Source organism: Neomonachus schauinslandi, chromosome 9 (genome assembly GCF_002201575.2).
Source record: "Neomonachus schauinslandi chromosome 9, ASM220157v2, whole genome shotgun sequence".
Classification (NCBI taxonomy): domain Eukaryota; kingdom Metazoa; phylum Chordata; class Mammalia; order Carnivora; family Phocidae; genus Neomonachus; species Neomonachus schauinslandi.
This window is the reverse complement of record NC_058411.1, coordinates 43,892,034-43,964,122: the sequence shown is the minus strand read 5'-3', so window position 1 is coordinate 43,964,122 and position 72,089 is coordinate 43,892,034. Positions and strand designations below refer to the sequence as shown.

General features: G+C 39.5%; 2 protein-coding genes across 3 annotated transcripts; one reads left to right on the top strand and one right to left on the bottom strand.

Moving 5' to 3' along the window:
* Window positions 1–12,011: 12,011 nt before the first annotated feature.
* GMFB (glia maturation factor beta) lies at window positions 12,012–25,234 on the bottom strand. 2 transcript variants are annotated; one of them, XM_044917807.1, is made up of 7 exons: window positions 25,131–25,234; window positions 21,576–21,672; window positions 19,914–19,963; window positions 19,239–19,288; window positions 18,654–18,739; window positions 17,375–17,448; window positions 12,012–15,713 (listed from the first exon to the last, which is right to left on the bottom strand). In XM_044917807.1, the coding sequence occupies exons 1-7, from the start codon at window positions 25,131–25,133 to the stop codon at window positions 15,642–15,644; spliced, it is 432 nt and encodes a 143-aa protein (XP_044773742.1). In that variant the 5' UTR covers window positions 25,134–25,234; the 3' UTR covers window positions 12,012–15,641. The 2 variants fall into 2 exon arrangements, with proteins under 2 accessions (XP_044773742.1, XP_021557011.2); XM_021701336.2 differs by having other exon boundaries at window positions 18,654–18,736.
* An 11,005-nt stretch (window positions 25,235–36,239) lies between these two features.
* Window positions 36,240–64,416, top strand: CGRRF1 (cell growth regulator with ring finger domain 1). Its single transcript, XM_021701473.1, has 6 exons — window positions 36,240–36,375; window positions 49,093–49,232; window positions 55,956–56,133; window positions 56,291–56,438; window positions 62,537–62,644; window positions 63,061–64,416. The coding sequence occupies exons 1-6, from the start codon at window positions 36,272–36,274 to the stop codon at window positions 63,379–63,381; spliced, it is 999 nt and encodes a 332-aa protein (XP_021557148.1). The 5' UTR covers window positions 36,240–36,271; the 3' UTR covers window positions 63,382–64,416.
* Window positions 64,417–72,089: the final 7,673 nt, after the last annotated feature.

Genomic DNA, 72,089 nt, shown 5'->3' with positions numbered 1-72,089 from the left:
CTCACTATACACAGTTCTAACACATCGGGTTACAGCTGCATGCTGTAGAGGGCATTGGACTGTCCAGTAGGATGTGGCTTCTCCGTATCGGGTGGCTGTGTCATCCACCTTGCCCTTTGCCCTGGAAATACCTGTTACAGAACCATTTACAAGAAGAATCAATGTACAGAAACGACTCACTCGACAATTTCATGTGTGCAAAATATGTCTTTATTGTTATTGTTCTTATGTGTCTTTTTTTTTTCCATAAAATCACATAAAGGTAAAATTTAAAGATGGTGAAAAACACAGATTTTAAGAGTATGAGGACTTCGATACACGCGTAAGTCCATGTAATAACCACCCCCATGCAAGACAGAGAACATTGCCACCACCCCACGTAATTCCCTCATGACCCACCGCCATAGGCAACAACCCGTTCTGCTTTCCAGTACCATAGATTAGTTTCACCTGTTCTTGAGTTTCACTAAATAGAAGCATATGCATTCTTTGTGTTTGCTTGTTTGGTTCAGCATGTTTTGGCGCTTTTCTCTTTGAGATTCTTCCACATTGCTGCATGCATCAATAATTCATTCATTTTTAAAAACAACTTTATTAAAGTATGATTTACAAAAAATAAAATGTACTCATTTTAAGTGCACTATGATCTTAGACAAAATTATACACTCAGGTAACCACCCGTAATCAGTGTGTTCAACATTTACAGTACCCCCCAAAAGTTCCACTGTCCCCCTTCCTAATCCCCAGCCCAAAGCCATCACTGAGTCTGTCATTACAGATTAAATGTGTCTTTTCCAGAGTACCATAGCATTGAAATCATACAGTATGCATTCTCATATCTGGATTCTTTCAGCATGTCTCTGAGATTTGCCCGTGTTGTTGTTGTTGTATTAGAAGTTAACTCCTTTTTATTGCTCTGTAACATTCCATCACATGAATATATCATAATCTGTGTTTCATCCTCCTATTGATGGACATCTAGGTTATTTCCAGTTTGGGGTTATTATGGATAAATCTGCTGCATACATTCTTGTACAAGGCTTGTTTGTGAACACATATTTTCATTTCTTTTAGTAAATATTTAGGAGTGAAATTGCTGGGTCATAGAGAAGGTGCTATGTTCTTTTGTTCTTGTTGTTCTTTATTTATTTATTTTTTAAAGATGTTATTTATTTGAGAGAGAGAGCACAAGCAGTGGGGTGGGGGGGGAGAAGGAGAAGCAGACTCCCCCGCTGAATAGGGAGCCTGCTTCGGGGCTCAATCCCAGGACTCCAGGATCATGACCTGAGCCGAAGGCAGATGCTTAACTGACTGAGCCACCCAGCCGCCCCCTTTACTGTTTTTAAGTCACTTAATTCTGACTCTAATTCCCCTTCCACTGAATTCGTGAAGGATTATGTATCAGGTATTATCCAGTGTCACCCTAGAGTTCTGGAATTGTATGTCCTCACGGCAGCAGAACGGACAGCTCTTAGAAGTGTTGCCAAGGCTAGAAGCTCTGGTCCCTCCAGGCACCCTGGGGTCATCCTCTCTACCATGTCACCACCTCCCCAGGGCCCACAGAGCAGGGCACAGGGGGCCACTGCCTGCAAGACCCAGAGACCTCTGATCCCTTTCCAATTTGGGAGACTAAGCACTAACTCTTCTTTTTCTCCCCAACCCCACAGCCCTCACTCACCACCCTCCCTCTCTGGGACACCCAGCAGAGTCTCTTCAGTGCAGTTAGGACTTACACAAAAGGCAAGGAGAACTGTTGACCTCAAATGGTTTCTTCTCCCTGTCCTGCCAGCAAAAATCCTCAAGCAAGGAAGCCTAAAGGGCCTCGCCACTTTCACGGTGTGGAGCAAGAAGGGAATACAAAAGAAAAACACCAACAATTATTTCAAGACATTATTTAGCCACCTTTTAAGCACCAGCGTGGGTGTTTAACCTTCTCTTTGAGAGCTTTGCACGTTGGATTACCTGAAGTTGTAATCTGAACGTCCTCTGTACTTCATTCTCTCTATGGAACATACTCTTCTCAAATTTCCTTTATTGGAGATTCTGCCCATTTGATCCGTGAGTGGGTTATTCAGGCTCACTGGGGTGACAAGAAACAGAGCTGTGCTCAAGTTGCATGGGTTTATGGAAGTTTGTCGTCAGAACAGACTGGAAAGGAGAGGAGCTAGCTACGGAGGAGACAGCCCCCAGGGCAACGCTGTAGCTCAGCAGGACAACATCCTCAAGCAGACCCCACAGATTCTTTGTCTCTGAACAGGAGATACATACAGACCCTCGGCAACAGTGGGCAAGGCCTCAAGTGGGGAGCCACTAAAGAGAAAGCAGTAAGCAGAACCCAGGAGTACGTGGAATCTCAGAGTGAGGCAAAACCATAAATAACACAAGTTAGGAGTAGATCAAAACCGTGCCTAAGCAAAAGTCAAGTAACCGCTCCCCCCGCCCCCACCACAGGCACTGCTTCTTTTCCTAAACAAGAATGGGAAAGTATTCAAACTGCAGTATCAACAGTCCAAATGGGCACTGCTTGCTTGCTACTGCATCTACTCTTCATGTCTTCCTAAGCCACCTCATTAATCCTCTGTAATATAATACAGAACCTGACACTGGGAGTCTAGCATGCCACGGCTCAGAAAACATGAAAAAAAGAGCCAACTTTTGCAGACATTACATAGCAAATCCTCATGTTATGGAGGTGCTATTCAGCAAGCACCGCGCACCAGTCTCAAGGCTTCTTCTACGTGTGGGAATTAGGCCAGGTAATGAGTGTGCGGGTATGTTTTTTTCATTTGTTAATCTTTGAATTTTATACTCTTTTGTGGTTAATCTTAAAATTGTACACTTTAAAAACCTTTACACATTTTTGTATTAGAAACATTTTATAATTTTTTGAAGTAAAAAGTTCCTAATTTTTAAAGAACCTATTTCCCTCCAGTTCTTTTGGATGCACTCCATTTCTCTTTCTCAGAGAGGGCCGCAGCCTAGTAGAACAGTCATGAGGTTCCACCTCTCACCTCCAACATTACATGGATTCTCACCTTCGGAAGCTGGGCTACATCGTAGCCGGGCCAGGCCTGAGGCAGGTACAGCGTCCTGGCCTGTTGGCCCCGTGCGGGCAGGGTTGCAGGAAGCTGACGGGGACGGTGCAGGACGCTGGGGTAGCCACGAGCTACTATAGCCCCCAGGCCCTCAGGGAGGTTAAGGGAACTGAATCTGAATTGATAATGTGAGAGTGCTTATGAGGCAGGAGGGGCTAACATGGGTCATGGGTAAAGGAAACTCACATTGGTTTTGAGCAAGTCAAAGCAGTGGAATTGAGATGACATTAGCAGAGTACATGGCCAGGTGGTTCAACCACAGGAGCAGTGGAATGAGGCAGGGAGGTGCTTTATTACCCTTGGTGTGGAGGATCAACAAACTTCTGCATCTGAGATGAAAACCAGAAAATTCAGTCTGTGTAGCTGAAGCAAGGTGCTTCTAGTTCCCAGGCCATATTCCAAGTTCAGTGAGGCTCAGCTGTTCGGCCTTCCCTGGGCCAGGTTCTTCATTATCCTGAGTACTCTCATCATCTATCATCTCTATCACGAGCCAATCCCACGACTAGAGACGGATTAAAATGAATCCACAGAAATTTCAACAAGAAATGTGTGCTACCAATATGGAAAAAATTGAACCACCTCACTGAGAAATATAGGAGATGTAACTAAAAGATTTTCCTTGATAGAAGTTTAAAAAATGTCATTTTCCCCCAAATTAATTTATATTAGCATGATTGTAATCAACATCCCAATGAGATTTGGAACTAAATTATTTTAAAGTTCACCTTAAACAATAAATACATGAAAATGCCAAGTAAATATGTGAAAATAAAGAACAATGAAAAAAAATTAGCCTTATTGAGATTTGAAAACATCTTATAAACCTGCAATAATTCTAAATATGATTGAGGCACAAAAATCAACAAGCATTAACAATGTAGTAGAACAATTATTTCAGAAAAAGACCACATTCTATATAAGAATTGAACACTTTCTAAAGGAAACATCCCAAATTATTGGGAAAAAATATTTTAGATATGTTAAAAGCTTTGTTGAAGTATGTTTAATAATTTAAATTCTCTCTTTATATTATATAATTAGGTCAATCCAAGGTTAACCATAAAATGATAAAAGAACACATAGGGTTGTCAAATCTCTGGGCATGGGTGTCTTTTTTTTTTTTTTTAAGATTTTATTTATTTATTTGACAGAGAGAGAGAGAGAGAGCGAGAGAGGGAACACAAGCAGGGGGAGTGGGAGAAGGAGAAGCAGGCTTCCCGCGGAGCAGGGTGCCGGATGCGGGGCTAGATCCCAGGACCCCGAGATCATGACCTGAGCCGAAGGCAGACGTTTAATGACTGAGCCACCCAGGCGCCCCCGTGGGTGTCTTTTTAAATGAAACTTTTAAAACTAAAAAGCAGTGAGTTACATCACACACACACACACACAAAACCCCACCCAATCAACGATTCAACATTACAAATAAATAAATACAAATTTTAAGACAATAAATAAATGAGGAAACAAATATTCTCAGCAAAAAAAAAAGACAAAGGATTAATAAGTATATTGAAAACTCACTAAAATCAATTCCAAAAAACCAGCTGATAAATGGACAAAAGATAGGATCACAAAATATACAGTTGTATGTGATTAACAAAATATATGAGAAAGGGGGCGCCTGGGTGGCTCAGTCGTTAAGCGTCTGCTTTCAGGTCATGATCCCAGGGTCCTGGGATAGAGCCCCGCGTCGGGCTCCCTGCTCGGCAGGGAGCCTGCTTCTCCCTCTCCCACTCCCCCTGCTTGTGTTCCCTCTCTCGCTGTGACTCTCTCTGTCAAATAAATAAATAAAATCTTTAAAAATAAAAAAAATAATAAAAAATAAAAAATATATGAGAAAATATTCAGGTCTCTCTAGTAATCAAGGAAAAGCAAATTTAAAAATAAAGATAACCACTTTTAAATCAAACTAGGCAGTATTTTAAATAAATAAAAGTATTCATTGTTGGCATGGTTCCCTTGTCCGTACCTGCTGGCAGTCCAGTTCAGTATAATAACCCTCTTAAAAATAATCCAAAGCATGGAAAAATTCTTTTGCACAAAAATATCTTTAGCAGTAATTTTGGAAACAACCAAAATACCCAACAACAAGAGAATTATTGAGTAAACCATGATATAAGCACTCAGAAAAATATTATGAAGCTACATTTATGAATAGTTTTTTTTAAATAAAGAATGTACATATTATGTTACTCATGAAATTGGATACATACCATATACAATTGTCTTCTATATGTGGAAATAGATTGAAATGAAACTAATATATATTAAAATGTTTTTTCCCATTTTATTGACATATTATTGATATACAACATGTAAGATTAAGGTGTACAACACGATGATTTGATACACAAATATAGAGTTGACCCTTGAACAACATGGAGGTTAGACCCCCTGCACAGTAGAAAAATCCACGAATAACTTCTGGCCCCCCCCAAAAAACTTAAATAATAGCCTACTGTTAACCAGAAGTCTTACCAGTAACATAAACAGTTAATTAACATATATGATATGTATGTATCATATACCATATTCTTACAATAAACTAGATAAAAAGAAAATATTAAGAAAATCATAAGGAAGAGAAAATACATTTATAGTACTATACTGTATCAAAAAAAATCCACGTATAAATGGACCCACACATTTCATACCTATGTTGTTGGGTCAGCTGTAGCACTTTTCTTTTTTAAACCATGCACAGTTGTCTCACTTTTTAAAATTTCTATTATTTTTTAATATTTTTTAAAAATTTTTTTGAGAGAGAGAGTGGGGGAGGGGCAGCAGAAGAGGGAGAAAGAGAATCTCAAGCAGGCTCCACTCCCAGGGCAAAGCCCTCTGCAGGGCTTGATCTCACAACCCTGAGATCATGACCTGAGCCAAAATCAAGAGTCCGAGGCTTAACCACTTGAGCCACCCAGCCGCCCCTGTAGTTTCTTTTTAAATGTATTCAGAAAATATTTATTTGTAGAAATGCTGTTAGCTGCCTATTCCCAGATAAAAGTCCTTTGTTGAGATCTAAAGTGTTTATAAAATATTTTGTAGACTATGAAGAAATTTTGTCTTCCTCGCTTTACTGTTCAATCTTACTAGTAAAACTTGTATGGCTTTTAGGGGCACCTGTGTGGCTCAACAGTTAAGCATCTGCCTTCGGCTCAGGTCATGATCCCAGGGTCCTGGGATCGAGCCCGCATCGGGCTCCCTGCTCAGCCAGGAGCCTGCTTCTCCCTCTCCCTCTGCCCTTCTGCCCCCTGCTTATGCTTGCTCTCTCTCAAATAAATAAATAAAATCTTCTAAAAAAACCTTGTATGGCTTTTAAATATGTAACTGAAATTTTAAAATCACCAAGTGGGGTGGAAGAGAAAGTTGAGGTAACTCTCCCAGAAAAAGAACAAAAAAAAAAAAAAAAAGAGAGATGAACAATAGAAAAGATAAGAAAATTAGAGAATCAGAGCAAGTAGTCCACCATCCAAATCAGTAAGAGTTCTAGAAAGAGAGAGGAAAAATATGAAGGTTACCAAATAATAGGAAAACATTTTTCCTTGAACTGAAAAATATGAATTTCCAGATTCAAATAGTCCATCAAATATCTAGCACAATGAATGAAACCAGATCCACACCAAATCACATCACAGAGACATTTCACAATATCAAAAATAAGGAGAAGATCCCAAAGGAAAAACTTAAGACAAAATTGCAGTCAGACTAGCATCAGACCTCTTAACAGCATACTGCAGGTAGAAGATGGAGGAGCAATGCCCTTAAAATTCTGTTGGAAAATCATTTCCATCCTAGAATTTAAACCCAGGAAAGAGATGGAACTCTAAATTAAGATAATTTGAGCCCTTTGATAAAGGGCTATTATTACAGGCTAGGAAGAGATACCTCCGTCCTCAAAGCTCTGCTGTTTCCATCACTAAGCCTAAGGAAGGAGGGGAGGTGGGGGTTACCAGGATTCAGAAAGACTGTCTCGAGTAGATGAATGACTTTCTTTTTATCTTAAAGATTTTATTTATTTATTTGAGAGAGAGAGAGAAACAGCATGAGAGGGGAGAGGGTCAGAGGGAGAAGCAGGCTCCCCGATGAGCCGGGAGCCCGATGCGGGGCTCAATCCCAGGACTCCGGGATCATGACCCAAGCCGAAGGCAGTTGCTTAACCAACTAAGCCACCCAGATGCCCCATGGAGTGGATGAATGACTTTCAATGGAGGGCCATAACCTGCCGAGACCCTAAAGGACTGATTGAGGGAATAAGTACCTGTCTTCCCTCTCCATCCTCCCCAGAGATTGGCTGATCTCAAGCAGAAACCAGAAGGCAAGGGAGCCAGTTGATGTCGTTCCTCAAGCTCAGCCTCCTGGGGGGCAGAGCCAGGGTGGAGAAGGGTGGAGAGTGATTCTGGAGAGGCAAACAGAAAACATCCAGTACAGCCGCCAAACCACTGATCAATTGTGAGGATGGAGCAAAAATATTTTCAGAAATAAGAAAGCTCTCCTCCCGTGTACCATGGGCTTCAGCAAAATGGGTTAACAAAATAGGGAATACATGGGATCCAACCAAGGGGCTCCAACTAAGAAGCAAGCGAGGAAAGCTTCTGGATGACACACTCATGACTATAGAGCATCCAGTACAGATTTTAGAGGGAGGACGGAAGGTGGGGAAGGAGGTCTCCAAGAAGGGGGAAAAAAAAAAGAAAACCTTATAGATTTTCTTTTTTACTTTCACTGGGAATTATTATTTAACTGCAAATTACTTAAATATATGTAATTTCAACTCTCCTTTCTTATTTGAAATCTTTTGGAACGGGCAGATTTTCTTATTTGTTGAAGCATTTGGAAGAATTGCTAGGCATTTAAGCAATCCATTGAAGGTATTTAGGGAAAAAATAATAACTACATTGAAAACTAAGAAAATGGGGACAAAAGATCATTATTAATTCAAGTAAAACAAAAGTTATAGAAAGGGTAATCATGAAGAAACCCTACAAAGCAGAAGATGACTTCTAGGGAAAAATCAGCATTTGAAGGCTTGCCCTACTCTGGGAACTCATGGCCAGTCAGTGTTCAATAGAGAAGCAATGACATCCAAAAGCACAGCAACCTACTTACCAGCAAGGTGTGCACGCACAAAAAAGGAAATCGATCCAGCAGCTTAGAGTCCTAAGCTAATGTCTTTTCTGTCTCTGCCCTCCCACCCCCAACACCAGGCGGGGAAGCACCAGTTGCAAGAAAGCAGAACTTGAGGACAAATGCTCCCTCGTGCTCCTCCCAGAACCATAAGTGTAGGGTGTGCTGAAGGAGAGAAGAGGTCTGAATCAAATACAAGACTGAATTTTTAAAATGAACAGAACTGGGCGCCTGAGTGGCTCAGTCGTTAAGCGTCTGCCTTCGGCTCAGGTCATGATCCCAGAGTCCTGTGACCGAGCCCCGCATCGGGCTCCCTGCCCTGCGGGAAGCCTGCTTCTCCCTCTCCCATTCCCCCTGCTTGTGTTCCCTCTCTCGCTGTGTCTCTCTCTCTGTCAAATAAATAAATAAAATCTTTTTAAAAAATAATAAAAAAAAATAAAATGAACAGAACTGAATCTTAGTGACGGAAAAAGGCACTTGTAACACCTAAGCGACTGAACTCTAATGGAGATAGATCACCAAGCAAGCCTTTTAGCCAGAGGAAAAAAAGAGGTTTGATGGGGAACAGAGGTAGCAAGTTTTGAAAAACAACCCCAAAATTGTTTTTACATGATTACTTTTGAGAGTCCTTCAGACCAGTTACATAAATTAGAAAACTATCAGATGGTGGTCAGTCCTAGGCAGAGAATTGGAACAGATGGGTTATGATGGTGAAGGTGCCACTACCCTTAGGATGAATGATCAGGGAAAACCTCTGTGAGTGGCAACATTTAAGCTCAGTTCAGAATAAAGGAGACAGCCAAACGACTATTGGGAGGTGGGTATGGAAAAGGGAGAGTGGGCAATCTTCCCAGGAAGAAGCTACAGCTAGTGAGAACGTTCGAGCTTGGCGTGTTTAAAGAACAAAAATAAGCCCAGCATGGCTCAGGTGTAGTGCGCTAGGAGAATGGGCCAAAATGGGGTCAGAGAAGTATGCAGGGGCTAGATCTGAGACCTGCCCCTGATGGCAGAGGAAGCAAACTGTACCCTCCCTGATGGCAGCAAGGCAAAGATGCATGCTTCCTGGGGGCCAATATGAACCCTGAGGAAGCGAGCCGAACGGGGGACACAGCTCAAGATGCGATCTGCAGAAGCGAGGTGCCAGGGACAGAGCTCACTACCAGAAGCCAAGAGCTGGGAGGGGCATTTGTAAAGCCACTAGCCACAGAAGACATGACCCATGTCAAGGGACTTCCAGCCAAAATCCCCAGTGGAAATTGGCAAGGAACTCACAGAAGCATACCATGAGGAAAAAGAATTGATACTTGACATTAGCCACAGCCCAGAGGGCACCCACTCCAGATTACATTTGTACCAGGTTAATGAGTCATTGCCCTCCTCCACCAATCCCAGAGGGCCTAGAGACAACTAGTGAATGGGGGAGCAAGGCAGGAGGGCGATAATGAGGGACAGACTACACCCCATCCCCACCCCCATGGTGGGTTCCCAGCCTGATGTGGATTTGATGTAAGTGGAGTGGGAGGAAAGAGAGAGATGAGGGAGGGAGCCTTAAAGGAAGTAAGATATTGAAGTTTTGACATTCGACTAGGTTGGAATTTTTATTACCTGAAAGAATGAGTGTAATTCTATCATTCTTTAGGGTGCCTAAAAAAGCTATGGGGCCGGAGATTCCTCCAGAGACAGGGAAACAGATAACCAAAAATGTCACGATGGATTTCTTGGGGAATAGACATTTTCTTCCTTTTGCTTGTCTGTATTTTCTGATTTTTCTCTAATGATATTGGTTTAATAGAAGTGTTGTGGGTTTTTTCCTAAATTAGTAACTATATTTAGTTCAACAATCGACTTCATGGTAGAAATGGCTTTTGAGGTAATTATCGAAGATTGTTGATTTTGACAGGCCACAGCAGCCTGGGGAGGTGTTTCTGTTGGTAGGGATGAGGCCCAGAGCATGCTTGCATGAAAGAAGGGTGTTCAGTTAGGCTGGGGTGTAAATGTAGGAATGTAGGGGATGGTGGCAGGTGAAACCAGAGGTCCTACTAGAACTAGCTTCTCTGGCATGCAAGTAAAACAGACATGTCCACATTAACTTAATTTCTGGTAAGGGTAGCCATGAGAGGAACCCAGAAAGAGCGAAGCAACCCACCAGGCCTCAGAAAAAGGGAACTCTGAGGAGTGGCCCTGGGTCAGAGGAGGCCCTAGGAACCTAAAAGGCGGGAGTGTGGCTCCTCAGCGTGCTTCAGCCACTCTGCAAGCCTGCTTCCTTCTACGCGGCCCCAGCCGACATTGTCTCTCCCTCTTCTCCATCTAATGGCATTCTTCCAAGCTCAGTTGCCACTTCAAGAGAACGGGCTCCTCTTTCCAACGTCAGGAATTGAATTGTAAAGTACCTCTTGGTACCTGGCACCGGGAGAGATGGGCTCAGCTCATTGTTTGGTACCAGTCAGGCAAACGTCTTAGAGGCGAGGCTCTTGAGTTCAACCACGGGGTGCTGGAAGTGAGAGGTCCTGTGTGTATTGAGGCTGGGGAGAGGCTGACAGGCAAGTACATCCATGTGGGACAAATCATGGCTATCGAAAGGGCTTCGGCAAGGAGCAGTGCCTGGGGCATTTCTATCTAATGAAGGGCTGCAGCCCATTTGGGCTTGGCTGTCCACCACAGGTGAGCAGTGGGCCAAAATGTTGAGGGCCTTACATTCTAGGAAGAGAATCTGTGTTTAATCCTGTAGGTGGTAGTGAAAAGGAGCGTCACGCTCACGCACGCTCTCACACACACGTACACACATTTTCTCTGGGGACTACAGCATGGCTTTTGGATGCAACCTCGGCATTCTGCTTTTTCTTTCCTGTAATTGGGGAAGGGGGATACCTCAGCAGGGTGCTTTCCAGTTACCTGGGGACAGATCTCAGGTAAAGAACAAGAGCCAGTGTGATGCTCAGCAGTAAGATCTTTAATCTACTTGGGTCTCCAACATAGCCAAAAATATTACTGTAAAGGATCCAATATCCACTCAGGGTGTGCCCTCATACAAATGAGAGTGGGCCCACCCTGGGACATTAAGTGGTTAGAAATGCTTTTTGCTGCTGGAAAGTAAAAGGACACCCCCCCACCCCAAATAAAAATGAAGGTGAAAAAATTTAGGAGCTGGCTGTTTCGAATACGTAAATGGACAAATTTGAGAAATAAGACATGTTTCCAAGCTCTGGCCAATTCTCCTTGTGAGATTCTTGAAGACAGGAAGACAATAAACTACTCCTTTCACAAACCATGAACAAATCGTGACTTCTATCACCTATTCAATCACAAGAAGTGTACGTTAGACTCTAAAAATTAGGTAAGTAGTGGTGATTTGTATTCATTCGATATGAAACACAAACCATTCAGAATAGTCTAAAACAAAGGCAAGATGGATCTTCAGTGGATGTTTAAAAGTGACATACTATATTCAATAAAAGATCCTTCAATTTGATTTCTTGGGAAGTACACAGCCCCTTTAACTTACGGTTTTCCCTTTAAGAGCAAGGGTTCATCATTTGAGATAATGCCCTCTGCCACTACAAACAAATCATTCTAGCCTCAGAACAAGTTTGAGAAATGTTTATAATCTTGTTACATTCTCCCTCACCCAATCCTATCTTTGCCAAGTGGTTCCTGTTTATTTTGCCTCTCAGTTCTTCCAGAGAAAGTAAACTGCTGAATCACTGTGGCTCATGCAAAGGCCACAATTGAGCCAGGCAGGTGAGAGTAACTCCAAAAGGGAGAGGAGGTGAGAAAAAAATGAGAAGCGAGAAGTCCTTTCATGTTAACATTTTATTTAAACCAGTACAAGCACCATGCTTAACAGAAGACTGTCCAAAATAAACATGCAATATGAACTAGCAGAGACTGAAATCACAGCTTAAGAAGTTGTGCAGTTGTTGAGTTTGTTAAATGATGACAGGGAACTGTTAAAATTCACAAGACTAAACCATTAATGTTTCAAGCCTCCTGAATGAGATTATATTGGACCATCTAGATCAGTGGGAACTGCCCTGGCAAGTTAGTGATCTCAAACAATATTCAAGTAATATATGTGTATGAACTATATTCCAAAAAGCAAGAAAACACAGTTTCTATCACAACCCTAACAGTTGTCTGAATATTACAGGAACATGGTCACTGATTTGAAATGTCAAATGGCATAACAAGAAACAAATTTCGCAAGAATATTCAACTTGGGGCCATTGGTGTTAAGTGGCCTAAGAAGATTTACATTCTTCCAGAAATACAAAATAAGATTTGTCCAGAAATGTTTGAGACACTTCTTCACATAAGTTGTAAAGGCTCAAATTCTACAGATTCCAGTATTATCAGTCTATTGAACAAATAGGGAAAGCAACCGTACTAAGAATATTTGAATTGATAGAATACAAGTTACTCTCTACTTCCACCAAATATCAGCATTTAAACTCTTATGAAAATATCTATCCATCACTAGTCCACGTTATGGATTAATGACATTGCTCAGGTTTTAAAGCAGTCCAAACATTTTTTTAAGTATACCTTCCTAACTACCTATATAGGTGCGGAATAAAGACAGCCAAATTTAATTTGGCAATAAATTCCTCTAACTGGAAATTTTTAGTTAAAGTGTCAGACCAGGATACAGTTTATGGCTACATTTGACTCCTGAAAATAGGAGATAAAAGGGGAGAGAAAAGTGCAGACAGACATTTTGCTACCAAGGTTATTTAGTAACGGTAATAAAAAATTTTGCAACACCCTCTTAAACAAGAGTATGTTTAACTGCACTAGGTATTTGGTAAACTTTTTAGAAATAGACAATTTGAACACTTATTTTAGAAGTCAATTAAACAAAAACGGTCTAACAACCCTTCTCCTAACATGATTGCTTCAATACCAGAACAAAGCAAGACTATTCAAAACTCTGACATTTTGGAATTTCAGCATAGTAACCTGAGAACAGTTTTTCTTCATATGTCATTTATGTTGCCACAAAAACTGTACTAAAAACATGCTAGGATTACTAGTTGGCTCTATTGTGACAACATTAGATGCTATGCAGAACTCATGCAAGGCCAACAATTTCAAAACTAATGCTGACTTAGAAGACCATGAAGGGGGTTCCCAGGAAAAAAGCTGATGCCAAAAGGGAGAGATTAAGATATGAACGGGAATGGCTGCACCAGAAAGCTATGGAATGTATAAACTGGAATTATCCAATCTGGAGTTACTATTTGAGAGAAGGCAGAAAAAGAGAGCAAACTGAACATATCTTGAAAAGAGCAATGCAAAATTTGATTACATGGAAGGGAAATTTATATAAAAGTCTGAGAACACTCTAGAGCATAGGATTTGTAAGTCTCCCTATAGGACAGAGGGAGTCAAAACATGTTCTACTGATTCCCCAATCATAATCTATTGTCTTGCAAAATACATGTTATTGATAAGGAGTCAAATAAGCATGATTTATCACAGCTCTTTGTCCCTGTTAAGAGAACAGGGGAACTAAGTTCTGTTTATGGAAGTCAGTATCATCTGACAATATGGAGGACTTTCAAATTTAAAAACAAAACAAAACAACTAAAACATGCAAGACAAAATAAGGAACCTCATTAAAAAACATATTCTTGCAGCACTAGTTTCTCTTATTGCTGCAAACATGGTGAAATGAAATCTGATTTCCTTCATTTAAAAACATTAAAAACACTCTCCATTCACTTGGGTTATATCTGCATTTCCACAGAATTATAAGCATTATTCTCCAATATCAAAATAGCTGTTTAAAGAATTTGTAAACTTCCTGGGTTTGAAGTTCTCTCTCTCTCTGGAAATTGGAATAAAGAGTCCTTCCCATTCATTAACCAAAACAAATGTCCACTCTAGCACTTCCTCATCTCCAACTAACTTCCTATTGCTTCCTCTTTTTTAGATTAGTGAAGCCAAACAGTGTTGGCCACAGAAGACTCAATATTGTGAAAATTCCAACTATCTTTACCTCTTTATTAGTGTTGGCACAGAAACCTCAAAAAAAATGCAAAGAATATATAAATGAAAAATACGTCAACATAAAATAATGCCTTTCTAGTTTTGAAATGACTAAGATATTCTTAATATAAGAATTCACTCACCAAATTTGGTTAGTCTTTACAGTCTCAAGACCTTTTGTCAAATTAATGTGAAACAGTCACTTATATGTTGTTCTTAAAGTACACTATATATTAGAATCCTTGCTTTCTGCCAAGGATGCCAACAAGATGGATGTCCAGTTGGGAATATCTTCTGACGTTTAGGATATAAGATGCAATTTCTATTACTGTGTTAATGTTATTAACTCTGGCCAAGGTTTTAAGATAAGTAATTTTTCTTATGGCACAAAGGTAATCATAAATACACCCCAAATTATAACTCTCAACTGCCATATATTCACCAATACAAGTAGATAGTTGGAATTTTTAAAAATATGAAGTTGATTTTATTACAAATTTCAGATATACACATTAGAAAATAGTTTTACTTGGACCCTTTACAAAAGTATTAATTTCACCAAATCTGGAATACTGGCAGTGTAAAAGTCTTAAACTAACTTTAAAGCTAACAAATCAAAGGCACAGTATTAACACATTTAAAATAACTTGTGTTCACAGGACAACATTAAGAGGTGTTATTATTAATAAAGTGTTATTAACCTAGATCCAAAACTATCTAGCTATGACACAACCAGGAATGAAGCCCTTGATTAGTTCCAACCTATCAATTTCCAAGACTAAGATGCTATTTCCTGTAAGAAGAAAACGTAACAGTCATAACTACTATAAAATCTAATTCCCAGACTGTAAGAATGAATGACTGATGAACAAAGTTTCTGGACTTGATTAAAAAGATACAGGAAACCAAAGAAGGTATGGAATTGATGACAAGTGTACTTGTAATGCAGCTTTACACTACAGTAAATTATTTTTCATGGCTCTAAATTGGGTCATTCAAGTCTTTTACCCCAAATAAATTTTAAAGATTTGACAAGTGATAATATGCTATTTTCATATATAAACTGCTAATATCCAGTATTTGTCAAAAGGAGGCAACTGTTGTCTATCACAATCTAATACCCACTTTCCAATGGTGTCTGTAAATAGTAACAAATTCTGAACCGTATGTTATAGAAATTAGTCACAAGAGTGCAAAAAGTCCCTGGAGAGAAGTAGTCCACCTAACAATTACAAATATAAGGAAACACTTTACAAAGTTTCATTACTATGAAGATGATTTCCCCTTTGTTCAAACTTTGAACAAATGAAGAATATTTCTTTACTGCAGGAAACAAACTGTAAGTAACAGTGCATTTTTAGGCATAAGTATTTATGTCTGGTTCCAGTATGGTCAGGTTAATACATAAAAACTTCAGAAACACAGAAGTTCACATTAGTGGAAAAATCCAAGTTTCTCACGTAACCATTCTTCAGTTAGGTCTTCGGTATTTCTTATTTCAAATACCTTTAGAAAAAAACGTTAGGTCATACTTTGACACTCTCAAAAAAAAAAAAAAAAAATCAAACACATTGTATATGTGAGTATTACAAACCAAGTTCTCCCTCCTTTCATTCATGTTGGTCATAACTTATCTTTGTAAATTAGATATACCTTTACTTTTTTTAAGTGCTAACTAAGTACTGAGTTACCAAAGTTTAGCAATCAAGATGGCATAAAACCAAAACTCTCTTAAAAGCTACGAATATTCTAAAAGAATCTACAAATCTACGAATCAAATCTATGAATATTCTAAAAGAACAGTTCTGTACATCTTACCCACTAGAAGAGATACCCCAAGTACACACAACTAAAATCAGTCTAGTTAGTTAGGAAGTGGAAGAACATATGCTGGTCTTCCATAGTTGGAGGAAATACAAGCTGTGGATTGTTTTGAAAAGGATGGACTACAGGTCCTCAGCCACGGATCTCTGCAAGAATCTGTACACACGCAGGCCCAGGAAGTCTTTCTATACAGAAACAACATAATACAGCAGAAAGTATGGGATTGAGGCCAATGTGGGTTTGAATCCTAGCTCTGTCATTTACTACTATGCAACCCTGGGCAAGTCTTTTATCTTCTGAACCTCAGTTCTCCCATCTACAGAATAGGAATATCATCATCAACCTCACAAGGTTGTGATGAGGATTCGATGTGATTATTTGTAACAGTAACTTATAAATTGTAATGCCTTAATTCCAGCACTTGATGGTGGGCTGTGGGATCAGAATGGAAATGAGGCTGTTAACAGAGCTCCCTCCTAATCACCCGACCCCCTTAGAGCAACTCCAGGGTGTTCCTATGGTACAAATGAGAGAAAGTAGCGTCTATAAATTGGTGGTGTCAATGACAATCACATGAGCTAACGGGAAAAGGCAGAGGGCACTTAAAGACATCTCTTGGGCTGCTGGTTAAACACCTAAGGGTAAAACACTGACGCTGTCCTTAAAATAAAACCTGAAAGGAAATGTTATTTAATATTGTTTTAGTGATGTAATATTCTATTTCAAAACCTTAGAAGTATATACTTTTTTCAACTCAAACTAATACGTGAAGTTAAATAAAGTTTGAAAACAAGTACCCATCTTACCGTTAAACTTCAACAATGCCATAAAACAATGGGGGCATGTTAAATCTTAAGGAAAGTGTCTCATATAAACAGAATGGTCTAGCTTAATAAAGCTAAGAAGTATTCTTAACAATTTCAGACTTGGGAACAATATACAGTTAACTGCATAATATGGAATTCCTGCACAGAATCTGGTTCATTTAGCCTATGGTAAAGAGCTCTGAGAAGCTTCAATGCTTACTTTTATCTACTAGAAACTACATTACGGAAGATGAAAAACTCTCAATAGATTGAATGGTGGCAGTGGCTTTTCTAAAGCTGCCTATATTTTAAATGCGATTTCTTCTAATCAACTTATAATTTCCATTCAAAAAACACACTTTGATTAAAGACTTCTATCATTCTATTTCCAAACAGTAAAACTCTCTAAATGTACTGCTCTGTTCTAATTAATTTTCACCTGTGTAAAAAATACTTAACTCTTCAGATTACTTTGCTAATGGTCTAATAGTGAGGGAAAAATATTGTCTCAACAAGCAAGTAAAACACAAATATCACCTTGGTTAGTTCAGCTGTTTGGACTAGCTTATTCTTACTCCCAGCATACATCATCTGTTGTTCAGGCTTACACCCTGGAAAAGAGATCAGTATAGAAATGAGACTTAGATTTTGAAAAAATGATGGGTTTTCATTTTTTACTTCTAAAATGACACATGTAGGATTTTCTTATGCTATCAGGTTTACAGAAAGCTTCAGTCTAACTGTGTAGGTGCACTTCACTGCCTGCACAGAGCCATGGCTAACTGACAAACAAGTCCCGGGGCTTGACAAAAATAAATGTGGCTAGATCCCTGCACATCTTTTAGGACTTTGTAAATACTTAAGAACTTTTCAGCACAATCTTGACATTAAATATCAAGATCGATTTTATGGACGCCTAACATATATAGGTTTGGGGATGGTGATGAATCAGTGTGGGGAGATCTGCCCTGAAAAAAAGTTACAGGCTGCTTACATACTAAGTTAAAAAGGTACTGCAGTTATTTTAAGTGCTAAGTAAATGATACAAATAGTAAAGTTTAGAGAAGAGTTCAGAGTTTACTGTGGGCTTAAATGGTAATGGTACTGGGAGTTCTGGTAATAATGGATATATCTTAAATAACAATAAGCCATTTCAATATCCAATGTAAGCTACTCTGGGACTATTCTTAAGGTTACAGGAATATCATCATTAAGTACTATTTTAAAGATAAACGCAAATATACATCATGATTATACACGAAGTTCATGCACTTATACACGAAACCTAGAAAGAAAATGTATGTTGGTGTTTTAAAATGTCACTACATTTTAAATTCCTTAAAATGTATGTAAGATTTGACCAAACAATTACACTTCTAGAAATTTATCCTAAGAAAACAAGCAAGTTCTAAGAGGGGAGGCTTTATAGCAACTTCTTTCTAGGGATGAATTCGTGTGCACATGCACACATACCTCTATTTAGGTTATTCAACACTTTACATCTTTAAAACAAGCATAAAATTTGTCTCCTATAAAAATGGTTTAGGGCGCCTGGGTGGCTCAGTTGGTTAAGCGACTGCCTTCGGCTCAGGTCATGATCCTGGAGTCCCAGGATCGAGTCCCGCATCGGGCTCCCTGCTCGGCAGGGAGTCTGCTTGTCCCTCTGACCCTCCTCCCTCTCATGCTCTCTGTCTCTCATTCTCTCTCTCTCAAATAAATAAATAAAATCTTTAAAAAAAAAAAAAAAAAAAAAAAAAAAAAAAATGGTTTAATTAGATCAGAACCAAATATGCACTATTTAAAGAAATTCACTCACCAACAGGACTGGAGAAAATAAAGCACAGAGGATATGAAACTCTTCCATCATCATGTTGGTATTTATAACTATATACAATGAAGGTTTTTCTCAAGTTAAAGAAACTAAAGTTACTGTTCTATTTGACACAAGTACTTACCAACAAAGTTCTGAAAGAAAATACACACCTGGGGAGCTAGTGAGTGGTAAATTTCTGTTCTCTCCATTTGAGCCATACCTTTATTATCATTATCTTTCCATAAAAGTATACACGAGCTCCAAAGATAAGGTATAAAAACATATAATCTCTCAAAAATAAATGTATTAAAAGTATGTAGTATGGATTTTTTTTCTCTTTCTAAATTTTTACTGTAAACACATAATAATAAAAGGAGTTTTTCAAAAAGGAAGTAATTCATCCCACTAGTGTGTCAACTTCCCATTTTTCTTAGTCCAATATGTGCATACATATTTTGATTGTGATCATGGTGTAGGAGAAATTTTTGTAAAATACATGGCTTTTAAAAATTGAACAAACCAACTTCATAAATAAAATTCTGACCACAAAAGAAAACAAATCTTTTTAAAGCACTAAGAAAAGGATATCGAGGTTGTCGTTCAGGCAGTTCATCTTTAAGTTCATCCGGTGAAATGCCCTGGAACCATAAAGAGAAACAACTTTTAAGCATTTTCTGACCCATAAATCCTTAAGAGATATACCAAGCACCCATTCTACTAGTAGATATAAATTCATAACCATATACCACAACATAAAATCTTATGTTACTAAATTGCATATAACCTGAGATTACTAAACCCTTAATCCACTGAAATCCATGTGTTAACTAAATAGTCATGCTCATGTTCCAGTTGTCAGGGAATACTGAATAGGATAAAAAGCCACCCCCCCAAAGGAAACATCAATGTCTCACTTAGGGGGAAAAAAGTGAATTTCTTTGCAGTCTAAATTTGTTACTTAATTTGACAAACTAAATCCTTAGGTTATAGCATTTTAGTTTTTAATTACTGGCCAAGCAATTTAGAAGTTATACTGGACATGTAGCCTTAACTTCTACCACTTATTACACTGGATTTCAGTAATGTTTTAAAGAAGGTGATTCAATCGGCAAGACAATGTGCTACATAATAATTAGCACATGCTTTTCATGCATAATGAGCATCTGTTTAGACTCATTTTAAAAGTACATGTAACTAACATAGCATCTGTTAGGCAATAATAATTGCTTAACTATAAAAATGTACTTAGATGATCAAACAAACCTCAAGCTCTTCATCCAGTACCACCAGGCGTTTATCCTTATCAATTTTCACTAAAATAAAAATATAGTATAAGTAAACTGTGATTCCAATGTGACCTTGATTTACCCAACCCACAGAGTTTCAGCCCTTTTTCTGGCATCTAAAATTAAAACATTAAGAAACTCATTTGCAGTTTAGTTACGGTCTATTAGCTAGCTGTGCTTTTCAAGCAGTCAGCCTTTAAAGGCTTTTACCCATAATTCCCATCACCTCATTTGCTTATTTAGAATTTTATGTCAACTCCTTACATTTTCTGTGTGTCTGAAGAATTCTGTAACTCAAATGCAACTTCCTACATAAGGTCTGAAAGGGTGACTGTAAATGAGATTGGTCTATGTAACATGGTTAGAGCTGCAAGAGGAAAAGCAGACCAGGGGTTAAGATAGAACCACCACCAATTCCCAGCTTCTCCAGAGTCAAGATTTCATAATGCAGTAGGATTATTATGAGATAGTGGATTACCAAATAGCAGTGATATCTATACTCAAACATACGTAACATAATCCAAAGCCAAACTGAAATATGTTTAATCTATGCCTTTATTCTTTTCCATTACTCAGGAAAGGTGGCCATTTTTGGTTTTACACTAATTTCATAGTAAATTCTGTAAGATATGGTAAGATCCCAGAGCTTTACCTTTCTCAGCAAAAGGCACGGACATGAACTTTCACTTTTAAGAACTGTATGCCTATGTTGTAGTATTTATTTGTAATAGAACCAAAACTGATTACAAGTTGTAACTATCTCATTAATTCACATCTGCCAGATGCCTCTCTGTTAAGCAGTCTATAGAGATCTACAGTTACCCCCTTGCCCTTCCTTCATCTTTCTAAATCACCACCCACATATTAAATATTACTTAAGAATATAAAAGAAATCTACATAACATCAGATACAGTTCACAGTGGGAGAGGCAATATGCAAATCATTCTTTCTATTGTCAGAAGTCAATGACACTTAAAAGTACTCTCCACGAAACTGGGGTTCTAGTTTTAGAATTGAAATAAGGCCCCAAATCACTGTGAAGACAATGCTGAACACTACCATTTTAGGTGCAGGCAAAAGTTTCTGGCTGAGATTGAATGACCAGGCAATTTTTAGTCTCCTGAGAAGTTAAAGGATGGAGTTGGATGGGTCACTGCAATGACCAGGTAACTAAGAAGATCATCTTCTTCAGAGCTGTAAAGGCAGCTGAGGAGAGAGGTAGGACACTCCACCTCTGTTCTAGGATAACAGCTGTTACTTATTTTTTAAAATGATCTAAAAACAAGGGGGAAGGGGCGCCTGGGTGGCTCAGTCAGTTAAGCGTCTGCCTTCGGCTCAGGTCAGGATCCCAGGGTCCTGGGATGGAGGTGCCCCCACCCCCAGCCTTGCTCAGCGGGGAGCCTGCTTCTCCGTCTCCCTCTGCCTGCCGCTCCCCCCCCGCTTGTGCCCTGGCACATGCTCTCTCTCTCTCTCTGACAAATAAATAAAATCTTTAAAAATAAATAAATAAATAAAAGCAAGGGGAAAGATTAAAACAGAAGGAGGCAAATTATTTCCTAATGGCTCAGTTTATTCAATGTGGCTATAAGATAAAATTCAACGAAGACCATGTAACTGAGGCAATCACGTTTAGCTTACTTATAATGGCAGCATTGTTCGTTTCTTTGCGAAAACGAAACTTTCTCAGCTTTTCCACTAAATCTTCAGCGACATCACAAACCACCAAAGACTCACTCTAGAAAAGAAAAAAATTCATGACTTCAATGCCATGTATGTGTTTAACTTATAAAACTTAACACCTTTAAAAACATACACTGACATCTACAAATGTCACAGTTATGTGAGTTAACATGAAACACATGAATACTTAAAGAGCTTTTAAATCTACCAACCTTTGTATCTACATTAATTGTTCATCTTATATCTAGGCTACACTTTAACTTTCTCTTTGGCTAATAAATGTCTTAAAGAACTAGATACAATAATGTGCAATTTCATCAGAACTGGAGAGGAAGAGAAGAATATAGGAAATTACAGGATCACTGTCTGCTGTTAGGAAGTATAATATTTTTGCACTATGCGGGAAAGTAATCTTTATTATACTTAGAATTAATAAGACCCTGGTTCATTTTTGCATCTCACAACTATGAAAAAATACATATAAAGTATGAAAAATAAACCACAAGAGTAAAGACCAATAACATTTTATATCTTAATAAAATGACTATGGGAATTTAAAAAAAGAAGTTATTAAGAATTATGAAAGCAAGATGCCTGCCTGGCTCAGTCTGTAGAGCATGCAACTCTTGATCTTGGGGTCATGAGTTCAAGCCCCACATTGGGTGTAGAGATTACTTAAAAAAAAAAAAAAAAGAACTACAGAAGCAAAACCAGATGAAACAAATATAAAAACTAAAAGAACCTTTTACAAATTATGAAAAAATGTAAGAGATTCTTCTCCAGAAATGTGGCAAGGAAATGACCAAAGGACTCTTCTCTTAGTAATGCAAATGTATTATTGATTGCAAACACAAGCATGGAAATCTTTTTTTTTTTCTTCCTTTTTTTTAATGTGTAAAACTTCAAACACATACAAAAGGAAAGAATAGTATAGTGAAATCCTATGCACCTATAATTCAGCTTCAAACATTATCAACATACAGCCAATCTTATTGCATCAACACTCTCAATACTGCCCGATGGACTGTCACACAGCAAAGACCTGAAGTCATTTCAACTGTAAATATTTTAGTATGTATCATTAAAATGACAGTATGTGCCATTAAGAATATAAGGACAATAACATTATCTCACCTTAAAAAACTAACAATAATTCCAATCTCAAATAATCAAACAGAATTCAAATTCCCCTCAATGTTTTGTTTTGTTTGTTCCCCCAACAGTTGGTTCGATTGAGTCAGGTACCAAACAAGGTCCACATTCTTTGATCTTTTCATACATAAGATCCCCCCTCCTTCAAGAGAATTAGAACAGTTCTGAGACCAATGCTAAATACACATGTCTCATTATAACCCCAAAAGATTAACGTTTTCAATTTTAAGTTAAAACACAAATTTAATAAAAGCCTGGTTTTTGACCCCATGTTGGGTAAATGAGAGCATAAGTTAAAGCAGGAAATAGCTGTCCATTTTAAATTGTCCTTTAAATTCAGAACACTGGTAATATGTAAGGTATGATATACCATAGGATATGCTATTTACAATTAGAAAGGACATCCCACCAATAAGTATTATCCAATGAATAAGGCTCCTGTAGGAGTCAAGTACATGCGTCCTATTCTCCTTAGAGAAAGAGATGCTAAGTCATATGGAGCTTCCTGAAGGTAGTATTCAATCCTAGTCTGTTTTTTCTATCTTCAAGAAAGAGAGTCAAAAAACTAGAATTTTCATTCTCTCTTCAACCAAAGGTAGAACCCATTAGTGAAACTAATAAATATTTTAGATTCCTCTTTAGGCAAAGACCAATTTATCACAAAAGTCTTATCTTCCAGCTCTGATACTCAGAGCTGCTTGTGCAATCCTGACATTCTAAGGACCAGGAACCAAGTGAAAAACATGCTGTGATTTAATTTATACAGCTCTTTTGGGGGGTATTTTCATCCCCCCAATACCATAATAAGGCCAAAAATTCCTTCCTACAAGAAAAGGGACCCAGGCTCAGTCAATTCTAATTGCTTAATTAGTAGAAGCATTTAGGAATGAGTGTAACACCCTGCAAACAACTCTGTATGGGTAAATATTAACACACAGTAAAGTGGAGTGTTGAACAAGTGTTCACCTATTGGTTTATCCACCTAAGGAACATTTAGTGAGTGTAAGCACTGTGCTAAGTGCTAGGGATACAATCATATAAAATAAATAAATAAATATGGGCCTGCCCTCAGGGAGCTTCTAATATAGTCTACAGGAAACAAACCTACATCAAAAGGATCAGGTAAGAAAACATACTTGTTTGCACCTGTGATAAGAACTAGGCAGTGGGATATATAGGTCTGGACTGGATCTCAGAAGCAAGTGTGATAAAAATTCACAAGTCATCTGCTTACAGGTAGGAGGTAATTGAAGCTATGAGTGTAAGAAAGGATGGAGAAAGAATACAGAATGGAAAACAAAGCATTAGACTGTAGCCTAGAACGCCTACATGTGATATCCAGGTAAGGCAAACAGTCTGCATGAGACACAAATGGACCAAGAGGAAAAGCAGGAGAAAAAACAGAAGCCAAGGGGAAAGCATGCCGGAAGAAAATGCTTCAAAAAAGAGAGAGTGGTCAACTGCCTGGAATGCAGATGAAAAGTCAGGAAAGATGAGAAGCAAAGACAGTCCCTTGGATTTGTTGACCACGACAAGATCTATTCGAGGGAGGTGGGTTGAGAAATGAGTGGGAGATCAGAGATAGGACAGTGGGGGATTGTGTTTTGTTTCTAATTAAAGAAATGAGCATATTTAAACACCCGATATTAAAGATTCAGAAAATTCTTGTTGGGCAATTTATTTAATTCTCCACTTATTTTTGAGCGAGGGGTTCAACCCATTCGAGAACGGAAGCCAAAGCCCCAGAACAAACTAAAGCTTTTGACGGTCACTTTAAGGCTAAGGACCAAAACCTTAGGTCAATTTCCAACTGCCCTAACTGGAAGAAAGCAAGAATACGGAAAAATCCCTAGAGGCAGGCCGGGGAAGGAGACAACAGAAGCTAAGGCGAGGCCATGAGAATGGAATCTGAAATTTCGAGCCCTCCCTGCAAAGGCCGCCAGGGAAGGTGCTCAGCGCCTGTCGGCCCCTCAGGCCTGGCCCGGGTCCTGGCAAAGAAACCGGCGTTTGGGGCAGCCCTTCGCTGGGCCGGACCCCCGGCCCCTCCGACCCTGCAGTTCAGGAGCTGGAAGCCTCCATCCAGAAAGACTGGGGGAGGATGATCCAGCCGCACTGGCCGCACCCCAGTCCCAGGAGCCACTGGGCGGGGTCGACCCCAGGCCCGGCTGGAGGATGCTGCCCTTACGCGGGGTGGCAGCGACGGGAGGCTAAGTCTCTGGCTGTGGGCACGCGCCAGCAGCCGGGGCGGAAGCGGCCGCCGACCCACCTCGGGCGCTGCCCGCCGAACTCGGCTCCGGCAAACGGGAGAGCCCGGCTGGCTGGCCCAGCCCTCCGGCCCCCGCCCTCCCGGCGGCAACTCACCATTTTCCTTCCGGCCGTCAGCGGCTCCTCGCCTTCCCTCCAGGCCCCTTTAAGAATGGCACTGCGGCCGCCTCCCTTCCTGCCCCGGCGCCAGGCAGAGTGGCCCCCGCCCCCCACCCATCAGCGCGGCCGGGGCGGGCCGACACGTGACGGCGGACGGCAGGAGGCGCGGCTCAAAATTAGGCGAAACGCGAGCGCCCGCTTGCTCCTGCTCCTTTTAGGAAAGGAGGTTCTGTCTTTCTGTCTGAGAGTGGGGCCACCCTGCCGAAATGCACTCTTAACATTCAAGCCCGTTCTTGCTCCTTTTTAACTTTACTCACTCTGAGAGCAATTTCATGGTGGCATGATTAAGTCAAGCATTTCAATGGCAAATATGTGCGTTGACCACAGCCTACCTTCCAAATTTAACTCTCCACTTTATTTTTGAGCGTGGAGTTCAACCCATTCGGAAACTGAAACCAAAGCCCCCAGGTCCCTGAAAGGTCCCTCAAACTTAGGCACGCCTGCCTTTCCTCCGACCCTCTCTGACCACCCCCACCCCGGATCCCCACCACTTTCCAGGACTTGATGAATACATTCCTTTTCTCAATGGCGTTCATTTATTGAAGTATGATTGAATGATGATTGCTGTCTATATAGGTGTTATGAACCACTGCCTCATGACACTTAAAGAAGTTTCTGTAGGAGATGCAGACTTACTGGAGCAAGCTAATTTTTGAATGTAGTGAGGAAAGTAGTTTGGAAGAAGTAAAGTTTGAACTCTAGAATTCATACAGTTGCCTTCAATAAAGACACTTCCTGGGGCAGGATATCATGGTGTTCACAGGGCAGTGTTAGCATGGCGCCTGGTCCATAATGGGTGCTCAGTTAATATTTGCTGAGTGAGTGAAAGAACCACAGAAAAAGAAAATTCCAGAACATGCTCCCACTGCCATCCTTCCTCATTAGAATTATTAGAATTTTTAAAGTTTGTATTAATGTTTAAATTTAAAGAATTGTTAGCATGTTAATAAATAACATTAAGTCAGGGTTCAAAATACATAAACTAATTTGATACAATACTTATATTTGCTCATAAATTAGAAAAATAAAAGTATTAGCTATAAGAAATTCCACAGCTCAACTACATTCTCATAGTGATCTGCCCCCATAATACTTTTTATCATGAGAAGGGGACTGGTAAGTTTGACACATAGTACCATGTAACAAATGATGGAAGATAAAGTGATGTTAGTGGTCCATGAGCTTATATGTGACTTTAACATAGGTTCTCCCCCAACCTTCCCCACCCTTTCCCAATCTCCTCTCTCTACATCTATAGGAGGAATTGGAGGAAAAGGTGAAAAATTTAACATTAAGCTACATGATATCACACCTGATAAATAGTAAATCCATTTTCCCCCCCTTTCATTCTGTTTTTTTTAATGTTTCCCAAGTGTTACCGACTATGAAATGGGCTGGTCTTATATTACACCGAAGAGAGGTTGAACTGGGTGTACTGACAAGATAAGAACACTGGTGAAAATGTGATTTATTTTCTTTTATGGGAGGTATAAAATTAATATAGACTATGTACAAAAACTTCGAACTCATTCTATAGAACATGTTTTAACCAGTAAAAATATTACAGCTATTTTAAATAGGGCTTGGAAATGCCATCTGGCTTGGGTTATGTACGAAGGGGGTGCGGGGGGATATGGCACAAAGTTCCAGAATGTTTTCCAAAACTTTTCTGCCTAGCTAACCTATATAAAAAAGTCAAGTACCTATCAATACTAAGCTGTGTTGAAGTCACTGAAATGTGTTCTATCCCCAGGGAAGCATTTGACATGAAAACAAGATCAGGGTCAATGGTAAAGGAGAATTCTAAGTAAAAATTGACGGACGATCAGAACTAGAATAATCTTTTCTGGCCGGAATTTTTTCTAAGTCCTTTTTTCTCTGTAACAGCACACTTGCTAAAGTATATTTGTATTATTTATATATTCCCACCACTTCACTCCATCAATAAATATTTACTGAGGGCCCATTATAGAATAGGCACCAAGCTCCAAAACACTTAAAATCCCTACCATCCTGGAATTAACATTCTAATGGGGAGAAGGAAGTAATAGACAATAAGAATAATAAATAAGTAAACAATTGTTATGTTAGAAGGTGATTAGTGTGGGGGTGGAGGATAGGAAAAGAGATTGGGAGTGCAGGGGATGAGGGATTTGTGATTTTAAATAGGGTAGTAGTCCTAGTCCTCATTAGCAAGGTCATATCTGAACAAAGATTTGAAACTGTGGAGATTAGCCACGTGGATATCTGGAGGAACATTCCACACAGAGGAAACAACACTGCAAAGGCCCAGAGGCAGAAGCATACATGCTATTACAGGGGACAAAAAAGCAATCAAATGACTGGAGTGGATGAGCTGGGATGATTTGTAGATGAAGTCATAGAGGGATTGGAGGGCTGGATCTTACAGCCTTGTAAATGATCATAAGGACTCTGGCTTTTACAGAGTCAAGATATAGTGTTATTGGAGAGATGGAGCAGGGGAATGATGTGGTCTGTCACACATTTTAGCAGAATCATTCTGACTTCAGTGTCCTTTTAAGAAGATCCTTCTGCTATTGTGTCAGACTGTAGGGACAGAGGGACTTCCAGAGCCAGCCAAGATGGAGTAACCAAGCTGCAGTCTCTCTTTCTCACTGATTACAACTAAAAGCTCTGGGCAGAATATAAACACAACTACCTAAGGACTCTAAAGAGTAAATAATAACAAAATAACCAGTGAATTGAAGAAGGAAAGGTTTTTTTTATTATTATTATGTTATGTTAGTCACCATACATTACATCATTAGTTTTTGATGTAGTGTTCCATGATTCATTATTTGCGTATAACACCCAGTGCTCCATGCAGAATGTGCCCTCTTTAATACCCATCACCAGGCTAACCCATCCTCCCACCCCCTCTAGAACCCTCGGTTTGTTTCTCAGAGTCCATCGTCTCTCATGGTTCATCTCCCCCTCTGATCTCCCCCGCTTTATTCTTCCCCTCCTGCTACCTTCTTCTTCTTTTTTTTAACATATAATGTATTATTTGTTTCAGAGGTACAGGTCTGTGATTCATCAGTCTTGCACAATTCATCGCGCTCACCATAGCACATACCCTCCCCAATGTCTATCGTCCAGCTGCCCCATCCCTCCCACCCCCCACCACTCCAGCAACCCTCAGTTTGTTTCCTGAGATTAAGAATCCTCATATCAGTGAGGTCATATGATACATGTCTTTCTCTGATTGACTTATTTTGCTCAGCATAACATTCTCCAGTTCCATCCACATCGTTGCAAATGGCAAGATTTCATTCCTTTTGATGGCTGCATAATATTCCATCGTGTATATATACCACATCTTCTTTATCCATTCATCTGTCGATGGACACCTTGGCTCTTTCCACAGTTTGGCTATTGTGGACATTGCTGCTATAAACATCGGGGTGCACGTACCCCTTTGGATTCCTACATTTGTATATTTGGAGTAAATACCCAGTAGTGCAATTGCTGGGTCGTAGGGTAGCAATATTTTCAACTTTTTGAAGAACCTCCATACTGTTTTCCAGAGTGGCTGCACCAGCTTGCATTCCCACCAACAATGTAGGAGGGTTCCCCTTTCTCCGCCAACATCTGTTGTTTCCTGACTTGTTAATTTTAGCCATTCTGACTGGTGTGAGGTGATATCTCATTGAAGTTTTGATTTGGATTTCCCTGATGCCAAGCGATGTTGAGCACTTTTTTATGTGTCTGTTGGCCATTTGGGTGTCTTTTTCGGAAAAATGTCTGTTCATGTCTTCTGCCCATTTCTTGATTGGATCATTTGTTCCTTGGGTGTTGAGTTTAAGAAGTTCTTTATAGATTTTGGATACTAGCCCTTTATCTGATATGTCATTTGCAAATATCTTCTCCCATTCTGTCGGTTGTCTTTTGGTTTTGTTGACTGTTTCTTTTGCTGTGCAAAAGCTTTTTATCTTGATGAGGTCCCAATAGTTCATTTTTGCCCTTGCTTCCCTTGCCTTTGGCGATGTTTCTAGGAAGAAGTTGCTGCGGCTGAGGTCGAAGAGGTTGCTGCCTGTGTTCTCCTTTAGGATTTTGATGGACTCTTGACTCACATTTGGGTCTTTCAACCATTTTGAGTCTATTTTTGTGTGTGGTATAAGGAAATGGTCCAGTTTCATTCTTCTGCATGTGGCTGTCCAATTTTCCCAACACCATTTGTTGAAGAGACTGTCTTTTTGCATTGGACATTCTTTCCTGCTTTGTCAAAGATTAGTTGACCATAGAGTTGAGGGTCCATTTCTGGGCTCTCTATTCTGTTCCATTGATATATGTGTCTGTTTTTTGTGCCAGTACCATGGAAAAGTTTTGATGGTCTCCTCTTCATCCTGTTTGTGAAGGAGGGATTCCTGCCCTGGGGTTATGGGGATAGCCAAACACATAGCACTCAACACTAGACATATGAGACTGATGGCAGTTTTGTAGTCATATATACTCAGAGTCCAGGGAAGGGGGACACCAAATGCCATGCAGGGTCAGGCAGCTGCCCTTGCGAACACAGTGAACAACTAGAGGCTGTGTGAGGCAGGCTTAAAGAGGGTGTGGTGGCCAGGTTGGCGGGGACCTGAAGCCTGCCACTGAAGGAGAAGCAGGCCCTGTGCCTGGTCCCCATGATGAGGGTTGTCTGGGTAGAGGACTTTATCTATGTGAGCAGAGTAGGGAGGAGAGCTTGCATTTAGGTCATGCCCAATGTCACCAAATGTCATGGCAGCACATAATACGAGACCTTAATTTTAGGCCTTCCACCACAAGAAGGTAGAACCTGAAGAATGACCAGTAGGGTGTCAGTGAATTTTCTTGTTCTTTTTTCCTCCTCTACTGCATGACAGGAGAGCAGTCTGGATCAGGGAAGAGTGTGGAACAGGAGAATGTGGAAGGAATTGCCCCCCCTTCCCCTTTTTTCTCTCCTCGCCCTGCCCCGAGGGCAACACCAACCACCAAAATCGTTAGCTCTGTCTCAGCAGGGCAGGAGCATAGGCACCTAAAACCTGAGAGAAAATCCATCTTTCTGTGAGGAATTTGGAAAGGGGCACTGTTGTGCATAGAGTGAAGGAGGTATGCCAGTTACTTTTTTTTTCTTCCTTTTCTCTTGCCATTTCATCTGAAGGACAGGCTCAGTCACATAGAACTGCACAACAGTGTAGAATGGAGGGTCCCATCTTTCAGACCAGAAGAACAGGGAAAGGGAGTCCAGGGGTAGAAGGGAAGTCCTGAAGAGCAGAGTTTGAAACTGAACCGGGGCACATACCCCAGGTCCATGTGTGTAGAACACACCCACAGAAGCATAGCAAAGACTACAAGAACTTACCTACAATATAAACCATTGCCAAGACTCAGATTAACCCCAGAGTGGCTCCTGTGAGGGACAGACCCAAAGAGCATAATAAAGACTTTGAAAGTTGAGCTGCGATTCTGAAACTTGATGGTGCTAATGTTCTATGACCTCTGTACATTTGTTAGAACTCATAGAACTGTACATGAGACGTAATGATTTTTACTGTATGTAAATGAAAAATTAAATATTAAAAAAGTAAAACAAATTAAAAAAGAATAGACTTTGGGAGATAGAGAAGCAAGAAAACCATTTAGGAGGCTATTTTGGGGATCCATGGAAGACATGGCCTGGGCCAATATGGAAACAGTGATTTGGTGAGAAGTGTCCAGAACCAAAAGAATTTTCTGTATCAGAGTTTCTCAATTTAGCAATACTGACATTTGGATTTAAATAATTCTTTGTTGTGGGTGCACTGTGCTGTGCATTGTAGGGTGTTTAGCAGAATACCAAATGTCATGCAGGGCTTCGGGTGTGTGTGTGGGGGGGGGGGATTGCACTAGAGGCCAGTAGCTCCTCCCCCATTGGGAACCAAAATGTGTCCAGATATTGTCAAATGTTGCCAGGGCACAGAGGTGGGAAAGCAACCCCAGTCGAGAACCACTGTCCTAGATGAATGTCCTAAGCTTTGGGCCACAGACCATGTACCACATAAGTCATCAGTGTCAGCTCAGTTGGAGTGAGCTTCAGGTAGCCTCCTGTCACATAGTATATATAGATGACAGAAGACCAACAGCTAAGACCATGAGAGGTTTTTACTAGAGGGACTTGGAAGTTCAGTGGGCTACTAGGAGTCAGGTTCTGCCAAGGTACTACATACAAGATTTTTCACAATTCCTGTCATCTATGGGATTATACCCAATTGCACACTCATTCAGGTCTGTTGGGCAATAGTTGTCTCAAAGTTTGAAACTCAGAGTTATGATGCTTATTATGTTTCTACTGGTGTCTTCACAATAGACATAAATTTGCCCTTCCAAGAAATAATGTAGGCTATAGAAAGACCATATAAGGGGCGCCTGGGTGGCTCAGTCGTTAAGCGTCTGCCTTGGGCTCAGGTCATGATCCCAGGGTCCTGGGATCGAGCCCCACATCGGGCTCCCTGCTCAGAGGGAAGCCTGCTTCTCCTTCTCCCACTCCCCCTGCTTGTGTTCCCTCTCTCGCTGTGTCTGTCTCTGTCAAATAAATAAATAAAATCTTTAAAAAAAAAAAAAGAAAGACCATATAAAATGAAAGGGTTAACAGCGCCAAGAAAATTGTGCAATGCAGATAATAATTTTTAAAAACACATTAATATTTGCTTGCATTTCTCTTATGAGACCTTCTCCTTGGTCAGTCAGAAGCATGAATAAGCCTCAAAGGATAAATAGAACTGTGATGTTAGGAATGCAGAAGAAAGCAAGCAGCTTTTGGCTACCAAAATAGGATTTTTGAATCCCCAGAAACACAGTAAATCTAGAAAAAGCCAGACACTACCGAGAAAGGTTTTATAAAATTTTAAAGCTCTACCAACATTTCAAAATCCAGACCGTGGCAAAATTAAAAATGCATTTAGCCTATGCCATGTGGGAGAGGAAACCGGGGCCAGGACAGAAGGCCTGTATCTGCCGAGTGGGAAGGAGGGGAAGTCTTTCCCTTCCAGTGTGCTGGCGCGTGGCAATAAGGTGGGGCTTGACTAAGTGCAGCAGACCATACTGTACTGAGGTTCTGGCTTCCCCTTCAGACTGCAGTCTCAGAATGGGAAGGGGTTGGTGCTGGAAGGGGTTGGAGTAAAGCATCTAAATAGGTACGATATTGGAGAAGCTGAAAAGACTGCAATTGGTAGTCCACTTTCTCTTTAACAAAGAAGGCAAGGAGGGGCGCCTGGGGGCCCAGTCAGTTAAGCAGCAGACTCTTGATTTAGCCACTGGTCCTGATCTCAGTGTTGGGTTAGATAGAGCCACACATCATTGTCCAGCTCCTCGCTGGGGTGTGGAGCCTGCTTAAGATTCTCTCTCTCCCTCTCCCTCTGTCCCTTCTACCCTCCTCCCTCCCTCTCTCTCCCTTAAAAAAAAAAATAATAAGAGAGAGAGGATTTGCATTTGGTTCTGTACCACCTTGAACAGGAGCGATAGTATTCAACAGCAGAGGTGGCTGCCCTGAACAAAGACTGTATTTTCCAACCTTCCTTCCAGTTAAAGGTGGACATGAGGCTGAGTTGTGGCCAATGGAATGAGTGGTGCCTCCTTAGAGTTTCCTTAAACTGAAGTATCGTCTCATTCTCTCTCTCTGTCCTCTTTCCTGCTAGCAAGAATGTGGAAATGATGGCTGGAGCTGCAACAAGCATCTTGAACCATGAGGCGACCTTAGGAATGGGGGCTACACATCGTGGAGCAAAATAGAAGCCTGGTTCCCTTGCACTGTGCACCGTATCAGTCCTGCATTGACCTACCTCCAGACTTTTGCCTGAAAGGGAAATACATCTCTATCTCAAGTGATTTACTGTTTTGTTTCGAGTTTTGTCACTTACAAATGCAATAATTTCTGACTAATAATCCTCTTCACTGCAAGTCCTCGTCACTATCCTAATCAGAGTTACCAATACTTCTTACCTGGACTTCTTAAAGAATCTGTTAATTGATATCCCCATATTCATTTATATCCATCCCAGCCTCCTTCCCATAAGTTTTCTACACAATAGCCTAAGTGATTGAAAATGCAAACAGAATGTCACTCCCTGTATTAGTCTGCCTGGCTATCATAATAGAATACCACAGACCAAGTGGTTAAAACAAAAGAAGTTAATTTTCTCACAGTCCTTGAGGTGAGAAGTCCAAGATCAAGGTGCCAGCCGGCTTTCTGGAAAGAATTCTCTCCTTGATTTGCAGACGGTTGCCTTCTCACTGTTCCCACAGACTTTTCTCTGTATACACCTGCATAGAGAAAGTGATCTCTGGTGTTTCTCTTTTGTTATAAGGGCACTACTCCTATTGAATTAGCATCCTACCCTTATGACTTCACTTAACCTTAATTACTTCTTTAAAGGCTACATCTCCAAATACAATCACATTGGAAACTAGAACTTCAGCATATTAATTTTGGGGAGACACAATTCAGTCCATAAAATGCCCCTTCTTCAATCATATCAGTGGCTTCTCATTGCTCTAAGGGTACAGTTGAGTAGTTAAAATAGCAAGACTCATGTACGGTCTGGGCCCTACCTATCTCTCCTTTTCATCCCCTAGCATGCTCTTCCTCACTCTCCATGCTTTAGTCATATTGGCTTTTCATTTTCTCAGGTGTGCTATGATTTCTCCCACCTCAGGGCCTTTGCACATGCTAGAGCTTCTGTCCTAAATGCTTTCTCCCCTCCTGTCCCTTTGCCTGGTAAATCTCTCTCCATCAGCTCTCAGCTCAATCATCTGTTTTTCAGGGAAGATTTTCTTGATCTTCCTTATGTTTCACTAGTCTCCCATTATATGCCCTCTAGCTCCATGTACCTCTTTTTAATAGCACTTACTATAATTTTGCCTTTATATTTTATTCAAGATTCTTTGATTAATGTTTATCTTTTCCATTAGATGATAAATTCCATGAGAACAGAGATATGTCATTTTTGGCTTATTATTGTATCCCTAATGCCTTCTACAGTGTCTGGCACATATCTGACACAAAACAAATATTTTGTGACTGAGTAAGTAAGTGGGAGTCAGATCATGTAGAGATGGCTATGTCAAACAAGGAACTTAAGACTTCATCCTCAAGGATACATAGCATGGCAATCAAGGATTTGGGGTGGTGGAATGAAATAGAACATGTTTAAAAATAAAGGATACATGTTAAAAAATAATTTTTGCCTGCACTGTGTATCATGTATTATGTGTTAGAAAGAATCAGTGTTGGAAGTAAAGTGACAAGTTGGAATTGTTATATCAGATATCCAAATGGGAAATAAAGGCTTGAGTTAAATTTGTGATAGTTCATGTTCTTTTTGAGAATTCTTCAGTGTGAATCAAGTTGAGTCAGTTTGCTCCACTGCTGGTTTGGGATTTGACTTTCATGGTCTGGTTAGTGAATTATCCTTGTTCAGCTGCTTTCCATCTTCCAATATGTGCTTCTGTTATGTTATTTCCTCTTCTTGTTTTTGATTTATTTTTTACATCCCTTTACTGTAGTTTTAGTGGAGTTTGGGGAGAGAGCAAAATTATAGGCATATGTATAATATGCCACTTTAACTTGGAATTCCCTGTTTTCATTATGAAAACTCTATTGCTTATTGCAATAAAACTGCCTTTCCCATTGGCCAAGCTTTTTAAGTGACAGTATCAAATGATCACAAAACTGCGGATGAAAGGGTGGGAGCATAAATCGGTATAATATTTCTGGAGAAGCATTGTTTCCCTAAAGGCTTACAATGTGCATACTTTTTGAACTAAAAGTTCCACCTCTAGGAATTCACCTAAGGAAATGATTTAGCTTTAAGAATGTTCATTGCGGTGTTGTTTATAATTTTAAAAACTATATACTTTCACAAATCATATATGTAGTTATCAAAAATTATGTTGTTGAACCAAGCTGCTTACACAGCACTGCTCCAGAGAGTACACAACACATGGTCATTGGCCAAGAGATATGTGAAGCCATAGAACAAATTTAGCTCATCTTTCTCCAACATTAATTTTACTAGTGATTTGCTGCTCAGAATAAAAGACTATATTACCTGTCTCTGTGGTAACTGCGTGTGGCCAAGGGCTAAACCCAAACCGATGAGCTGTCAGTGGAGGTGTGAGGGACTTCCAGGGAGGCTACCTTGATGGGGCTGGCTGAATGGGGATGAGGAGATGGGGATGAGCATCTCGCTCCTTTCTTAAAGGCATATATATATATATATATATATATATATATATATATATACACACACATACATATACATATATACACACACACATATATATATTTAAAATTATTATTAAAGTAAAAATTAATACAAAAAAGTTCAAATATCTAATTCTAATTTGAAGGAGGTGGGGGAGGAGCAAAAGAAAGGAATGTGGGAGGACAGTTGATTTACTTCTATGAGAATCTTGATACGCAATGCTAATTTTCCTTTATCATTATATCCAACTTGAAAAGGCCGACAAGTTTCGTATAAACTGCTTGTCAGACTCCTTTTGGTTTTTCGTAGTGTCTAACTGTAACTTTTCTAGATAAAACAACAGCAGGTGTGAGGTTACTTCACTTTGTAGAACCCAAGATGACGACTCTTCTCCTCCTCTCAAATTTGCCACGGATCCAAGATGCGGGATTTAGACTCTGTGACGTGGATTTCGGACTGTGCCTCCTCTCTGTGTCATCAGAAAACCTTACCTGATCCTTGGACAGATTTAGCCGCTATGCGTATTTAGAATTTGCCGCAGAAAAGCCTTGACCGCTAGGACACACTGACGCTCTCCGGGTACCAATCCCGTGAGTCCAGTCTGGGCACCGCCCCTCTGCGAAGCCAATAGCTGGGGACTGGAGCAGGGGGGCGGGGCGAGCCCTGCAGGCGTCGTCGTGATTGGCACTCTGGCTCCCGCGGCCGGCGAGGTTGCCCTGACGTCTAGCCTTAGAACCCCGGGCGAGTGCGTACCTACGAAGTTTGTCAGCTCTGAGGCACCGTAGTGGCTTTGACACCGGCCGGGTGGGCTGGGCTGGGCGGCTGAAGCTCGGCTCAGTTTAGGACATCCTGATGGCTGCGGTATTTCTGGTAACGCTGTATGAGTATTCGCCGCTTTTCTACATCGCGGTGGTGTTTACCTGCTTCATCGTGACCACCGGCCTGGTATTGGGATGGTAAGTGCCCCATGGTTAGAAACAAGGGGCGGACCGCTGGGGCAGTGGGGTCGCGGAGAGCAGCGGAGGAGGGGGGGGCATCGGAGCCGGGGGAGCTGCTAAGCTGGCGCGCCTGGGGCTGTGGGGGAGCTGGTGCCGCGAACTCCGACTGGCTCCCGGAGCAAAACAAGGTGCGTTGTGCACCTGCATCACTGCTCTGCATCACTGTGCCGTCCCCGTCGCGGCGGGTATCGGGGGGTGGTGCCGGATTGAGGTATTTTACCCAGCTTTTTTCTAAGAGATAAAGCGGTCAGTGAGGGCCTCGTCTCGGTGTTGGGATAGAGTGCTTGACCAGCAGGCTTCTGTCCCGGATTGGGGCCTACTGTGTGCCCAGAGTGAATCAGTCACCGGCGGTACAGTGCACAGACGTGGACAGTAAACACAGTTGATTGTTGTTCTGACCAGAACCGAGCACTTGACCTCAGATCTTTCAGCGTAACTTCTAACTGAACTCCGTTACCGTTTGGGAATTTAATGGTTTCTAGATATATTCCACACCTTTTGAAGTAATATTTAGTCGATAGAACTATGAAGCCATAAGTTTAGAGCTGGAAAAGACCTTTGAGATAAGTTACATTAACGGGTAGGGGCAGTTTACCCATTGGAGACAAGGAGAATAGACTGTTAGATAATCCCTGAGCAATTTTTCTAGCTCAGAGATTCTAAAATTTCTCTCTTGAGGAGAAGCCATTGTATCATGTTTAGAGAAGCCTTATAAATACGGCTAGTTGAAACCATCTTACTAATTCATCCATTGCGGAGAGAGACAAGAGCTGGATTTTGAAGAATCGGTATTTTGAGAAACAAATGAAGTTAAGTGTGTATGATAGAGAATAGAAGGCATTTCAGGGATACAACATGAGCAGAGGGACAGAGGAAGCGTGTTAGTGAATAGACCAGCCTGTGTAAAACAAATCTTAAAATAAGCTTTGATCACATATATAGGATTACTTTACAGAAAGGAAACAAGCCCTTGCTAATTTCTCAAACTATATGCCATCTTTAAAAACTAAGCCCAGTCTTAATATGTCCATACTGCCCCTCACCCTGCCTGCTGTAGAGCACAAAATTCCTTGTTTGTGGGTGGGAGAAGATTAAGACCAGTCTTATGCAATTTGTTATTGACACCTCAGATTTTATTGTTGTTTATTGTTCATTTCAAGAAAGTTTGTAATTGGACTTTGCAACTTGGTTGCCTAAGTGAGTAAAGCAGTCTTAACACAAGATTTCTTTTTTTAAAAATTTTTTAAAAAGATTTTTATTTATTTATTTGAGAGAGAGAGAATGAGAGAGAGAGCATGAGACGGGGGGAGGGTCAGAGGGAGAAGCAGACTCCTGCTGAGCAGGGAGCCCGATGTGGGACTCGATCCCTGGACTCCAGGATCATGACCTGAGCCGAAGACAGACGCTTAACCAACTGAGCCACCCAGGTGCCCGAACACAAGATTTCTTAATGACTATAATGTTAAGGTTATTCTCTTAAAGAAATGTAATTTTCCTCCATTCAGGAAAATAGGTAACTCGTTGATCATTGCATTATATCCTTAAATTTTAATTTTCTGTAGGCCAGCTAATTAGATACCTTAGATATCTATCTATAATATTGGGAAGAGGAAAATGAGTGAGGACCAGATGGACAATGATGGTGGCATCTGTGGGTAAGTGTAGTCAGGAACCTCATGTTTGTAGTGGTTAAGAGACACTTTGGAGTCAGACAGACCTAGATTCAAATTCTGGCTCTGCCAAGTTTAAGACTTGTTTTGAAAACTTAATGATCACATAACCCCTCCATTTGGGTATGACTTTGGAGGGGTGGAAGGCCAGATACCTGTAGAATTTTTGGAAGTCTGGGCTAAGCATTGCTGAGGACCCAAGACCATGTAAGTGCCAATCACTTTCATTCTGATTTGGGCCTAACCAGTTATCTTGAACCTAATCTAACCATTCCCTTTAGCTGGGTTAACTTTGTCCATATAAACTTTTTACTAGTGTTTATTTGCTAACCTAAGCCAAGGCAACAGATACATTGAGTAGAAACAAAGAAAACCATCTAGATCTCATAAAAGCAACTTTCTAATAGTACCCAGACAGGAGGTAAACCCATGAATCCACTATGCTTTTCACCTGTCATTTTTTTTTAACCTCCCAAAATATAATCCCTGTTGGTTTCGTGTCTTCGCCATTACCTCAGCACTGCTCTAATTTTCTTCCCCACTGCTTCTTTCTACTGTTCTCCTTGTCTGCTTGCACTGTGTGGGGGTGGAGAAAGAACAAGAACATCTGAATATTGGAATCCCAATAGCAATAGCAAAGAATCATGCCACTGAAGTATGGTATTTCTCTTTAACTCCTTGGTGGTTTCGTGAGCTCTAATAGCTCACATTTATTAAGCTGTTGCTATTTGCCAGGCACTGTGCAGAAAGGAGACCAAAATGCCACACATCCTTTAACAGTTTCAGATAATCAGGTACCCTGACTCTGCAGCTGCTCCCTGCTTCCTCTTGACTACAGGTTATTAAGCTATTGTCCCTCAGCTTCATAGCACCCCTTTAGATTCTGTTTTGTGAATCTGGGGCAGAACCTCTAAACCACATTTCTTCTTTGCTAGCTGGCTGCCTAGCAGGCTTTGCCAGCAGGGGAGGGAGAGTGGAAGGGTAGAGGACAAAAGGGCTTGCTGCTTCCTGTGTGCTTCTTTTTCTTGTCTGTCTCACCACAGTGATAGTGCCTCACTCTGGCATGAATAGTTGGCCCCCAACTCTCTTAGAACCAGCCTATCACACCCCTTCAAAGATATCAATACCCTTTCCTCAGATCTGAGTCCCAGCTCCATGGCAGTCCTTCCTCCAAATTTCTCAGCTGTAGTAATTCTCTTTATTCCTGTTTTGGAGTGATAGCTGCTTCCTACTGGTACTACTTCGATACTCACTGTCCGCTTTTAGCTTTTTCAGTTCTTTAGCATATGGTTAACAATTACTCATATTAAATGCCCTCTGTTAAAATAACTGGTGTGTTTTTTGTCTCCTGATTGGACTTATAAAAGGTATTAATAAAGAAATTGTTACTATAATTGGGATCTCGGGGGAGAAACTCTCAAAGATGGGCTTCAGGGATTACCTTGGTCACATCTTCAGCTCCTTGCCAACAGGATATAAGATTCTAGTAATCCATGGCATGTATTGACATCACGATTCATCAGATTACTACCTTTGATTGATTGTGATAAAATGATTTCTGAAGTGTTTGGGGGACCTAGTGGCTAAAGGACTTTTTGACTGTAAGGACTGAGGGATGGGTGGGATGGTTGCTTCTGAGATCACTGGAGCCCTTACAAAAAGAAAATGATAAGCTAAGATCTTAAAACACCCAGGTCAACCCTTAGAGATTAGAGAGGGTCTGGGTTCTAAAGCACTTTCTTTCATGTAGCCACAGAACTAAACATTGAACACAGTTTTAATTGTGCTGGTAATAGAATTACACAACCTTGTCAATGTCTCATTTAGGGCACCGAGTGGAAAGAACCAGAGCCCTGAGACTTGGAATGCGAACATCTAAGTTGACTTGGATAAAACTGAGAGTCTTGAAACCCCGGTCATTCTGACTCTCCTTTGTTCATGGAAGCAGCCTGCTTAGCTTTCCATGTCCAAAAAACTGTCCCTCCTTGGCTTGAGGGTCCTGTAATAACCTTTCCTAGAGTAATTGCTTTGCAGAGGATGTCTATACTCAAGACCTATCTCTATAACCTTTTGTTATGAGGCCAGATCTCTTCATGCTCCAAAGGACAGGGACAAAATCCAACCTGGTTGGAAAGAGCCTAGCCTCTAAAAGATTTGCAAAATTTTACTAATTTGTATCATTGGGAAGGAGCAGTATCTGTGAGAATGGGTTGTAAATAGGTTAGGCCAGGAAGGATAGAATGTAACACTAAATCAGATAAAATGTATTTATTTCTTTTCTTTCTTTTCTTTATTTATTTTTTACTAGGCTCCACCTTCAGTGTGGAGCCCAAGGCAGGGCTTGAACTCATGACCTTGAGATCAAGACCAGAGCTGAGATCAAGAGTCTGATACTTAACCAACTGAGCCACCCAGGTGCCCCAGATAAAATTTATTGATCTGGGTGTGTTCTCAAGAAATTTTGAATCTAAGGTATTAACTCAGATTTGGTTGACTGAAACTTGGACTCAGTGGTGGCCTATATGTAATAAGGTTGAGGTGCTAGAACTTTCCTGGCATAATGAGGAAGGAATCTGAAGGCTTAGAAAGATAGGAATATTGGACTGGATTTATTATGTGCAAGCTGCACACTCCCCCCCCCCCCCGTGTCCTTTAAGACTGTGCAGAAGATACACTTTTCATGAAGGCACTGAGAAATAAATTGCTGGGAGGAGACTTGTATCCTTGAAAATCTCTGTTCTCTGTAGGCTGTTTATGATGGTGGGAGCTCCTGACTTGAGGTCCAGTGGCACCCCACAGGAGTCGAGGTGGACATATGCTCCGTAATGGGCAGTGGAGGATAAAGCAGAGAATGTTTTGGCTTACAAGGATTTTTGGCAGTGGCTAATGCATTATAGTGTCTCTAGGAATAAAATAGATGGGCAGCCTACTAAATGCTACATGAACTACATAGAAGGAAAAACTCCATGTCTGGAGCCAGAAACCTGACTTGAGTCATCACAATGGAGAGTTACCACCTTTCACACAGTTTACAGATATAAGCCAATCCACAGACCTGGAGCGTCTGATTAAAGAGGAGGTGAGGTCCCCTAGACGAAGGACCCTGTATCCTTCAGTGCTGCCACAAGGACATACTATCAGTCATCCTCCAGATCTTTCTCAAAGGCTGTTGTGTCTCAGAAGCAAACATGCTCTTCTGTGCTCTGCTTGGTAATACTGGGGATGGGACTTTGTAAACCATTTTTCTCTTGTCCTTTGCTCCCTATTAGAATCTGCCAGTAGAGGATGCTAGAAAGAGACTGGAAGGCTGGAGGAAGAAGAAGGGACTTCCTCTTAACAGTTTGCTTCCTTTTCCTGGTCTGCATTCCTGCAGCACTGGCCTTTGCCCTGGCAGTTGGCCTGAGTAGCAGCAGTTTATTTTAGCTGACAACTTTTCCTCAGACCTAGAACGAGCCTTATCGCACTCCTTCAGAGATATCAGCACCAGCTGGCCAGCTCTCCTACCACAAAAGTCTGCATGCCAGCTCTGGGGGATCCCTTATCCAAGCTTCTAAATTGTAATAATCCCCACTCTTCTCTTTGTTTCCTCACCCTAGGAGTGAGTAACTGCTTCATGCTAGGATACCTCAGTGTCCCCTTCTTGCATTTTCAGTCTTTGGTACTTGATTAACAGTTCTTTATATTAGTATTAAATTCTTTATGTTTAAATAACAGATGTGGCTTCTGTCTCCTGCCGACCCTGCCTGATACACTGACCTTGACTATTTCTCATCTCACTTGTTTGTTTGTTTTTTAAAGATTTTATTTATTTATTTGGCAGAGATATAGAGAGAGAGCACAAGTAGGCAGAGAGGCAGGCAGAGGGAGAGGGAGAAGCAGACTCTCCACTGAGCAGGGAGCCCGACGCGGGGCTCGATCCCAGGACCCTGAGATCATGACCTGAGCCGAAGGCAGCCGTTTAACTGACTGAGCCACCCAGGTGCCCCCTCATCTCACTTGTTGAATGCAGTAGGTTGTGTGTGTGATGACGCTGGTGATGAGGTACAGATTCCTCCTTAGGAAAAGATGACTTTAGTTTGTATTTGCTTAGAGCACACAATACTTGACACTTGCATTGGCAAGAATTTTTTAGAACAATCTAGAAGAAAACACAAAACTGTTAGAAATGACATCTCAGACCTTCATAGGGCCTTAAGGTCACTTATTTTAGCCCTCATTTTACAAGTAAAGGCACAGAATTTTAGAGACTGAGTCATTTTCCCAAAGTCATAGCATTAGCACAGCAGTTCCCTCAGAGACTATCCTCCCCTACCAAGGGTTTCCCCATGAATGGTTTTTATATCCTGATCCAGTGTCAGTATCCAGCTAGCTGGGTGAGACCACCTTTGGGAGATCACCCTGGAGAGAAGGCCCCCCCAAATTAACAACTGCCTGTCTGCTTTCTGATTGGCTTGAGAACTCAAGGCTGAAGGGGTAATAAAACTTGTACTGCTGAGCCTGAAATTTTAGCTTCAAAGTAGCCTTTATTTATGAGGAGCTCCATGAGACTCCAGACACAAGGAAAGGAGGTCCAGTCTACCAATTCAGCCTCTGATTAGAAGCTTCGGAAGTGTGTGCAGAGTAAGATATTATATAGGCAATAAGAAAAATGTGGTCAGAATTGGAGGTCCACAGATTATTGCTGTGCTAGAAGTTTAAACATTATGAACAAGTATAACAAACAATTTAGAAATGGGAAAAACCAGAATTACAGAAAAATCCAGGAGGAATAAGTATAAAATTGTATCAGGAAAGGAAAGAGAATAGAAAATTCTCTTTATGGAAAAAAGGGGAACTAAGTTTATATAAAAGAAAGTAATGAATGTTTAGAAACATTTAGTTGGTATTCTATTACTAACAGTTGCCGACATGACTTTGATTAGATGATAAAGATAAAGATGAAATTTGATTGAAAAGAAAATTTGTCAGTTTTCTCTTTTACTGTTTTATTTTATTATTCCTTGTAATGTCGTATCAGCCATGGTCTCATACACAGGGCATCAATGTCTTTATTCTAGTTTTTGATTAAAAAGGTGGAAAAGACCAGATGTTAGGATGGTGGCCAGAGGCACGTCACTGGGTCTGTTTACCAGGATTTTACAAAACCATTTGTCAGCACCAATTATGGATTACTGTTTGACCAGTCTCCAATTTTTAACCTTATTCCAGGTCATCTCTGCATATAGGCTTTTGAGTAATATGTTAAAGATAGAAATATTGGTCCACATCAAACAGGTTAAAACTGTGGCAGTTGTGGATTTTTGTGCACAAATGAGCAAGTTCATGCTGGGTCAGGTATGTGAAAAGGTTTACGATTATACTAGGCTGAAAGTTCAACGTGAGTCATCCGTGTGTCAGCTGCCCCAAAACCGGCTTACGTGATCTCAGACTACATTAAACATAATGCTTCAGACAAGAGGTGTGTTCAGACTGCAACATCACTCTATTACACAGTGAATTATACCCTCCCTCCCCCAACCCTTGTTTCTCCCAAAGCATAAGGATATCGGGGTAACAGGGCTGGTGAAGTCAGTTATGGACGCAGAGCCTTGATTCAGCATTGGCCGCTCTAGTCATGCCTGGCTAAGTCCTTTACGAGGACAGGAATGCAAAAATGCCCGAGATCATAATTCAGAAATGTGGCACTGTCAGGACATAATTCAGATAAGCCAGTAATGAAAAGCCAAAGAGCAAGAGCATTAACCTTAAAGGAAAAGGTTAATACCTGTGTTAAAATTAAGAACTCTGTTCATCAAAAGATACCATTATGAATGTGAAAGGCAAGACGTAGGACGGGTGAAGATATATCCAACAAAGGGCTTGTATTCAGGACATGTAAAGAATTTCTATAAATAAGAATAATCAGTCATCTGAGAAATAGAAATTAAAACCATAACGCAGTGCCACCACATACCTACCAGGTGGCTAATAAGGTTTTGGCAAGGATTTGGCGCAAGGGGAACATGGGAGTGTAAATTGATACTACCCCGTAGAACATTTGTTAGCATTACCCACTGAAGGTGAAGAAGCACAGACCTTATGGCCGAGAAATACCATGCTCAGCATGTGTGGACCTAACAAAAATGCAGGTATACGCATGCGCACCAACTGCCTTATATGAAAATGTTTGTATAGGCATTATTCATTATGGCCAAAATGTGGGGACAAGTTAAATGTCCGTTAAGAGTAGAACGTGTAAGCAAGTTACAGCACATTTATTGTACAATAAAATACTATACAGCCACAGAAATGTGCTAAGTATAGCTGCATGGATGAATCTGCAAGCATAAAGCTGTAAAACAGGAAATAAAAGTATACACAGCATCCTTCCACTTATATAACAATTCAGAAACAAGTACACTAAATTACAGTAATTGAAGTCAAGATAGTGGAGAGGGAAGGCGACACAAGAGACTTTCTGAGAATATTGTTTGGGTTCTTAACCCGAATACCAATTACTTTCTAATTCATTGAACTATGTTTTGTGTACTTTTCTGTATGTTATCCTTCACGGTAAAAAGGTTATATAGCATAAAAAGGCCAAGGGTTTAGAATGATCCATAATACCAATTTTAAAAGATGTATTTGACTCAAATCAAGGACGTGAGGCTATTTGAAAATGCAGACCCAAGAGTAAGCATGAGGCAGAGAAATTAAAAAATCTAGGGAGATGAGTTTCTTTTAATAATAGGTGTGTTTTGGCAGCTCTTGATATGATGCTGGGCCAAGCAGCCTTGGATAAGCATGTTTAAAAAGAAGCAAAACTTTATATCTCAAATTATTTGTTCCATTCTGAGGTGTATTCAAAACCACAGAACAGATATGGCATATCTTCCTACAACACTGATTTTATATAAAGATTTGGAGAAATAATACTTTTTATATTAAAACCAGATATATCATGGAATAAATAAAGAAAAAATATTTCTTGAAAATTAATTTATTGAAGTATAGTTGACACACAATAAATAAAGCATATTGTAAAGGAATTCCGTGCTCACAACAGGCTGCTTCCAGATATTTCTTCAAAGCCCTGCTTTTTGGGTTTCTGGCTCCTACACCTTTAAAGATTCTTTAATTGAAATTTTTAGGTACAACATGATAAAGTATCTGAAATATAATGCTTGAACCTACAGTAGACCTGAACACAATGAGCTCTGATTCCAGTGTTTACTGCTGGTAATGTGGGTGTAAGGAGCCAGGCAGTGGGGGTAAAGAAAGAAAAAGGGGTAGGGGATGGTAGGGAGAATTAAAATGATGAAGGGGCCAGGAAATAGAATGAGTATGTATAGCACAGAATGGTGTTTTCTCGCTTTGTTTTTTTCACTCCACGGGATGAAGGAAAGAAGAAGAAGGTGTTATCTTATGGCTCTTGTGGGAAGATTGTATCATGTGTCTTACCATTTCACATTCCTGACCTAACCGCTAAAAGGCACTGGGGCAATGTTGGGCAGTGGATACAGAAGCTGCGGGGTAACTGATTCTGAGGTTCAAAAAGGAGAAATTACTGGATTTGTTCTTTCTCTCTAGCTCTTCTGCCACCCCCTATGTCTACTCCAGATCAGCATTATCATTGCTAGCACTTATGTAGTGCCAAGCCCTGTTCCCGTCCGGAAACCTGTTACACAGAGGTTGAGCAATTGCTTGAGGACACATAGCTATTAAATGTCTTGTTCCTGATTTTAGGAGGAAAGCAGTTTTTCCTAAAGTATGATGTTAGCTCTACATATTTATTGCTGTCCTTTACCAGGTTAAGTTCCTTTACATTCCTAGTTGGCTGACAGTTTTTATCAGGACTAGACATTGGATTTTAGCAAGTGGTTTTTTTGCATGTATTGAGATGATCATATGGTTTTTCTTTTTCAGTCTGTTAATATGGTGAATTACATTAAATTTTTAATGTTATGCTAAGCCATCACTAGGTCATGATGTATTAGCCTTTTAATATATTGTTGGATTTCATCTGTTAATTTTGTTAAGTTTTGCATCTATGTTCCTGAGTGATAGGCATCTGTAGTTTTCTTGTACGTCTCTGCCCCTTCTCTGCAAACTGCATGAAGTTGTCCTTCAGCTCACTGATGTTTTGAGATATTTTTGTCCAGCCTTTTTTTCCCTTTCTGTGTTTCATATTGGATCGTTTCTGTTGATAAGTCTTCAAATATACTAATCTTTTGTTCTGTAATGTTAAGTCAGCTATTAATCTCATCCAGTGTATTTTTCATCTCAAATGTATTTTTTCATCTTCAGAAATGGATTTGGGTCTTTTTAAATATCTTCCATGTCTCCATACAGTATGCTCAATCTTTACTTACCTTTTTGAAAATATGGAGTAGTTATAACAATTATTTCGATGTTCTTGTCTACTAGTTCTAGGATCCATGTCATTTCTAGGGTCCATTTCTTTTGATTAGTTTCTCTCCTCATAATGAGTCATATTTTCTTCTTTGCATGGCTGTTAATTTTTTATTGGATGCTAAACACTGTGAATTTTACTTTAAGGTGCTGGATATTTTTGTATTCATATATATATATTCTTGAGCTTTGTTTTGGGATACAGTTAACTTACTTGGAAACAGTTTGATCTATTAGAGGCTTGCTTTTTGGCTTTCTTAAGCAGAACCAGAACAGCCTTATCTAACTGTTCCATAAAATTAAATTCATCTAGAGTGTAACTTTATTCCATGTGTTACTTTTATTGGCCTTCCCTTGGTATTAGATTTATTCATGTGTTTTGAAATTTTGGTTTGCAACCTAAATTTTAGTAGAAGTTTTCTTCCCTACCCTTTGTCATCACCCTTGCTGTTTAGCCATTTTACAATTGTCTCCAACCCAATTCCTAGATGCTCCCCAGTCAAGGACCAGGTCTTACAATGACAGTTCTGTTCCATATTGATATTGGCCTAACCCAGTTCCTGGATTCAAATTATGAAACTCGCTCTGGCTCTTGTTTTGAGTGGACAACCTATAAGGTCCTTTTACTATGGGAAGGCTTACTTGCCACTGCCTGCTGCCAGACTCAGGACCCATCAAACCATGGCATCAGCCTTACTCATTACTTTATATTTCTTTCCCTTTTCAGAACCATAAAGATTTGTCTTTGAACCCACTATGTCTCTTTTTTTTTTTATGTTTTATTATTAAAATTTTCAAAATACAGAAAACTTGAAAAAATTATACAATGAACATATTATGCCCATCACTTAGGTTCTACAATCAGTATTTTGCTATAGAGTCTTTATTACGTATTTGTCCGTCTTATTTCTTGATCACTTCAAAGTAAGTTGTTACTCTTCCCATAGACACTAAAGCATTACATATTATTAACTGGAGCTCAACATTTGGGTTTTTTTGTTTTGTTTTGTTTTTTGGAGGGGAGGGAGAGGAAAAGGGGGGCGGGACAGAGGGAGAGGGAGAGAGAGCCTGATGTGGAGCTCAATCTCACGACCCTGAGATCATAACTTGAGCCGAAACCAAGAGTCGGATGCTTAACCGACTGAGCCACCTAGGTGTCCGTCAACATTTGTTTTTGTTTATAGTTCCTTTTTTTCTTTTGAAGTAATATTTACACACAATGAAATATACAAGTCTTCAGTGTTATCAAACACATCATCTATACTCAAACCTCTTCTCAAGATGTACAATATTACCATCACCAGAGAAAGTTTTCTCATGCTCTTTCCTGGTCAGTCCATACCCCTCCACCCCACAGAAGCAACCATTGCCCTGTTTTTTTATTTCTACTATGGATTAGTTTTGCCTGCTTTCAAATTTTATATTGCAGAATCATATGGCGTTGTACTTCTTTGTGTAAGACTTCTTTTGCTCAGCATGTTGTTTTTGAGATTTATCCATGTGGCTGTAGCAATAATTTATTCCTTTTCATTGCTGAATACTACTAGTCCTTTGTTTCAACACACCACAGTTTGTTTGCTCATTTCAGTGTGGTCTTTTTTGATTTCTCTGTTTATTTTTTATCCATCACTACTAAGTGTCTGGAGAGAAGAGAGTGCATCAGAGTATGAATGCCATCTTAACCTAAAGTCCCCTCATTTAACTAATGTGTATTCATTTTAAGTTACTTTTTTTAATTGAGTGAACTTAGCTGCTTTCTAATTTGATAAGGAATTGAGTTTGGTCCCTTTCATTTTCCTTCTAATCTGTTCAATGTGCATTTTCACAGTTTTACATGAAATTTAAAAGTAGAAAATATGTTATATAAAAGAAGTGCTGTATTTGGTCTTTAAAAGTTATCCTGTTCCAGCACTGGGTGTATCATGGAACACTACATCAAAAACTAATGATGTAGGGCGCCTGGGTGGCTCAGTCGTTAAGTGTCTGCCTTCGGCTCAGGTCATGATCCCAGGGTCCTGGGATCGAGCCCCGCATCGGGCTCCCTGCTCGGCGGGAAGCCTGCTTCTCCCTCTCCCACTCCCCCTGCTTGTGTTCCTGCTCTCGCTATCTCTCTCTCTGTCAAATAAATAAATAAAAATCTTAAAAAAAAAAAAAAAAACTAATGATGTAATGTACGGTGACTAACATAATAAAATAAAATTAATTTAAAAAAAAGTTCTCCTGTTCCATAAATAATATCAAATAGTCTACATATTAAATATGAATTTGTTTTTATATCAATTTAAAAATTGAATAATTCTCATATTTTTGCTGTTATATTAAGTACAATTTCTGTAATGACTGCACTACTTTGTTATCAGCAATAATATTAACAATAGAACTCTTTATTTTCAGGAGTATGTCAATTCAGCCAGCTGAACGATATATTGCAATTGTATAGGGCCTCTAATCTCTCAACTCTAGATTAATTCCGTAATATAATGTAAACTGAATAAATTGATCTCTTGTTGTGGTGCATATGTTAAAAGGAGTAACTAATGAAGCACAACATACTTCACATAAAGTTTCAGTATTTGATAGAATTATGTATTATTTTATTTTTCTTTTTCTTCAGGTTTGGTTGGGATGTTCCAGTAATTTTGAGAAATTCAGAAGAAACCCAGTTCAACACAAGAGTTTTCAAAAAGCAAATGAGACAAGTCAAGAATCCTTTTGGCTTAGAGATCACTAATCCATCTTCAGCTTCAATTACAAGTTGGTGGCTCTTTTCCAAAGATCATTTTCTTTCTGTGCCCCTTTCTTAGCATTTTTCTTTCTATATGCTTTCTCTTCATTAGAATTAACAAGTATTTATTGAGCACCTATTTTATTCTGGGAGCTGTACTATGTAGTACTTTGTACTACAGATATAAAGACTAATAATTCACCAAACTTGCTCCTCAGGAATTTATCAACTAACAAACAGAGGCATTCGTGTGAGAAGAATAAAGTATCTTAACTGTTAATAAGAGAAGTTTGCGGGACGCCTGGGTGGCTCAGTCGGTTAAGCGGCTGCCTTCGGCCCAGGTCATGATCCCAGGGTCCTGGGATTGAGTCCCACATTGGGCTCCTTGCTCAGCAGGGAACCTGCTTCTCCCTCTCTCTCCCTCTGCTTGTGCTCTCTCTGTCAAATAAATAAAAAAATCTTAAAAAAAAAATAAAATAAAAAAATAAGAAGTTTGTTAGGACACTGCCATTTTCATGGGTCTTAAGTGCAGTGAGAAATGTATGGATCGTATAGCATAAACAGTTACTGGAAGGTTGCTAGCCTTCTCAAGAACAAGTGTTTTTAATCTGAAATTATGGTATTTTGGGTATAAGTTATTTTGGTATAAGATGTTATTTTGGCAGATGGTAATAATAGATAATAGTTGTTTGTTTCTGCACTTACTTGGAAAAATAAATTGTCTGCAAGACTATCTAGGAACCACTGGAGTGAAAGAAAGAGAGGGAGGGAGGAAAGAAGGACGGGAAGAAAGAAAGAGAGAAAGAAAGAAATGGTTTAAGTTTGCTGCGGTGGGGAGGCATATTCAGGAAAAGCTTCATTGAAGAATGTGCTGAGTCTATCTTATTTATTTATTTATTTATTTTTGAGTAGAGTCTTGAAAGATAAGTGGGTGTTTATCTCATGGGCTTGGGAGAAATTCTAGGTAGAGGGAGAAGCATGAGCAAAGCACTGATACAGAAACAGAATAATGCAGTAGAGAAACAATAGTGATTTGTTGTGGATAAAACACAGGGTGGGACAGGTAAGAGAGAAGAGTGGGAGAAGGTTCTTTGCAGGGGCTCTCCACAGACAGATCCTCTTACCAGGATGAAGAATACGGGGGAGCAGCAGGTTTGGGAAGAAAGGTAATGACTTCAGTTTTGAACTTCTGGACTTTGGAGGGGGCAGTTCTAGGTACAGCTCCATGGCTTTACAAAGATTTCTGGGCTGAGACCCTATCACCTTTTACATGTGCTCCGATTCCTGGGATCTTAAAAACAATCCCAAACTTTCTCAGCTTTTTATCTTATTGTAACTGCTGCCCTCTTTCTCTTCCCTTCACAGCCATGCTTCTCAAAAGCAGGTTGCATTTGCCTTCTTCCCTTAGCCTGCTCTACTTTCACTCCTCAGATCAGTGCAGTCTGATTTTTGCCTATATCCCTCTACTGAAGTGGTTTCCCCCCAGGTCACTGATCATCACTTCTGCCCCAACCCTGACCCCCAGCAGTCATAAAATCCAGTGCACACTTTGTAGGCCTGAGTTAACATCATCTCTGCAGAGTTTAACAGAGTTGACCAATCCTTCCTTCTTGATACCCTGCTCCCTAGGCTTCTGTGACCCTTCTTGTATAGTCATCTTCCTGTCTCTAACTTCCAGAATCACATGTCAAAAATCAGTGTACCGGGGTACCTGGGTGGCTCAGTTGGTTAAATGTTCGACTCTTGATTTCGGCTCAGGTCATCATCTCAGAGTTGTGATTGAGCCCTTGAGTCGGGTTCTGTGCTCAGCATGGAGTCTGCTAGAGGTTCTTTCTTTCTCTCTTTCCCTCTGCCCCTCCTCCTGCTGACGTGTGCTCTATAAATAAACAAGTAAATAAATAAGTAAATAAATAAATAAAATCTTTTAAAAAAATCAGTGTACTTAGTCAATAGGGATTATCAACCTTAAGTAAATACTAATTCATAATGAAGAAGTACAAAGTTTCTTATTCTTCCTTAGCTGTAAATGCTATACTATCACCCTATGAATTGAAGAGAACTAAGGACCTCTTTTTTCCCCTCTAATGGTAGATAAGGGGTTCATTCTGACATTTTTCACTTGGGAAGACCAAATTTCAAGATATGACAGAGAAAATTAACCTGTTTAGAAAACATGCCTAATTAAAATGTACAGAACAATGGTAGTTTAGTGACCTCTGACCTCTGTGGTCAGGTCTTGGACCTTCTGCCATGTCACATTGGGGTCTTGAGTAGGACTGCCAATACAAAAAGCCGCCAATACAAAAGTGTCCTTCCTGCTACATAGTTCCACAAGCCGGGAAATGCTGAAAAACTGAAAAATTGTGAGCAAACACAGGATACTTGTGAGCTAGAAAGTGTGAGGAAATCCACCAGTCTTCCTTTCAGGCAGAAATAGTATCAAAAATTGCCCCCCTTGCATCCCTGTAAATGTTCTAAGCAAATGAAAATATATCCAGTAACTAGAAGACCTCGCAGCTGCCAAGCAACTTTCATGCAGCATTACCAAAGTACACAAAAAGTTTTTTTAAATGTGTGGATTTATAGCATGCTTATTGAAGTATTTTAATTTTTAAAATACAAGTGCTGGGCGCCTGGGTGGCTCAGTCGGTTAGGCATCTACCTTCGGCTCAGGTCGTGATCTCGGGGTCCTGGAATCAAGCCCCAAGTTGGGCTCCCTGCTCAGTGGGGAGTCTGCTTTTCCCTCTTCCTCTGCCCTCCCCCCCCATACTTTCTCTCTCTCTCTCTCAAATAAATAAAATCTTTAAAAAAATAAAATAAATACCAGTGCCTATCATTCGTTATCTTCTTTGGGTAAATAAGGAGAAGGATTTTGGTGGGAATTATATTTGGCAGAATAAAATTCATTTGTTTAAACTGTTCCACAGTGGATATCATTAAAGATGTCTAACCAGGACATTTAAATAATATTCTAAGCACTAATTGTGACATTTTGAAAGGTTATCTCATTTGATGTGTAGATAGTTTAAAAATCCAGGTCTTTTTTCACCACTGTACCCAAGGTGCCTGGCATGTAGGGAGGGAAGGGAAATATCTAAAGACCTGATTTACTTGAAAATGAGCAAGAGAATCAGTTTTAATCTTAGTCATTTAGTTCTCTTTACTATGGGTGGCTTGTTGGGATTTCTTTTGTTTTTATGTGGTGATACCAGATTTGGATTTATGATGTTTCCATGTCCCCAGTGTAAAAGGCTCTAATGAATTGAAAGGAGGTACTCAGGATGTGCTAGTTGAGTTTAATTCAACTGGTTCAGAAATTCTCCAGTCCCTTTGTAACAGCTTCCTTATATTTTGGCTTATTCACCCTGGTGAGACCTAACAAAGGTAAAAGGGTTAGACAAAATGACACACATAGCATTTTCAGGGGAATTTGTGAACCTCTATTCTCTACAACGTAAAATTTTCATCTCCCAATATTCTAGATTTATTATCCTCATGCATGATCACCTTGTACATTAGTTCTTCTTTCTCAGGAATTCTCCTCAAGAAAGTTTGTGGCTGGGGCGCCTGGGTGGCTCAGTTGGTTAAGCGACTGCCTTCGGCTCAGATCATGATCCTGGAGTCCTGGGATCGAGTCCCACTTCGGGCTCCCTGCTCAGCAGGGAGTCTGCTTCTCCCTCTGACCCTCCCCCCCTCTCATGCTCTCTCTCTCTATCTCATTCTCTCTCTCAAATAAATAAATAAAATCTTAAAAAAAAAAAAAAGTTTGTGGCTTGTCAGCCCCATTGTGTCTCCTTCTTTTAATGGCTCAACTCATTGACTGTAATCCTTATTTTTTGCAATTTTTTGCAAGGCTGTCTCTTATGGGGGGCTTCATTTGGCTGTTACAGCAAAGCACGTAAGGGCAGGTTGAGGGAAATCACCCCCATGCTGCTTCAGTTAGCTTCTATTCTGACTTTTCTGGTTTAAGGCTGTGTTCCAAGTCTGCTATTGCTCTCAATCTGAGATGGCATTGTGTTTGCACTGAATTTTAGAAGACTGAGAAAATGTAAGAATGAGAACTGTCTGCAGAAGAAGTAGGAAGATCCAAAGGGAGAACAGTTTTGCCTGGGGGATTTGTACAGTCATCAGTGTAAATCAACACATTCTCTTCTCAGTCTGTGGCATGGACAAGTGTAGGAGAGATTGTGGAGAGTAGAATTTATTGATTGTATTCTCCCTTCTCATTAACTTATAATATTAATTTCAGAGACATACTCTGTTGAAGTCTGATTAGTATCCAGTTGTCAGTAGTCTTTGACACGCTCCCCACTTCAGTCACGTATATGCAGTCTGTAAACAAACCTTTCATGCAGCTCTGAATCTCTGGAACTCTGATGTGTTTTACAAAGCAAATAAACTGGGTAGTTTTACATGTTTTAGGGCTTATTCTTCCATGGTTCTTTTTTAGTGTAAACAAACACGTAGATATGGATATCCTCTCCTGTGAGATAAACAGGAGTCTGCTGTATACTTGCCTCCATCTTGCGTTTTTCATTTGTATATATTCTGAAGATCATTTCAAAGTAGTATGTGCAGGTATTTTGCCATGCCTCAGTTCTTTTTTAAGAGCTCCATAATACTTCATTATGGAATATTCCATATTTTATTATTTAATCCCCTATTGTTGGACATTTGGATGGATTCCAGCATTTTGATATAACTAGAGCTCCATACATAACATCTTTTCACATTTACGCATTTCTGCCAAGAATATTAAGAAATCGTTTTCTGGGTTCCTTTTTTTCTTTTTCCACTTTCTTTTATATGCCTTTTCTATTTCTCCCTTTCGTATCTACGTCAGCTTTTTTCCTTACCTCATGTTGTATGGTTCATAGAGAAAAGGATGTATGATTTTTAATACAGATATTAACTTTAAATATATAAACATTGTTATGTAACATAATATAAATAGTATATATGAACATGACATTGATACATGTTTTAATATATAATGTATAAATTAATATAACAATTGTATATTAAATGTATATAAATATATAAATTTGTATTGACGGAGTGGTTTTCTTTGGCTATTTAATAGCTAACTGAAAAATAATAGCTTATTAAATTTCCCATTCTTGAATAATACCTGATGATTGGAATCATATAAAACTTTGAAATCAAATTCTGTTCCAATTACCTATGCAATGTTCCTGCCGATTAAAAGTTTTGCTTAACTATCATTGGAAATTATCCTATGTCGCTGCTATTACGCAGACTCCAAATCTGAAACTCTATGCACATACTACTAATTACGGGGAAGAAAAGTAAGAAACTGAATTTTTGGTATCCTGTAGAGCATCTGCTTGTGTTTGTGTATATCCTTCCAACACATACTCTTGATCACCTTTTTATTTTATTTTTGTAAAGGGATGATTTATATATTTTTTAAAAGATTTATTTATTTATTTTACAGAGAGAGTGAGTGCGGTGGGCAGTGGCAGAGGGAGAGGGAGAGAATCTCAAGCAGACTGCCCACTGAGTGCAGAGCCCGATTCACGGCTCCATCCCACAACCCTGAGAGCATGACCTGAGCTGAAATCAAGAGTCAGACACCCAACTGATTGAGCCACCCAGCCACCCCATTGATCACCTTTTTAAAACTACATAATGTATCCATCAGAATTCCTATTAGCAAGTTAACAGAAATGACTCCAGTCAAAGGATACTGGGTAACTTACAGAATTGCCAGTAAAGGTTTGGAGACCCAGAATCAGAGACCAAGGCTGTTCCCCAGGAACAATGACCCAGACCATGTACTTTTGGTCTTGCAAGTCCACCACTGCCACTGAGCACCAGAGGCTACAGTTTCCACTGCCAACAGTATAAGACCCTAGATATTGCTGCCCTTGAACTTAATATTGCTACCACTGCTATGAGCAAGGGGAAAAATCGTATGGATGCTAGTAGTATGTCCAAAGTGAGTGTTTAATAAATAGGTAAAACAATATAATTTGTATGTCCACTTACAATTTATTTTTCCACTTAATCAGGTTTACTCAAATTATAATATGTTTTATTATGCTGAAAGCAAATAAATGAATGAGGGCATTGCTAGTAAGCCCTTCATGTTTTGGAATCCCTGCTCTTTTTAGGATGTTTTGCACATTATGTGGGACATTAACTGTGTGACAGGAGTATATATTAATGCTGTCAATGTGTATATTAATATTAGTAAGGCTTGATTTCTTTTTCATATTTTTTCTACCCCAGTGATCATCTTGTGGACCCCATTAGTTACGTGTATCCACTTTCAGAGACAGTCCTGCTCTGTTTCTTACAGTTACAAGGTTGTGTATATCCACTTTTGGAGACAGCTGTACTATTTCTTGTAGTTAGGATTATATATGCTATTAGAGCAGTAGGTTATCAATAGTGAACTATATTTCAGTTTTTAAACTCTATGTGGGAGAAGTCTCGAAATCACACACAAAAAACTAACTTGATAATTTCCAAGTGTAAATGTATAAATAATAAGAGTTTACTGATAGTGCTTCAAAATTGTGTAGATGTTGAGGGTTTTCTATCACTTGTTTAGGGACCAGTTCCTTCATTTACAGGCACGTGCCCTTTAATGAGTTCCTTTAACTGGCATCAGCCGGGCCAGCCTCCAAAAGGAAGCTTTTGTTATTCACTGTGTATAATTGTATGAGAAATTACATTAGGTAATTTTCTTCTCTTTGTCTTCTTTTCTTCTTTGTTTTCTACAGCTGGCATAACTTTGACAACAGATTGCCTTGAAGATAGCCTCCTGACATGCTACTGGGGGTGCAGTGTTCAAAAATTATATGAAGCTCTGCAGAAGCACTTTTATTGCTTCCGAATAAGCACTCCCCAAGCCCTGGAAGATGCTCTGTACAGTGAATACCTCTATCAAGAACAGTATTTGTATCCTTTTATCTGATATATCCATTAACCAATGAAAATTTTAGACTTTAGACTTTTTTATGGATAAAATAAAGTATTTGCTCCATTATTATTGATCACCTTTGGTATTACTGTATTTTGGGTTATAGTGGCAATTTACCTTTACATTTTCAAAAAGTATTAAAAAGGACAGCAAAGAAGAAATATATTGCCAGTTACCAAGAGATACTAAAATTGAAGACTTTGGTACAGTGCCCAGATCTCGCTATCCATTGGTAGCACTGTTGACCCTAGCTGATGAGGATGACCGAGACATTTATGATATTGTAAGTAACTTTAAAATTCTGGAAGCATTCCTTTAAGTGATTTGGATGATGGGTCATAATTATTTGGTGAATAGGAAAAGTTTTATTTTAATTTCTGAGGATCTACATCTGGCCCAGACACATTTTTCTTGGAGAAGGAATACCTGGGAAGTACACCTGTATGATGATCATACATGTAACAGCTCCTTCAGAGGATGACTTTTTTTCCATATGAGTTACAAGAATATGATATTATTTAGAAAACAGAAGGTATATTATAGTTGAATTAAGTTAATTTTATCATTCTATATTCTGTCATATTTGCTAGATAGAAAGAGTCTTGGGAAGCTTGTTTATTCTTAGCATTTTTAACACTGAATGAATAAGCATTGTAATCATCTGAAGTGCTCCATTTTAGGACCATATTCCCTCTTTTCTTTACATGCTTGCAAGTCACCTTGTTTCCATCATAGCCCCTGCCGCACCTACATCTTCTATGTATTTGATCCCTGTATTTTCAGTAATTGTAGTGGTCTCTTTTTCTCATTATGTGCTCATTATTTCTTTAGTCTGGTAGTTTGTCCCTATTAGTAAGATAAAAGCATCTTAGGGATCTAAGAGGACCTGAGCCCTGACAAAGCTCTGAGTATGGTAGAAGCATATACATGAAATAAACTTTTGGTGAAACTGTTTCATGGTAAGAATGCCCTTATGCCCAATTTACTGCTTTTCTGAAGTGCATGATATCGATATGTTTATTATTAATGATATGGTAACATTTTTATGATACTTTGTAATATATACAGTACATTGGCTAACATTAACTTGTTTATTCCTTCCAACAACCTTGTGTGTTAGGGCAAATACTCTTCTTATAAAGCCTGAAATGGGAGTCTAAAGAAAACTCCCAGTCATTCAGGAAGAGATGGAACCAGTAAGCCTCTGTAGTCTGTGCCAGTACCTTAAAAAAAATTTTTTTAAAGGAATATCTCCTCGAAACAAGTGTACATTTTCATGCATTTGGAAAGTTCAGACCCTTATTGAGAAATCTAGACCCTGCTCATACACAGTTTGAGGTTTTAATCTTACCAAATTGAAGTTCCATTGAACTGAAGTCAATTTGTTCTTTCCAAATAAGTCATACTAAAAACAGTATGCTTCCAGCACCTAACACAGTGCTTAGAACACTATAGGTGCTCAATAAACATGATAAGTGAAAAACAAAACGAAACAAAAAAACAACAACCCAGTCATACCAAGCAATGTTCCTGAGCCTCATAGAGCTTGACAGCAAGTCAGTTACTTGTGCATGAGAAGCGCATATGAGAGATCTTCTGGTTTCCTCCCCCTCCTCCCCTCTTCCCCCTCACCCTGTTCAGTTGAAGATAAATAAGAACTGTTAGGTTGGTGTTTCATATTTCCAGCCTCCGTTCTTTACCCCGCCTACCCCAGCAAGGTAACCCTTCTGTCACCACCGTGTCACCCGTGTCTTCCAAGCTCCCTTCCTTCCTTCCTCTCATTCAAAACAGAAAGGCTCAGATCTGTCACCTTCCTCCCAGCCTCCCCTCTTGGCTTCTTTCCCCCTCACTGATGGTGATCTCTATCTATTTAAGGAACTCAGAGTCTTCTTTGTTTTCTAACTTTCTTCCTCAGTCTGAACAGAGGTGTGTGTGTGTGTGTGTGTGTGTGTGTTAAAATATATATAACATAAAATTTACCATTTTAACCACTTTCTAGTGTATAAGTCAATGGCATTATAAACAGGGAAAGATTTGCTCTCAGCTCCCAGATCCAACTGGAACAAAGATGATATGGCCCAGCTGTACTTGTGGGAGATGCATTCCCACAGGGGACCTGGGATGGCCAGCCCTCAGGGGTTTAATAGGCATTTTCTCTTTTCCTTTTAACGTCTCCTGCTCTGGGTCTTTTCTTCTCATCAGCAGGCTCCCTCTCTTTTTTCCTGTTAATCTTGCTTCTCCATCTCTTATCACTCAGATTGGGGCTAATATTGGAACTAAAGCATACTTGTTAGCATAGTTTGTATTAATGTTCCCTGTTCTTAATTTTAAAAGCAAACCAAGCATTTAGTTTTTCAATATTTTATCTGGGGGTCAGAGTCTAAATCTAAAGAAAAAAAAATTAAACGCTACCATTCCTGTTGTAACAGTAAAAATTACACTTTGATAGTGTAGTCAGTTTGTCATTTTAGGTAGAAGCAGGGATTGTTAATTGCAGTATTTTGACTTCGACGTTTGTTTTCATTTTTACTCAATTATATTTTCTCTGTTACTCAAATAATACATGTTTGTGGCAGGAAATGGAATTAGAAAATCTAGATAAGCCAAAAGGAAAAAAAGCATAATCATCTATATTCTATCTTCCAAAGTTAACCACTGTGAATATTTGTATCTTTGCAGACCTATTTATATATGTAATTTTTAAACAAAAACAGGATTAAATTATATGTACTATTTTGTGACCTGTTTTCATTTAGTATATTTTGAGGATCTTTTCCATATCAAATATATATGTACAGCTACATGTATATTTAAAACTAGCATGATAGTAGCTTCCAAAGCTTTTAATATTAAATCGAATGGCAGGATTTTCATGTGAGGTGATAATATTACTGTCTTATACCAGTCCTGTCATTTTGGTTCAGTATTACAAGTTCTGAAGCCATTGCTAAATTATTAAATCTTTATAAAGCTGTAAAAAATATTATATGTTTACAACCATAGTAGGATTCTTTCTTTAAACTTTTCATTTGGACATAATTTTAGAAACTTGCAAAAATAGAAAACCAAAAGAACACCCCTCTACCTTTTCCTCAGATCTCCTATTGTTATTTGCTGACATTTGCACCATTGGCACTATTTTATGCCCATATATGTTTGCGTATGTATTTTTTTTAATGAATCAAGAATAAGTTGTATGCATGATTCTTTACCCCTAAATACCATAGTGTGTATTTCTTTTTTATTATATTTTTAAAATATTTTATATATATATAAATATAGTTTTATATTAAAAATATATTTTTATAGTATTTCTAATAATAGGAATGTTCTCTGATATAAACACAATATAGTCATCAACTTTATAAATCTAACATTGATAAAATATTTTATCCAATCTATGACCTATATTCCAATATGTCAGTGGATTTAGCAGCCTTCTTTACAGCGTGTTTCCCCCTCCAGTACAGGTTCTAGTCTAGAGTCAGATAGTCTCTTTGTCATGTATCTTTAGCATCCTTTAATCTAGAACATTTTCACAGCCTGTGTTTGTCTTTTACGATATTAGCATTTTTTAAGAATACAGTCACATACACCCTTTTCGTAAAATAGGACCCTTCCCATTTTGTTTGCCTGATGTTTCTTCATGATCAGGTTGGACTTGTGCATTTTCAGCCAGTCTACCGCACAGGTGATGACACGTGCTTTTCAGGGCTTTTCACCTTTGGAGGCACATGGGGTTCTTTCCCCTTAGTGGTGACGTTAAGTTTGATCTCTCAGCAAGGTGGTATCTCATTTTCCTCTGTTCTGTTTTTCCCCCTACCTTGCAAATAATAAGCAGTTGGGGGGGGGGGGATACTTTTTTTTTTTTAATGTTTTTTTATTTATTTACTTGAGAGAGAGAGAGACAGAGATAGCTAGAGAGAGAAACGAGCTGGGAGGAGAGGGAGAAGCAGGCTCCCCGCTGAGCAGGGAGCCCAATGTGGGGCTCGATCCCAGGACCCGGGGATCATGACTTGAGCCGAAGGCAGACGCTTAACCGACTGAGCCACCCAGGCGCCCCGTGGGGGGGACACTTTTAAGACCACGCAAAATCCCAGTCTTTATGAAAATTTGCCCCCCTGGATTTAATATCCATTGATAATTCTTAACAGATTTTATCTTTACCATGATGGTTGCAAAATGATTATTTTCCAGTTCCAGCCCTTCAGCCAGTCTTCAGTATGCTACTATAAGCAATAGACCTCCCATTTATTTCTTTGTTTATTATCCATATGGCCTCACGAATTCCATTTTCCCCCCAGTGATTTATAATTCATTACTGAATTTGATTATTTTGGTGCCCAACTGCCCTCTCCTTATTTTCTGCCCCAGAGTTTATAGTCAAATTCTGTGTTCATAAATTACTTGGATTAGTTCTCCTAAAAGTCAGAAAAACGCATAAAGAGGAAGTATATTCAGATGTTGCTCTCATCTCCTCTCACAACGCCTTTTTTTTTTTCTTTTAACAGTTTTAAGTAATCTCCACACCCAACATGAGGGTCAGACTCACAACCCTGAGATCAAGAGTTGCATGCTCCACCCTGGCCAGGTGCCCCCCATTCTTATACACCCCAATTCTTGTAGATAACCAAGTTTATTGTTTTCTGGTTTATCCTTCCAACATCTTATTGTAATGATGAGAAGATAGAGATGTATATATTTCTTATTTTCTCTTCTTTCTTACTCAAAAGGTATCACACTTTATATACTATACATGTTCCTGTTTTTTTCACTTCATAATATCTCTGGAAATCACTCCAGATCAGTTCATAGAGCTCTTCCTCACATTGTTTTTCAATGACTGTGTAGCATTCGATGGTATGTAGGATGTATAGGTACCATAGTTATTTAGTCAGTCTCCTGTGGCTGGACATTCAGGTAATTTCCAGTATTCTGCAGTAACAAATAATTTTGCACTGAATAACCTATGCATATGTATTTTCATATTGGTGAGGTTGTATGGTTGCAGGGTAAAGGTATGTCATTTTGATACCTATTATCAAATTCCCCTCCATTGGGTTATATCCTTGGAGTTGTACCCTTTTTTCTTTTTTATACATTTCCACCAGCAATATATGAAAGTGACCATTTCTCCATAGACTATACTGATAAACGTTTGGAAGCTATTAGTCCAATAGTGCGAAGTGATATCTCAATGAAGTTTTAATTTGTATTTATTATCTTGTGAGTGAAATTGAACATCTATTAATATGGCTAAGGACCATGTTTATAATTTTGTGTGAATTGTCTGTTCATATCTTTTGCCCATTTTTTAATAGGATTTTTGGTTACTTTTTTTCAATATTGAAAAGTTTTTCATAAATTAGGGATATTGTGAATATTTTATTCCAGTTCATCACATGTCTTTTGACTTTGCCAGTGGGGCTTTTTGTCATACAAGCTTTAAATTTTTATACAGTCAAATGCATCTGCCTCTGGGTTTGAGTCATAGTTAGAAAGTCTTTCCCGGGGCGCCTGGGTGGCTCAGTTGGTTAAGCGACTGCCTTCAGCTCAGGTCATGATCCTGGAGCCCCAGGATCGAGTCCCGCATCGGGCTCCCTGCTCAGCAGGGAGTCTGCTTCTCCCTCTGACCCTCCCCCTCTCATGCTCTCTCTCTATCTCATTCTCTCTCTCAAATAAATAAAATCTTTAAAAAAAAAAAGAAAATCTTTCCCTATGCTGAGAGTAAAAAGGAATTCACATGTTTTCTTCTAGTGCTTGCATGGTTTTATTTTTTATAATTAAGTTTCTTATGCTTTTGGAGTTTATTCTTACGTATGGTTTGAGGAAGGCATCTAATTTTATATTTTTCCAAATAGCTATCCAGTTGTCCCAATACTTTTTATTAAAAAGTCTGCCCAGTGATTTCAGATGGCACCTTTGTCATACTTGTATAGATAGTTGGGTCTGTTTCTGGACTGTTTGTTCTGTTCTAGCCACCTGTCTGTTCATGTGCCTGTACTACTTTAATTTTAGAGACTTTGTACTATGTCTGAATATCTGACTGGGCTTGATCCTCCCCACAGCTTTTTTCCAGTATTTTCCTAGCTATTCTTATGTGTTATTTTTCCACATGAGAATTTTAGAGTCAACTCATATAACTCTGAAAAAACTCATTGGTATTTTTGTTGTGATCGCATTAAATTTGTAACTTTGCATATAATTAAAAGTAACTCTGGCAAAAATATGTTCCGTAACTGGTTCCTCTTTAGTGACGATGATTTAAATCAATTATTGTAAGTTTTCTGATTTATCAACCTTTTATTTTCTTTTATTTCACATACCTGTGAAATAATGTAAGGAGGTTAATTACTGACTGGTATTCAATTTTTATTTTAGATTTCCATGATGTCAGTAATTCATATTCCTGATAAGACTTATAAACTTTCCTGTAGAATATTGTATCAATATTTACTCCTGGCTCAAGGTCAATTTCATGATCTTAAGGTAAGTACCCTGTTGTCTTATTTCTGATCCTTTTATTTGCAGAGTTTCAAAGAATGACCATCTATAAAGAGATAATATTTTTCAGTTAGTTATCACAGAAGGTAGCTATTATTTGCTATTGGGTTTGTTCGCTCACAAATTTTTAGCATCTTTTATGACTCCCAGATTTAAAGAGTAATTGTCGGGGCGCCTGGGTGGCTTAGTCGGTTGGGCGTTTGACTCTTGATTTCGGCTCAGGTCATGATCTTGGGTCGTGGGCTCGGGCCTGAATCAGTCTCCACACTCAGCACAGAGTCTGCTTCCCTCCCCCCCTCTCTCCCTCTCCCTCTCTCTCAAATAAATAAATAAAATCTTTAAAAAAAAAAAGAGTAATTGTCATTTTTGATTATCCTTAACCTTTTCTTTTTGATTTTCAGCAACTTTTCATGTCTGCAAATAATAATTCCACTCCCTCCAACAATTCCTCTCCAGAAGAACAAAGCAGAGAGCGCAGTCTGCTGGAAAAGGCCGGGCTGTCCGAGAGTGAAGCGGAGCCTCCGGAGGAGAACAGCAAGGACTGTGTGGTTTGCCAGAACGGAACTGTGAACTGGGTGCTCCTGCCCTGTCGACACGCATGCTTGTGTGACGGCTGTGTTCGATATTTCCAGCAGTGCCCCATGTGCAGGCAGTTTGTTCAGGAATCCTTTACCCTTTGCAGTCAAAAGGAGCAAGAGAAAGACAAACTGAGAGCTCTTTGAGAGTGTTGTTATGACTGAAGAGTATGCTTTCCACTGAAGATGTAGAAATTTGTATCCTTGGAATTAATCATAACATGGAATCTACTGTGTTGACCATCGATGAAAATTCTATTTTAACTTCACGTTTGTATGGTACATGGATGATGAAAATGAATTCCTTCCTGTTCGGTATGATAAATACTGGAATACCATCTGTGTTAATACATAAAAATTCATTCAACTCTTGAGAAGAATGTAAATGTTTGGCCTTTTATCAGCTAGAGGATTTCATATGATGTTGATTAGGAAAATTCTGAAAAGCAACCCATCTAAAATCTGAGGTGGTAAAAGTCAAGATCTCTGGATGTTTTGCCTTTGACATCATCTGGAGAGCAATTGGGAAAAAACTGAATTCTTCCTAAAGTAATTATATGTTCCCCAGTTTACAAAGGAGTTGGAAAGGGCTTCTAACTCTAAATCTTTTCCTAAAATAACAGTTTTTATAAATATCCATCTAATTTTCCTTATAGTCACATAAACACAAGTCTTAATTTTAATATAGTGTCTTAAATCATAAATGCAAGATACAATTCTTATCTGTTCTCAGTGTATCATAGGTTAAAATGATACTCATCTATAGGAAGCAGATATATAAAACTTGGATAATAAAATTTCTTGGATAATTAAAATTATTGTCAAATATGACTAGGTTAGCAGGATGTGACCTATCAGGGAAGAACTGTGAGACTCGTAATGCCTTACCTTAGATTTCCTCCTGCATAGCAGATCCATCTAAAACCGGAGAGGTTTTGGAGCCAGAAAAGCTGTTAAGAGAAGCAAATAACTATTTTTTTTCTACTGTATTTTTATTCCAAATAAACCCATATCCTCCAGAATAGTATCCTGATAGGCAAAAAGCCCCATCCCCCATGCTTTCCAAGATGACAAAGAAGAAAAAGGTAAATCAGAGCTTTCTGTGTCTTCAAGGGAAATTACCTCCCACTCACCAAGAAATTAGATCATGGCAAATAAACTGAACTTCAGGGAAATTTTCAAGACTTCTTTGTCCTGTTTGTATTAAGAATATTGCCTTATCTTTCTATCAGTGTTTTTACATAGTATCATTTCATTCTAATCAAATATAATGCTCTGAAAAAGCCATTACCTATTCTCCATTTTATAAACCAAATCAAACTTTCATCTCTGCTCTGTAGCTGTGTATTAAATACCTTCTAGGGGCCAGATACCTTTTGGCAGTCTGGGCTACAAAGAATGAGGCAAGGCTTCTGACGGTCGAAGTATCTGTGCCTCAAAGGAGCACTGACTGTGCTCCTATTTATTTATTTATTTTTTTAAAGATTTTATTTATTTATTTATTTGAGAGAGAGAGAGAGAAACAGCATGAGAGGAGAGAGGGTCAGAGGGAGAAGCAGGCTCCCTGCTGAGCCTGGAGCCCGATGTGGGACTCGATCCCAGGACTCCGGGACCATGACCTGAGCTGAAGGCAGTTGCTTAACCAACTGAGCCACCCAGGCGCCCTCACTGACAGCATTTTAGAAACACGTCCCCCACTGGAAGCAGGGGCAGGCGAAAGCTACAGCCTCTGCAGCAGCTAGCTAGCAACAGCTCATCTGGGAAACTCACCCTGTGGTGTCAACTGGGGGACCCTTAAAGATCACTTTGTCCATCTCAGCCACCCTGCTTCTCTTTACAGATCTGTTTGTACTGAAACTGTCAGAGACATATGCTTTCTCCTTGGTGATAGATTTCCACCTGCCATCTTCCTCCATTCTTCATAACTGTTTTATCGTCGTAAAAGATACATAACAGAAAATTTACCATTTAACTATTTTTTTTTAAAGATTTATTTATTTATTTGAGAGAGTGAGAATGAGAGAGAGTACATGAGAGGGGGGGAGGGTCAGAGGGAGAAGCAGGCTCCTCGTTGAGCAGGGAGCCTGATGCGGGACTCGATCCCAGGACTCCAGGATCATGACCTGAGCCGAAGGCAGTTGCTTAACCAACTGAGCCACCCAGGCGCCCCTACCATTTAACTATTTTTTTAAGTGTACAGTTCAGTGACATCAAGTACGTTCACACTGTTGTGTGACCATCATCAGTAACCATCTTCAGAATGTTTTTATCACTCTAAACTGAAACTCTACACCCATTAAACACTGACTCCCCATTCTCCCTCTTTTTGGCCCCTAGTAACCACCATTTTACTTTCTGTCTCTATGAATTTGACTATTCTAGATATTTCACATACCTGGAATCACACAATATTAGTCCTTTTGGGTCTGACTTATCTCACTGGGTATAATATCTTCAAGGTTCATCTGTGCTATGGCAGGAGTCAGAATTTCCTTCATTTTTAAGGCTAATATTCCATGGTATGTATAGACCACATTGTGTTTATCTATTGGCCCATCATTTTTTGTAACTTTTAAAGATGACTTGCCCTTAGCTTCTCTTGCTGTGACTAAAGTAATTGATCTTCCTGCCCTTGGCGGTAATAAATATGAGGAATTTGGTAGGTAATCAAGTAAAAACAAGCACACTGACTCCTACAGGCTTATGTCAGAATTTTCCAGTAGCAGTGAACAAGTAACATGTTGTGAGAACATCTACAAAAGCATTTTATTTGAATGGGTTATTAGAGAAAATATTTGGTTGATATAGATTAGTTGCTACTTTCCAAAAATCCCACCCAGGGCTACAATAAGCAGACCTGACAGGTGATTGGCCACCTTCTCCTTCAGTGACCTTTTCTTCCCAACTTAGTGCCTAGAAGGGCTCTTAATGTCCAAAACAGTTCTAGAGGAGGAACCTAAAAACTCAAGGACTCAACACGAGTCACTGACTTATCTCCCATGGGGCTGTTGTATTTTTTAAGCCTTCCCAATTTTGTGGGGTGAAGAGCCTTGTCTTGGCTTGTGGGCGTTTGAAGCACCAACATAGATAGTCTGGATTTAGGAAGGGTAGGAGATGATTTCAGCCCCTGTTCTGCCTAAGACAGGCCCTATCACTGGATAATTCCCTAACTCCATTTCCCAGATTTCGAACATGCTTCCCTATATTATATTCCTCCTGAATCTTCATCCTTGTCATCATGACCTCTAGTTCCTGGGTCCTTGAGTTTATTCTAATAATTCATTAACTTGCTCCTAGGTTCGCTACTCAACTACGTCAAATGTGTTTTTTTTTCTTTTCAAGTTTTTATTTAAATTCTAGTCAGTTGACATATAGTGTAATATTGATTTCAGGAGTAGAATTTAGTGATTTGTTACTTACATATAACACCCAGTGCTCATCATAACAAGTGCCCTTCTTAATACCCATCACCCATCTATCCAAGCTCCCTCCACCCTCCTTCCAGCAACCCTCAGTTCTCTATTGTTAAGAGTCTCTTATGGTTTGCTTCCTTCTCTCTCTCTTTTTTTCCCTTCCCATATGCTCATCTGTTTTGCTTCTTGAAGTCCACATATGAGTGAAATCATATGGTATTTGTCTTTCTCTGACTGACTTATTTCTCTCAGCATAATACACTAGCTCCCTCTACATCATTGCAAATGGCAAGATTCCATTCTTTTTGATGGCTGAGTAATATTCCACTGTATATATATGCCACATCAGTTGATGGACATTTGGGCTCTTTCCATAGTTTGACTATTGTTGATAATGCTGCTATAAACATTGGGGTGCATGTACCCCTTTGAATCTGTATTGTTTTATCCTTTGGGTAAGCAAATGTGTTTTTATCTTAGCTTACTTTCTTGATCTCTCTGCTCTACCTGCCCCATCAACCCACAAACTTGGCTGAACTCAACTGTGTTTCTTTACTGCTGTTACCACAGAAGGTCAAGTGAACTAACCAATTAATGGAGTCTACCACAGAGCCACGTTGCTTAGTTGTGTCTAGGCCTTCACTGCTGTTCAACAATCCTTTCATTTATCCCCCCCTCTTGGATGCCCCTACTGAACTCCCAATAGCTATTGCAAATCTCCTCAACTCCTCTCATGTTCTGTATCCCACCAGTCCTGTATCACTTCCAGCAAAGAACCTTCAAGAGGTAGTTTGGTGTGGAGGTTAAGGTGATAGAGCCCTAAGTCCTGTATCTTGGGTTTTTATCCCAGCTCTGCCACTTGGCCCTTGGACAAGTTACTTATCTCACTCTGCTTCAGTTTCCTCATCTATAGAAATGCTGATAATAGAACCTACCTATAGACTCAAGAGGATTAGCCCAGTTAATATGTGTAAAGTGCTTAGACCTGGGCAGAGCACAGAGGAAGCCCTATATGTGATATGTACTATTGTTACTACTTTGTTTAGATGTTCATAGCCAGTGGACTTTCTTTTCTCTCTTCCCTAAAAGAGGGGGTGTATTATACCTACTTTTGAGGCCAACACTACTTGTGTTCTTGATCTCATCTCTGCTCCCTGAACTCATTTGATTATTCATTCAATAATTAAATAATTATTGAGGGCCAAAGACATTACACATTGTTTGGGCATGAGAATACAGCATGAAAATAATAGGCAAGACCCTTACCTTTGTGGCACTTACATTCTAGTAGAGAGAGAGAAGCAAATTAGTAAAAGATATAGCAGATCAGGTAGAGAGAAGGGCTATGGAGAAAATCAAACCTCGGTTGGGCACACAGGGAATGGGAAGGATGGAAGTGGGGTTACTACTTCAAATAGGATGTCAAGGAAGGCCTCACCAGGAGTTTTAGTGGAAACCTGAAGGGGCCAGGAAGTGAGCCATGTGAATGTCTAGGCAAAGAGACCTTAATGACTACAAGGCTGAGATAGAGCCAACTGGAAAAAGCAGGTTTGGAGGAAAAGACCAATTTTGTTTTTGTTCAGTTTTAGATACTAGTTGAAAACCAAGTAAGAATGTCAAATAAACAGGTGAATATAGTAGTTCTGAAGTTCAGGGGAGAAGTCCAGCTGAAGATATGAATTTAGGGGTCATCAGTGTGGTATGTAAAGCCATGGATCTGTGTGAGGTGGCTGAAGGACTATGCCCAGGAACAGAAGTCCACATACTGAGAGGATACTGTAACATTCAGGGAGATTAGGGAAGAACCAGTAGACTAGGAAGAGGAAAGCCAGAAGAGTGGTATTTACAAACCAACCCAAAGCAGAGTCTTATAAAGCAAGCACCATTTTATTATGCTCACAGATTCTGTCGTCAGGTATTGGGGGAGAATATGGTAGGCATGGGCCTGCCTGGGAGTTATGTTGGGAAAACTCAAACGATTGGGAGTGTGACTCAAAGGCCAGAGGGCTAAAATCATCTGAAGTCTTTGCTCACATATTTGGTGCCTGGGCTGTGATGACTTGAAAGTGGGGCTGATCTAGGACATGTGGCCTCTCCTTGTGGCTTGGACTTTGTCACAGCCTGGTGGTCTCAGAGTAGTCAGATTTCTTTAAAGGGGGCTCAGGATTCCAAGAGCAAGTGTTCCTAGTGAACAGGGTAAAAGCTGCATGGCCTTTTTCATTTTGTATTTTTTTTTCTTTTTATCAGCTTAATGGAGATAATTTACATGCCTGCAGTTTCCCTATTCAAAGTGTGCCATTCAATAGTTTACTAGTATAGTGACTGGTTATAGCATAGAGTTTTAGTATAGTATAAAGTGATTGATTTTAGTATCGTATAGAGTTTTCCAACCACCACTACAGTTGATTTCAGAACATTTTCACTACCCCCAAAAAGAAATCTTGTGCACATTAGCAGTCACCCCCAATCCCTGCCATCTTGTTCCAACTCTAGGCAACCACTGACCTCTATAGATTTGCCTATTCTGGACAGTTCATGGAATAGAATCACATGTAGAATCTCAAATGGAATTAGACAATATGTGACTTGTTGTGATTGACCACAAAACATCACTTGACATAATGTTTTTAAGGTTTATCCATGTTATAGCATGAATCAGCATTTTATTTTTTTTACTGCCAAATAATATTCCATTACATAGATATACCCATTGTGCTTATCCATTTATCAGTTGATGGACATTTGGATTTTTCTACTTTTTTGCTATTGTGAGTAATGCTGCTGTGAACATTGGTTACAAGTTTTTGGGTGGACATATGTTTTAATTCTTGTATGCAATAATGTAGCAACAAGTGGAAGTGCTGGGTCATATTATCCTATTTTGACCATTTTAAGGAACTTCCCAAATGTTTTTTGAAGTAGCTATACCATTTTACATTCTTACCAGCAATGCAAAGAGGTTCCAATCTCTCCACATCCTCACCAACACTCATTATCTTTTTGATTATTGCCCTCCTAGTGGGTAGAAGTGGTATAATTGTGGGGTTTTAAAAATAATTTAGACTTTTAAAATTGTGGTTAAAAAATATATAAAATTTATCATCCTAACCATTTTTAGATGTACAGTTCAGTAGTGTTAGGTATATTCACATTCTTGTGCAACAAATCTCCAGAACTTTTTTATTTTGCAAAACTGAAACTCTACCAGCCTCACTCCAGCCCCTGGCAACCACCATTCACAGTATAACTGTGGTTTTGATTTGCATTTTCCTAATAACTCAATGATGTTGGGCATGTTTTCATGTGTTTATTAGTCATTAGTCATTTGTATACCTATTCAGATCTTTTGCCCATTGGGTTGACTTTTTATTATTGGCTTGTAAGAGCGTATATTCTAGATGTAAGTCTTTTATCAGAAATATGATTTGCAAATATATTCCCATCCTTTGGTTGTCTTTTCACTTTCTTATGGTAGTCTTTAAAGCACAGAAGTTTTTAACTTTGATGAAGTCCAACTTACCTATTTGTTCTCTTGTTACTTGTGCTTTTGATGTCATATCTAAGAAGACTTGGCCTAAGTCAAGATTGCAAAGATTTACTCCTATATTTTCTTCCAAGGGTTTTATCATTTAGGTCTATGAATAATTTTGAGTTAAATTTTATATATACTTTGAGGAAGGGGGTTCAACTACATTCTTTTGCATGTAGAAATCCTCAAAACATATTAGCAAAGTAACTTCAACAACACATAAAACAATCATCCGCCATGATCAAGTGAAATTTATTCAAGGGATGTAAGGATGTCTCAACATGCAAATCAATGATTATGATACACCACATTAACAAAATGAAGGATAAAAGTCATAAGATCATCTTAATAGATGCAGAAAAAGCACTTGACAAAATGTTGAATAGCAGTGACAAGAGTGGGTATCATTGGATAAACTGAGGCAAGATCAGGAAGGGCTTGATAAGAATTAAGCTTTATTATGTAATAAAGAGGAGTCATTGAAGGGTTTTAATCAGAAGTAACTTGATTTGTTTTATTAAAAACAACAACAACAATGGGAAAACCCTGGAGAGTTAAAGCAAGGAGGTGACCTTATCTGAGTTGCTCTTTATAAAAAAAAAAAAAAAAGAGCTAGCTGGCTGAATGTGGAGAATGAACTGGTATGTTGTTGAGAAGGAAGGGGTCAAGATAGAAGGCCCAGAGACTGATAGGAGACTAGTCATCTGGTGGTGGTGGTGGTGGTAGGTCTGGCACTTGGGTGGAAGAAATGAAAAGTGCAATGGCTCAAAGTGAAAAAGAGCTTGTGTGTTGGAGAAACAGAGAGAAGGCCTGTGTGACTGGAATTGACTAAATGAGGAGGAGCCGTGTGGATGGGGTTGGAAAGAGGACAGGCCTTATTAGCCATGGCAGGAGCTGGGACTGTCTTCTATGCAGTGGGAAGATATTAGAATCAAATAGGGAGGTGACCTCGTTTGAATTGCACTTTTAAAAGACCAAAGGGGAACACATTTGGGGAAGGGGCTATGCAAAATCAAGAGTTCTATTTTAGACATTTTAAGTTTAAGATGTGACAGTATGCTTACCTTGTCTGTTTTATGTAATTGGTTGAACCTCTAGCATTTAGTCTCTTCTGTGTTTATCATAGCTACGTCCTACAGAAATTCTGCCAATTTGTACCAGGTATAGGACTGAGTCAATTAGTAATGTTAGGAGGAGGAATAGCTGTTGTCTAGTTTCTATGATCTAAGCACTTTGTGTTTGTGCCAGTGATGAAGATATTGCCTCTCAGCCCCAGACCCGTCCTTCTATTCTCTGCTTTGTGACGCTGGGGTAAGACTCTGTAGACCACATTTATGCTTCCCCAGTGGGCTGCTTTAAAGCTTTGCAAATCAGAGCGACAGAGGAAGACTGGCAGATAAGAGGAAGAAAAGATTTGCTCCTTCCTGTGTCTTTCCTGTGGGCTTCCTGTTCCTTCGAGAGCATTACCTCAGTCTACTGGGCAGTGGTGGTTGATTCCAGGAGCAGCAGCTGAATCCCCATTGCCATTCTTCTGACATTTGCCAACCCTGCTTCCTCACCTCCCCCCTCAGGACACCAGCCCCAGCCCATCAACACCCCGTCCTCAGTGGTCTGAGAAGTTCAGCTCTGGGAGGCCCCTCCTCCAAACTTCTCCGTTCTTGTAATTCCAACTTCTTTACTTTGTTTCTCCAGCCCTGGGGATGGTAGCTGCTCTCTGCAGTTGCTGCCTCTAAAATACCTTCATGTTTTCCTTTTGACTTTTCAGTTAACGGCTCTTTATGTTAATAATCTCTGATAAAATGATTGTTGTATTTTTTGTCTCCCGGCTACAGTCTAATTGATACAATTAGATATTACCTCCCATAATTCTGGCTCAATTTACTAAAGTAGACCAAAAACTGAGACCAACAGGC

Coding starts and splice junctions, on each gene's coding strand:
- CGRRF1 (XM_021701473.1), top strand. CDS start 36,272: ATGGCTGCGGTATTTCTGGTAACGCTGTATGAGTATTCGCCGCTTTTC. Junction 36,376..49,092: donor ACCGGCCTGGTATTGGGATG/GTAAGTGCCCCA, acceptor CTTTTTCTTCAG/GTTTGGTTGGGATGTTCCAG. Junction 49,233..55,955: donor ATCTTCAGCTTCAATTACAA/GTTGGTGGCTCT, acceptor TGTTTTCTACAG/CTGGCATAACTTTGACAACA.
- GMFB (XM_044917807.1), bottom strand. Junction 18,740..19,238: donor CTGCCTGAACGACAACCTCG/ATATCCTTTTCT, acceptor TAACTTGAGAAA/AACCTTCATTGTATATAGTT. Junction 15,714..17,374: donor AAACAGCTGAACTAACCAAG/GTGATATTTGTG, acceptor TTTTTTCTAAAG/GTATTTGAAATAAGAAATAC.